The sequence below is a fragment of the Nicotiana tomentosiformis genome, chromosome 2, assembly GCF_000390325.3.
Source record: "Nicotiana tomentosiformis chromosome 2, ASM39032v3, whole genome shotgun sequence".
Classification (NCBI taxonomy): domain Eukaryota; kingdom Viridiplantae; phylum Streptophyta; class Magnoliopsida; order Solanales; family Solanaceae; genus Nicotiana; species Nicotiana tomentosiformis.
The window spans coordinates 1,162,248-1,234,336 of NC_090813.1; the positions used below are offsets into that span (position 1 = coordinate 1,162,248).

General features: G+C 36.8%; 4 protein-coding genes across 11 annotated transcripts; 2 read left to right on the forward strand and 2 right to left on the reverse strand.

Annotated features, from left to right (window-relative positions):
• Positions 1–10,792: 10,792 nt before the first annotated feature.
• LOC104108662 (protein GLUTAMINE DUMPER 2-like) lies at positions 10,793–11,660 on the forward strand. Its single transcript, XM_009617757.4, has one exon. It carries the CDS (start codon positions 10,937–10,939, stop codon positions 11,375–11,377), a length of 441 nt encoding a protein of 146 aa, XP_009616052.1. The 5' UTR covers positions 10,793–10,936; the 3' UTR covers positions 11,378–11,660.
• Positions 11,661–20,060: 8,400 nt separating this feature from the next.
• Positions 20,061–24,293, forward strand: LOC104108661 (transcription initiation factor TFIID subunit 10). 2 transcript variants are annotated; one of them, XM_009617755.4, is made up of 6 exons: positions 20,061–20,346; positions 20,468–20,532; positions 21,442–21,504; positions 22,993–23,050; positions 23,113–23,163; positions 23,909–24,293. In XM_009617755.4, the coding sequence occupies exons 1-6, from the start codon at positions 20,233–20,235 to the stop codon at positions 23,987–23,989; spliced, it is 432 nt and encodes a 143-aa protein (XP_009616050.1). In that variant the 5' UTR covers positions 20,061–20,232; the 3' UTR covers positions 23,990–24,293. The 2 variants fall into 2 exon arrangements, with proteins under 2 accessions (XP_009616050.1, XP_009616051.1); XM_009617756.4 differs by lacking the exon at positions 21,442–21,504 and having other exon boundaries at positions 20,071–20,346.
• A 903-nt stretch (positions 24,294–25,196) lies between these two features.
• LOC104108660 (uncharacterized) lies at positions 25,197–32,836 on the reverse strand. 7 transcript variants are annotated; one of them, XM_033659285.2, is made up of 5 exons: positions 32,699–32,836; positions 29,820–29,871; positions 28,775–29,716; positions 26,150–26,186; positions 25,197–25,490 (listed from the first exon to the last, which is right to left on the reverse strand). In XM_033659285.2, exons 3-4 carry the CDS (start codon positions 29,635–29,637, stop codon positions 26,150–26,152), a joined length of 900 nt encoding a protein of 299 aa, XP_033515176.1. In that variant the 5' UTR covers positions 29,638–29,716; positions 29,820–29,871; positions 32,699–32,836; the 3' UTR covers positions 25,197–25,490. The 7 variants fall into 7 exon arrangements, with proteins under 7 accessions (XP_033515176.1, XP_070050996.1, XP_009616045.1 ...); XM_070194895.1 differs by lacking the exon at positions 29,820–29,871; XM_009617750.4 differs by lacking the exon at positions 26,150–26,186.
• A 3,396-nt stretch (positions 32,837–36,232) lies between these two features.
• LOC104108658 (cytoplasmic 60S subunit biogenesis factor REI1 homolog 1) lies at positions 36,233–40,560 on the reverse strand. The gene is made up of 5 exons (XM_009617749.4): positions 40,326–40,560; positions 37,378–37,971; positions 37,126–37,295; positions 36,679–36,897; positions 36,233–36,595 (listed from the first exon to the last, which is right to left on the reverse strand). The coding sequence occupies exons 1-5, from the start codon at positions 40,428–40,430 to the stop codon at positions 36,436–36,438; spliced, it is 1,248 nt and encodes a 415-aa protein (XP_009616044.1). The 5' UTR covers positions 40,431–40,560; the 3' UTR covers positions 36,233–36,435.
• Positions 40,561–72,089: the final 31,529 nt, after the last annotated feature.

The window sequence follows — 72,089 nt, forward strand, 5'->3', positions numbered from 1 at the left end:
TCAGTCCCATAGACTAAAGAGTAGGGCGTCTCTTCTATAATTGTCTTCGACGTTGTTCGGTAGGCCCACAATACTTCTGGCAATATTTTCGGCCACAGTCCCTTGGCGTCTTCGAGTTTCTTCTTCATGATGTTCAGTATCGACTTGTTGGAGGACTCCACTTGCCCGTTGCCTGCGGGGTGGTATGGCGTCGAAAGTATTCTTTTGATATGCCACTTCTCAAAAAATTCAGCGACCTTCTTCCTCGTGAATTGGGGTCCGTTATCGCAGCTGATCTCTTTTGGGAGGCCGAACCGGCATATGGTGTTTTTCCATATAAAGGCGATCACTTCATCTTCACGTATTTGGGCGAACGCTCCTACTTCTACCCACTTAGAGAAATAGTCAGTTAAAATCATGAGGAATCGTACGTTACCTCGCCCTGCTGGGAGGGGGCCCACGACGTCCATCCCCCATTTGATGAACGACCAAGTTGAGGTGACCGAGTGGAGTTGTTCGCCTGCTTGGTGAATCATTGAGGCATACTTTTGGCATTGCTCACATTTTTTCACGAAGTCCACGACATTTTTTTTCAGGGTAGTCCAGTAATACCCTCCTCGTATGAGATATCTGACCAAAGCCCGATTGCCGGAATGAGCTCCACAATGGCCTTCGTGGACCTCTTCAAGGACGCACCGCGTCTAATTTGGGCCCAAGCACTTTGCCAGAGGGCCGTCGTATGTTCTCTTATACAAGTCGTTGTGGATGATGATGTACCTGGCCGCTTGCATTCTTAGTTTCTTGGCCTCTTTTTTATCATCTGGTAGTACGCCGTCCTGCAAGTAGGTAACAATACGGTTGCGCCAGTCCCAAGTCAAGTTTATGGTTCTTACCTCGATTTGGTCTATCGACGAGTTGAGAAGGTGAACTATACTTCTGTATCCGGTTGCAATATTTTTGGTGGCTGCGGCTAGTTTGGCGATGCCGTCCGCCTCGGCATACTGTGCTTGTGGGATCTGGTCGAGTTGACATTCGTCTAACTCTGGCAGCAGCCTACAGATTTTGGTCTGGTATTTTTGTAACCTTTGTTCCTTGATTTGGAAAGTCTATGTGACTTGGTTGACAACGAGTTGAGAATCGCAGCATAGTCTTAACTGTTTTGCCCCGTATTTGAGTGTTAGCCTTAACCCTGCAATTACGAACTCATACTCGGCTTTGTTGTTAGTCATGTTTGGGCACCTTATGGACTGGCGAATCACTTCACCAGTTGGGATTTCGAGTACGAGTCCCAGTCAGGACCCTGACGCGTTAGATGCGCCGTCAGTGTACACGACCCATAGGTCCTATGCTTGGGGAGAAGCATGGGCGACTTCTCTTTCAACCTCGGGCATTATTTCTATGCTGAAGTTGGCAACGAAGTCAGCAAGAACTTGTGACTTTATCGCTGTTCACAAACTGATATGCGATATCGTGCTCGCTTAGTTCGATGGCTCATTTGGCCAACCTGTATGATAGCTCGGACTTATGCAAAATGCTTCTTAAGGGAAAAATCGTGACGACCGAGATGGGGTGACACTGGAAATACGATCTAAGCTTTCGTGAAGCAACGACTAAGGCTAGGGCCAGTTTTTCGAGGTGAGGATATCTCGTCTCGGCATCGACTAGTATTTTGCTAATGTAATAGATGGGAGACTGTGTACCTTTATTTTCTCGGACTAGGACTGCACTCACAGCTACTTCGGATATAGCGAGGTAGACGAGGAGACATTCCCCTGGCTCTGGTTAGAAAAGCAATGGTGGCGACGACAAATACGCTTTTAATTCCTTCAGGGCTTGATGATCGCGAAATAAACCTTGAAAGGGCGGCGATACGGCCAGTCAACCTATGAACCTGTTTTTTGGTGGTCAAGTGTTCTGCTATCCCTTCGATGGTTTTGATTTGATCCGGATTGACCTCGATTCCTCGCTGTGAAACCAGGAATCCTAAAAATTTTCCTGAGGCCAAGCCGAACGCACACTTTTTTAGGTTCAGTTTCATTCCATATCATCTGAGTATGTCTAAGGTTTCTCTTAGGTGGTCGATATGATGTTCTTTCCTTTTGGACTTGACTAGCATGTCGTCTATGTAGACTTTCATCGTTTTGCCTAGCTGATCTTTGAACATCCTCGTCACCAACCTTTGGTAAGTTGCCCCTGTGTTTTTCAGCCTGAAGGGCATGACCCTATAGCAGTACGTCCCCTGATGGGTGATGAAAGTGGTTTTATCCTGATCCTCTTCTTCCATGAGGATTTGATTATAGCCCGAATAGGCGTCCAAGAAGCTCAGTAATTCATGTCCGGCCGTTGCGTCGATGATTTGGTCGATATGGGGTAAAGGAAACGAATCCTTGGGACATGCTTTGTTCAAATCTGTGAAATCTACACATATCCGCCATTTCCCATTCTTCTTTTTCACCATGACCACGTTGGCGACCCAATTGTGGTATTTTGACTCCCTGATGGAGCCATTTTCCAAAGCTTTTCCACCTCTTCGCGTACTGTGTCATTGATCGCAGAGTTGAACTTACACCTGGCCTACCTCACTGGGGGGTGGAATGGGTCGATGTTCAGCTTATGCGTGGCGATTTTCTTCGGGATACCCGGCATATCTGCATGGCTGAAAGCAAATAAGTCCGCGTTAGTGATTAAGAATTGACGGAATTTACCTAGTTCCTGAAGTTTGCAGTCGATGTAAGCTTTCTTGATGTGAACGTTGGTGTCTAATTGAATGGGGTCGAGGTCTTCTATGGTCGATTCTGTAGCTTCGACCATATCAGGGTCTCTGATGACGTCTTTGCTATCCTTATATATCGACCTCGACCCTGTTGATTGCTATGTCTCTTTTTCTTACTCCTTCGCTTATTGAGTGGTCGTGCAGTCTAGAGCGATGCGGTAGCATTCTTGGGATGTGTGTTATTCTCCTCGTATGCTGAATATCCCCCAGGGGGTCGGGAATTTGATGACCTGGTATAATATGGAGGGGATGGCCCTCATGGTGTGTATCCATGGTCGCCCTACTATGGTGTTGTACGTTGTGTCTTGGTCCATGATATGGAACGTGGTCTCCAAAGTGATGCCACCTGCCAGAATGCGGAGCGTGATTTCACCTAATGTTCGCTCAACTGCATTTTTAAAACTAGTTAGCGTGATGCAACGCGGCACTATCTTATCTTCGAGTTTCATTTGTGCAAGTACTCGAGGATGGATAATGCACGCGCTACTCCCATCGTCTATCATAATGTGTCTCACATTGGTATGTAAAATTCGTAAAGTAATAACAAGGGCATCATAATGAGGGAAAACCAAACCGTTGGTATCTGACTTATCGAAGATGATACTTTCTTCGAGTTTGTCATACCGCCCGCGGGTGATCGATCATTTGAGCTTGTGGGTAGTGGTGAACTTTACGTTATTGATGGAAGCATCTTCGCCACCGCCGATGATCATGTGGACGGTGCGGGTCGGTGAGGGCGATTTTGGCGGCCCTTGATGTTGTTCGCGCCCTTTGGAAAAGTTGGTCCTTTCTTGGTCCCTCAGCAACTCTTTGAGGTGTCCCTGTCGAAACATGTGTACGACTTCCTGCCTTAGGGCGATGCAATCTTCAGTTTTGTGCCCTCGTTCTTGATGGAACTCGCAAAGGGCGTCCGATTTCCTGGTACTCGGATCTGACCTCATCTTTTGTGGCCACTTCACCTTTGGTCCGAGCTTCTCCAATACGTAGACTATTTCTGTAGGTGACACACAAAAGTTGTGAGCGGATAATAAAGGAGGCATACCTCTTTCGTTCCGGTGAGTCTCTGTCCTTGATCTGAGTAGGCCTTCTTCGTAACGGGAGGAGGGGGTACAACGGCCGCTCTGACATATGGTTGATGTCGTTCCTTGTTGGGTCGTGAAGCAGCAAGGTCCCTTCTGGTATCATTTCTTCAATCTTTTCTAGGTTCGGCCTATACCGAGGTCAGTCAATGAGTTGGTCCATTGAGGTCATCCTCGTCTGCTCGGACCTCGGCATAATATGCGTTGTGTATTTCATCCCAAGTGGTTAGGGGATACTTCATTAGTAGACTCAATAGCTTTCTAGTCGCCCTCGAACCGTCCCTGCTCAGCCCGTTCTGGAAGGCTACGACTGTCATCCCTTCTGAGACGTTTGGTAGGGTCATCCTTACTTGGTTGAAACGGGCGAGGAAGTCCCTCAGTCCCTCTCCTGGAGATTTCTTAATAGCAAATATGTCATTCACTCTTGCCTCGGCTTTCTTGGCCCAGCATAGGCCGTTACAAACTTGTCTTCCATCTCTTCGAAAGTTTCAATGGAGCGTGCAGGTAGTTGTGAATACCATGTCAATGCTCCTCCTGTGAGGGTTTCACCGAATTTCTTCAACAAATGGAGGATACTTGTTCTTTGGCGAGATCATTGCCTTTCACAGTGGTGACGTAGTGAGACACATGATCTTCAGGGCATCATATATTTTTAGGTAGGGCGGCATTTTGAAGGTCTTCAGTATGGTATGCTGTAACGACTCGACCATTCATTTTGAGCATTTGCACTTCGCTCGGTAGTTTACGGGCGTGAGTAATTCCGTATGATATATTTTTACTTGTGTGAATTGCCAGTTTGGTTTTCAGGTTATTCGGGACTGATTTGGAAGAATGATTCTCAGCTAGGGAGCTTTAAATTTGAAAAAGTTGACCAAGTTTGACTTTTTAGCATTTGACCTCGGATTAGAATTTTGATAGCTCCGTTGGGTGATTTTGGACTTAGGAGCGCGTCCGGATTGTGATTTGGAGGTCCGTGGTTGAATTTGGCTCGAAATGGCGAAAGTTGAAATTTTGGAAAGTTTGACTGGGAGTGAACTTTTTGAATCGGGGTCGGATTCTGATTTCGGAAGTTGGAACAGGTCCGTAATGTCAAATGTGACTTGTGTGCAAGATTTGAGGTTAATCGGACGTGATTTGATAGGTTTCGGCATCGGTTGTGGAAGCGTGAAGTTTCAAAGTTCATTGATTTCGAATTGAGGTGTGATTCGTCATTTCGATGTTGTTATGTGTATTTTGAGGCCTCGAGTAGGTCCGTGTTATGTTAGGGGACTTGTTTGTATATTCAGATGGGGTCCTGAGAGGTTCGGGTGAGTTTTGGACGAGGTTCGGATCATTTCATTGCATTTTGGATTTTTGCTAAGATTTCTGGTTCTGGTGTTTCCGCATCTGCGGAAGAGTAAGCGCAAATGCGAGTCCGCAGATGCGAACAATTAGAAGCAGAAGCGTAGCAGGCTTGGCTGGAGGTCATCGCAGATGCGGAGGAGGAGTCGCACCTGCGAGTATGCAGAAGCGAAAATTGTTCCGCAAGTGCGGGGTTTGCTGGGCAAGGCTATTTTCGCAGAAGCGAAGTTTTTACCGCAGATGCGACGAATTGTCTGCAAATGCGGAATCGCTGGTGCAGAAGCTATATTATCGAGGGCTTTGATTCTTTCTTCATTTTGGGAGTTATGGGGCTCAGATTGAGGCGATTCTTGAGGTAATTTTCACCATATGAATTGGGGGTAAGTATTCTCTACCCAGTTTTGGGTATATTTCATGAATCTACATTTGTTTTTGGTAATTGGATTGTGAATTTTATAGAGGAAATTGGGGGTTTTGGCCTAAAGTTTTATAATATGAATTTTTGAGTTTTGAACATCGAATTGGGGTCGGATTTGAGTGAAACTAGTATAGTTGGACTCGTAATTGAATGAGTTATTGGATTTTGTAAATTTTGTCGGGTTCCGAGGTGCGGGCTTGAGTTGGGCGTTTGGTCGATTTTGGGCTTTTGATTCAAGATTTGATCTTTTCGATTGGGATTGGTTCCTTTAGCATTGTTTGATGTATTTGAGTTGTTTTTGGTTAGTTTTTGAGCCGTTCGAAGGTCGAAACGCGCGGGATGGTATTTTGGAGCATCGCTTGGCTTGTTCGGTGTTGGAATTGGCTTGTTCGAGGTAAGTAACTCTTCTAATCTTAGTGTTGAGGGTATAAAACCCTGAAATACGTGTTATGTGATTGGTATTGAGGTGACGCACATGCTAGGTGATAGGCGTGTGGGCGTGCACCATGTGAATTGAGACTCTGTTGTTCCCATGGCACTGTATAGTGGTCCTACTTTGTTGATATCTGTTGTCAATCATGCTAGATATCATGTTTAGGGATTATGTCGGTACTGTTTGGACCCATAGTGGTCGTCTCTTACTATCATCTCACTGATTTCATTAATATTTCATACTCAGTCATATCCATGCATTCATACCATATCTCAGTCTCAGATATTATTTATTGATACATCATATTATTATTGTTGGGCTAGTTTCATGACATTGTGAGCCCGTGAGTGAGACTGGAGAGATTGATGACTGAGTGAGGCCGAGGGCCAGAGTGAGTGTGATATTTTGGGATCGGGATGCACGCTGCAGCATATTATATTGATTATATTTTATATGAATCGGGTTGCACGCCGCAACGAGCCTTCAGTATATATATATATATATATATATATATATATATATATATATATCGGGTTGCACGCCGCAATAATATTTGATCGGGTTGCACGTCGCAACAATATTGGATCGAGCTGCACACCGCAGCAATATAGCGCTTGGGCTGAAGGAGCCCTTCCGGAGTCTGCACACCCCCAGTGAGCACAGTCGACTATATATATATGGATCGGGTTGCGCGCCACAACGGGCCTTATGGTCATATATGGATCGGGTTGCACGCCGCAACATGTATTGTACAACGCTGAGTGATAGAGTATGCTGAGCATTGAGCATAGTGAGAGAGAATATGAGACAGTGAGATTGAGTACTCTGAGAGTGTGAGTACATGAGCTCATCATTGAGATGCATTGCATTTGACATGCATACTTGAGATACATGCATAGAGATGCATTTCCTTCTGCTACCCGATTTTGGGGACATTTATGATTTTATCTGTATCTTGACATGTAGGCATAGAGAAGTACTTTCCTCATGCTTTCTTAAAATGAAACATCTTACTATTTGTTGAATGAAGTTTTGGGAAAAACCACAGTTTTCAAACTTACTCGTACTTTGGCTTCTTTTTTTTTTTGGTAAAAGATTTGGATTTTTACTCAGATACTTGAAAAGAAATGCCTATTTTTTTTTTGGAACTGTAAACGAACTGAGCCTTTTATTTTCGAGATACTCTTTTGTTATTGTACTATGATGTTATGAACTATGGTGGAATTTTAGTGTTGTACCCGACCTTTTTGTTAGCTCGTCACTTCTTTCAACCTAAGGTTAGGTTTGTTACTTATTGAGTACATGGGGTCGGTTGTACTCATACTACACTTCTGCACCTTGCGTGCAGAAGTTGGTTTCTGATGTTTCTATGTTTGTTGGGAGCTGGATCTGAAGATGTACCTGCATGTTGTAGCTGCCTCTTGTTCGTGGTAGCCTTAGATCTATAAAACTCTGTTTATGTACTTTTTAAATAAACTATGTATATATTTTATTTCCGCTTTGTAAACTCTATTCTTAGAAGCTCATGATTTGTACTACCAGTTCTTGGGGAAATGTATTAGTTTTATATGTCCTCTTTTAATTAATTGCCTTATTAATTTTATTGGAATTGGATATTTAATAATTGGCTTACCTAGCGGGTTGGGTTAGGTGTCATCACGACTAGTGGATTTGGGGTCGTGATACATGAGGGTTGCATCGTCACTGTATGGCTGCTCGACAAATCGGTCGGCGTCTCTCTTCGGCAATAGTTTGGGGGCACCCGGTATTTTATCGACCCTTTCCTGGTGTTCTTTCATTTGATCTCGGAGTTCCTTGTTCTCGTTCTCCATTTTCTCCATCCTTTTCAAAATGATTGCAAGAGTGTTATCACTTGCATTATCAATAACGTTGTGAGTAATACCTGTTGTTGGAGGTGGAGGGAATTGGTCACACTATTCGTTTGCTCGTTTCACAATGCAAATCCTTATATTTTCCACAGTTGCGTCTCGGGAGGACTTGTAGAGGACACAATTAGCATATCGGTTAGCCATGCTTCGAGGAGCTTTTTTACAGCTCGGGGCGTCTCTTCCCCCACAGATGTAGAGGCTCCCTTACTAAGAGATTTTGTGATACTGCAGTGAGGAGGGGTGACCCATCTCGCCTAGGGGAGGCATTGGGCGTTGCATCTTCGTCCACTGTTTCACAACTCTCAATGATGACGTTCATGAGGTTGGTTGGGAGGTCACTTATTATTCTCGTCCTTTCTTCTCTTTTACCTGCCATATTAGATTTGTGCATACAAAGAAAGGAGATCTTGTTCTTGCTCTTTTTTTTACATTAGCGATCCGTGTTAGTTATAGATCTAGAAGAAACTAAAAATTTAACTAGAAAATTTCCACAGACGGCGCCAAATTATTTGACCAAAAAATATAACTTTCGGCTAAAACAGTTGAGTTTATATAATAATGGATTAAACTTAGTTAAAAATAATATCTTTAGATGTGAGTTCCGAAAACGTGAATAATATTAGACAGATCTGGTAGTGGGTTGACTACAACATACATTAATTGTTCTAAAAAGTGTGAGCAATAACGGAGGAAGAACTAACAATAAATAACATGAAATGGCATTTAAGTAAATAGGAGAAGTGATTCACCCAATAAAGTATGAATTAAATGATTGTCCCTCCTGACAATGATGAGTGACAGACAAATCCTAGAATGTTCGAATTATTCTCGGATCTGATGAAAAAGTGTGGAATAATATGAACAAGAATCTTGATGAAAAGGTAGTGTTTGTATCTTAATAAAAAAGAGAATATTTTCTCAAAAGTCTGTTCTTATCAAATGAATGTCACATGCCCTACAGTACTGTCTCTTTTTCTATATATATGAGACATAACCCTAACAAACCTTAATAGTACAAGTGAAGAGAATATTACTAGAATATTCTCTTTAATATCTTATTTTGAAAACTAGCCGTTACAACTCTGCTAATTGTGCTCGATCTCGCCCGTTGTTGACATCTCGACCACAAACCTCGCTGCTTCCTGTTCGATCTCGACTGACTCATTCCTTAGTGCTATATTGCCCTAAATATTTTAGGGCAGATTTTGATTTATAGAAACGAGGAGTATGTTTGTACAAGGAGCTACTACTATGGAACTGAGACTAGCCATGTCAACCCAACTCAAGAATCTTTTACAGACTACTAATAATCATAATTTGTTACTCAACAAAATTTGTTTACTCATTCAGGTTTCCTGAAGCTGTTGAGTCTAGTTTTAGAGGAAGAGGGAAAGAAAAGTGCAAACTGCAAATGTTGAATCGTCGAGAAGTAGGATCAACTTTAATAATTTCTTCTTTATGATCCATCATATATTATTAAAACATGTATTATTATTTAATTTTGCCATGTATATATTCAAAACAATTTTAGCATACAATAATTTAAATAATTATGAAAAAATTAAAAGTCATCGATCATCAAGATAATTAAGCTTTGGTTCTTGAGAATATAAACAGAACATTCAGTCCGGAACAGATTTATTAAGCATTTTGATAATTATGTCGTCACCCAACTTAAAGAAAGTGGCTAAAACATTATCTATTCGAATACTTCCACTTACAAAAAAAAATTAATCATGTGGGAGCTTCTTTAATCCATTTCGTTTGCGGAATCCTAAGTCTTTAACAAAAAGTCTTTAAGTGCTAATTTTATTGAACTTTTTTAAACAGATGTGGCGAACATGAAGGGCTCCATATATTAATTCTGTTATTCTATAACCAATACATCAATTAAAAAGTGTATTATGCCAACAAATATATAAAGTTAGTGATGATTTCTTTTTAAAAGGTACAATTTGTTCACTATGAAATGAAAGTAGTTATTCTTTTAGTTTTTTCTAAAACGATTTAAAATAATATACGAATAGAAAATTATAAGGATTGAATTAAAAGAACTGCAAATATATTTATATTCTACAAACTTAATTAAAGTTAGATGCATCCTGCATAGTATAAGCAGCAGAGGCACACGAACTCATTGTGTTTAGTACTATAAACTATATATATAATTGTTTTTAAAAAAGGTCTTCTGCCCAATATTTAATTTTTGCTTTGGGACTCAGACTAATCTAGATTTGGATTGAAAATTCTACTTTGGAAGTAAAGTGGTCCCTATCAAAGGTAATTCCAATCGCATGACTCGAACTCGTAACATCTAATTAAAGATGAAAAAGCACAAGAGCTAATTATCACATGTCACAATCTTTGATGATAAAAAATTATAGTAATTATTGTTAAAGTGAATAGTAAGTGTAGTAAAATTTCACATTTATTGACATAAAAAATTCTTATAACATCTCCAAGCTTAGATATGTATGAGACAATGATATTTCGTAAAGCAAATAATGATACGATATCTATTGAGGGATCTACTTGGTGGTAGCTTTACACCACCAATGACATTGTTTATTCCCGTCTTTGCTCAAATGATAACAGCCTACGCACAAGCTGAGTGCTTTTTTTCCGGGTTAGGCCGAACTGTAGATTTGGTTCAAATTTTGTATTTGTCTTAAAAAATTATTGAATATATATAAATTATTAATTTAGAATCTTTAACTTAAGACGATTACAATCTCAAACCCATAAATTTGAAATATTAGCTCCGTCTGATTAATTTGAGTTCATATTTATCAAAGGAGAAAAAACTTCCTATTGAAAAAAAAATTAAATATATTTTTTTTCTCCCTCCCCTCCCCCCACCCCCATCCCAAATCCCTACACTGATAAATATACATCTAACATTTCTAAACTTCTCAAGCTAAGCAAAAAGCAGTTGTTACAATCCATCTAAAGTTTCCCTTTCACTTTCTCATTCCCTTTCATATAGCCCAAGAAAATAGAAAAATAATCAGAAGAAAAAAAGAAATGCGAACTGTGAGTACCTTCGTTGCTTCTTCACCAATGTCACCGGCGGCGGTCGTCCAAAGATCGCCGTGGCATTCTCCGGCGCCGTACCTCTTTGCCGGCGTAGCAGCCATGCTACTGTTGATAACTTTTGCTCTTGTAATCTTAGCTTGTTCTTACTGGAAAAACTCCGGCTACCCAAGAGAAAATGGTGATGATGATCAGTCTCAGTCTCAGTCTCAAAGTGATATTGAAGCCGGCGCCGGCGAGAAATCTGCCGCCGATATGTTGAAGGTCTTGCCGGTTTTTGAAGAGAAAATTGTAGTGATTATGGCTGGAGATTTAAACCCAACTTTCTTGGCTACGCCTGTATCAAGCAGAAGTAATTCTTTTGGTGGTGGGGATAAATGTGAGCAGAATTTTGAAATGGAGAGTGAAGACAGCCATGGACAAAGCCACTGAGCTCAAAACAGAGGCTTTTCCTCCTTCTTCCCTCTCTCTCTCTCTCTCTCTCTCTCTCTCTCTTTTTTACGATTTTACATTTTGGTTTATTTTTCAATTTTGACATCCGGGAAATTGTATTTTTGGCTGAGATAAGAAAGAGTGAGAGGAAACTCTCATTTTCCAGTAATCCGAATTTTTGGAATTTATTGGATTTCTTAGTTTTTTCCACATTTGATTGAGCAAATGACCTTATCTTATATGATATTGGACATCATTAAATTCATAAATTAAATTTTTTTTACGTTGAGTTAGGCTTAAAATTTATTCTTTTATTATGACGTATCGACTCAACTCTATTTTTTATTTACTCGATGTTAGAATCAAACAAGTATCAACAATAGCAAGTGTTAAGAGTTTCACACATTAGTTGAAGAATAAGGTCTTGGTTATTCATTCATCACAGGCTAGTTTTTTGGGGTTAAGTTGCCTAACAAAATTGAAGTAATACGTCTTGCAGAAAAATAAAATGAATTTAATTAAAAACTAGATTAATTAAGAGGATATTTTATTACTCTACAAATAATAAAACTTACCGCTTCAAATGCATAGCTCACTCTTGTAATGTATTTTATTTCTAATATTCTTCAAGTGTTTAAATGTATCATCTGGATTATTTTTTCACTCTAATAATTAAGTACAACTCTTATAAGTTTTTGGACCAGAGGGGAGTTATAGATTTTGAAAATAGTTTTGAAGAAAATTGTTTTGTGCAAAAAAGAAAATATGCGGCTGCACATTAAGTTATTTGTAAAGCTTTTCTGGGTGGAAGAATTATTTTTTCAGTGAAAAACACCCAGCAAAAATTTCCAATGAAAACACTCTCAGACCTTTTTTGATTTAAAAAGTTAAATCTATTGAATATCTTTTTTGGGGGGGAATATTTTGAAAAAGAATTCAGCAAACATGTTTTCCGGTGAAGTTTTTCCAAGACTTAAATCTTTTCCGAAACAATCGCGCAAGATTTTTCAGATTGAAAAGAAAGTTATTAATTTAAATATATTATCGAGAGTACCTTTATTAATTAAACAAATTGTAATATACTGCAGTTTAATCCTCCATCATAGAGAAGAATAAAGTGAAGATAAGTGATTAGGCGTATATATTCGTTTTATTGTGGGTTTTAAGGGATCTTTACACATATAGCCATATTTATGGTTTACTTTTTCTAGTCATATATATAGTTTACACGTGGATTATACATAATTATGCATATATAATAATACATAAATTATACATATATTATACATATTTTTAATTTAAGCGGTTAGGTGAGCGTCTATTTGGGTTAATTCTTCGGGTTTTAATTGTGTTTGACCCATAAGAGCAACAAAGATGGTGGGAACCATAACTATAAAAAATAAAAATAAAATTAAAAAAAGGCAGCCTGGTGCACTAAGTCCCGCTATACACAGGGTCCCGAGAAGGATCAGACTACAAAGTTGTATTGTACGCAACTTTACTCAATATTTCTCCAAGAGGTTGATACTTGTAGTGATGTTAGAACCATAATGATTAATGGAAAAAGAACAATAAAGGCCAAAATCTTAGATAGTCCCTTCAACTTGGCACGTTTTGTAAAATAAATATATAAACTTATGGGGTGACCAGATAGACACTTGAACTCATGTAAAGTGTAATTTTTAAACACCTCTTTATGTTAGACTTTGTGCGTGAGGTCCAAATGCCACTTACATGGAAAATGAACGAATAATATGTTAACACGTGTATTTTTTTTTTTCATGTAAGCAAATAATAGTCTAAAGCCAAATAATACATTTCATTTGTTCATCTTCTCTCTCTTCGCTTTCTAAGACCCAACTCTCATCCCATCCCTACCTAATTTATATCATAGTTCTATTAATTCTAAAGTTAAATTTTATCCAAACTTCAGCAAAATCAAAAGAAAATCATGTAAAGGTGGAGATTTTATATTATGATGGGAAATCATCGTCAACTTGTTTGGAGAAGGGAGATAACGAGTTAGAGAGGAAAATATATGGAAGCATCTACTCCGATTTAAGAGAGATGTAGAAGAAAACACATCAAATGACCATAAGTTTATATAAAGAGGGAAAAATAGTATTGGGTATGGGTTATATAAAGAGGGATTTTTTATTGTTAATTTTCTGATTCAACAGCTTTAAAATAGCTATCACGCGCTCATCAATAAATATACAACACACGGTATGCCAGGTTGGACAGAGGTATTTAAAAATTACACTTTGGATGAGTTCAAGTGTCAATCTGATCACCCCATAAATTTATATATTTATTTTACAAAACGTGTCAAGTTTAAGGGGCTAACTAAGATTTTGGCCAACAATAAAACTAAAATAGTGGCGCAAACAATGTCGTTTTCTCCTAGGGCATCAACTGATGCTTATTTTTGGATAATTTGTTGCACATATTGGACACCTTATCTTATAAACCATGTCTAGAAAACACATGCCGTTGGCAATCTGAAAGAATTTGATTGTTAGATACTGACAATATATGAAGCTGAACCAAATCTCAACGGAGGCAAGTGAGTTTAGGTGATTATTTTATATTTGACTAAGTTTTGACGGATAGAATTATCATCGTCTGTCATAGTATAAACAATTTTTTTTGGGACAAATCAACTTGGTGCTAAGCTAAATTGTGGAATAATTAGTTCTTTTACTCAAGTATACAAGTATCACTAACAGAGCTATTACCTTGTGTCTTGCAGATTCAGTTCTCACCAAATCTTTCCCCCCCTTTCTTACTCAGAACTTCTCTATTCAGGAAAAAAAAAGGAGTTGTAAAATAAAAAAACAGAGGCAAAATTCACAAGTTTTCCTCTTTTTTGGGTTCTTTGTCTCTTTGGCTTGCACAATAGAGGAGCAAAAACAATTTCCTTACAGCATCTCTAACGCTGCTGCATTTCTCCAAAATGCAGTCAGTTTTTGTCAAAATGTGACTCCAATGCTCTTTCATTATTGGCTGCAAAATGGGTATGAATAGTGATACTCCAAATTTGGAGTTACACTATTTATCTCCTCCATTACTATTCATCCTTAATTTATTATTATTTTTATTATTTAACTCTTTATATATACCTAATTATGTTTATGTAATATCTTTATAATTTTTTACCATAATGTAATATGTATTTAATTATCTTGTATCTCAATGATTTTACTTTTATTTGAATTATCCGTTAATATATATAATCTATAATATTTGCTTACAAATTATATTATTTAAAAATTTATGGTATAAAATAATTTTATATTAAATGGTTATATAAGAAAGGAGTATAAATTATACGTGATGAATATGTAAAAAAGAAAAAAAGAAAGAATTTCTTTAATAGAAATAAGAAAATAAAATTTAAATAAAAGATAATAATATAATTGTAGACACTGAAATTTTCACAGATCAAGATAAATCATAAATTCAAGACGACTCTTGAAATATTAGGAGTCTATTAGGGTTACTTGGTGGTTACTCCACCCAAACCCTAACTCATGCCTATAAATAAGGCTACATATGTCCTTCAAAGATGATCTCAACAATTTCATAAACTCTCGGAATATGCACAAAGAGATCAAATATGAGATCTCTGAAATTCTATGAAACTCTTGGAATATTCATTAAGAGATCAAAGACATGTCAAATATGTCTTGCTTAAAGTCCTGCGTTCGAAAAACATGCCGCTAAGGCCCACGAATCACGTAAAATAAACCAACGGAAATAATCAAGGGATAAACAGAGTTGTAACATGCAATGTTTATCAATAAAATCCTTTTTTCTTTATAGTTGTTTGTGATTGCAATTTTATTTTTCTGCACAAATTTATTGCAAACAGTAATATTGAAAAGAGAGAAGAATATAAAATAAAATATTCTTTTTTGGAATAAAAAATGGAGTAATGGTTGGAGTAACTTTACTCCATTTTGAATGAAGAAGAAAATGGAGGCAAGGGTTGGAGATGGCCTTGGAGTATGGGTGTCAAGGGCCGGGGCCGGGTTATTGGAAAAGGAGACCGGCCGGTCTCCATGCCGTGCCGGTTACCGGTTTTATCGGTTTCGTGCCTGGCCGATGAAAATTTGAACCGGAACGGTTCCGGGCCTAAGGGGCCGGGCCGAGCCGAGCAGATTTTTTTTTTTTTTTTTTTGTATTTTGATATTTGTATAGCTATCGTAATTTATATTAAGATAAAGTAAAAATGTAAAACATAAAAACAATCTTATAAAAAGAGTGTTTGAATAAATTTTAAAGGCTTTAAAAGCCTTATATTTGAATATTTCATTAAGAATTTAAGATAATACAATGAAGATGGAAAATAAATTTAACTTATAATTTGTAAGTTCTTTTTTTTATTTCAAACTTGCAAATTAAAGTTTACATTTTACAACAACTAAATTTTTTAAAAAAATAGTAAATTCAAATTTGAATTATTAAATATAAATCAAGAACTTCAAAGGTTTTGCATTACTTTAATAAGTTCTTCAATATGAACTTCTTGGCCATCTTCTGGAGTGTTAAATTTAGAAGGGTTACCGTGTGTTAATATATCTCCAAGTTGCTCGTCTTCTGGTTTATCAACATCTTCCCGTTCCTGATTTCTTCGTTCCGATCTAATCCAATCTCTGAAACATACTAAAACTTTCAAAGCATTGCTTCCCAATGAGTGACGGGTGTCTCCTAGTTGTTGTCTTGCTTGACTAAATGCAACCGTTGAAATTGGCACATTTAGCACGTTCCCGAACCATAGCGGAAAGAACATGACATTGCTTTTCTTTCTCATGCCACCATCTCAATGGTGAAAATTCCTTTGTGTGAAGCTCTGTTTGTTTTTGCAAGTAGAATTAAAGTTCATCAATGTTCCTGCTACTGGTTTGAGTGGAAGGAAATGTAAACCAAATATTATAACCATCAAGGCCTTCATCTTCATCCATAGTAGCAGATGCAGTAGAAGTAGTACAATGGATAGTGGGATTAACATTGCCTACATTAATAACAACATCATCAATAATATTTGCATAATAGTTATATAATTGTTGTAAATAATTATTTAGTTTGTTCATACAACTATATATATATGGGGTTTCAGTTGGTCCAATCTCCATATAAGTATATAAAGAATTGATTAATTGGTGACAATTAAACATCTTAATAGAAGGATTTAAATCAGTACCAATTAAGTAAATAGGAGGAATTGAAAAGAAATATTTTTTTAATTTTGCTTGCATTTTTTCAACAGCATCCTTATATTTTTCTTTCTTCTTAAATTCAGAGAGTAGAAAAGAAATTTCAGTTATATGTATTAAAACCATAGTAACAGTAGGGTAATATGCTCCAGAAAACTCAACAATAGCTGTATAAAATTTATGTAAAAATTTAACAATATCATTAATGGCCTCCCAAGTATTAGTTGTTAACATACGGTTTGGATCAGTACAATGCACATTAGCGACTTCAGTTATCGGCAATCTATATTTGTAACAATATTTTAAAAATAAGTATGTATAATTCCATCTAGTAATAGCATTATTGTTAGAAGTATTATCAAAAGACATACACAATACTTTTTTATTAAGATTGTAAAATGCAACAACTTCGCAAATAGTAATACTTATAAAAATACCAGTATGACTTTGATCTTCATCATATTTAAAAGCGATAATACATTTTTGCATACAATAATTATCATCTATCCAATGACATGTAATTGTCAAATAATTATTTCCATTAACAGCATGGCCAATATCAGAAGTTAAAGAAACTCTACAAGGAAGGTGGTCAAACAAATAACGTATGTATGTCTGATATTATCCATGAGGTCTAAAGATATCAGATCTACAAGTACTTCTAGAGATACCTTTAAATAAAGGAATATAAATCCTTTGAATATACATAATAAGATATGACGAAGAAGCAAAAGAAAAAGGTAGACAATCCAAAACAATCATTTTTGCTAACTCCTCATGATCCTTCATTTTATCATATTTTATAAGTCCTACAGTACTAGGGTTTAGAGTTCCTTGATTTTCATCTAAATCAGAGCCACATTCTATAGGATGAGTAATTCTCATATGTCTACTAAGTGTCCCAATCCCCCCTAAACTTCCTCCAGTCTTATGTTTAAAATTATCTTTACAAATTTTGCATCTAACTCTATCAGAATTTTCTATTTCCTCAAAATATTTTCAAACTTTATTTCTCCTTCTCCGATTACTAGTTGGGGCCACAGGTGGTCGTGCCACAACCACCACCCCTGCTACAAACTCCAACACTACTAGGTGTAAGTGGTGTCTCATCTTCAGTTTCTAATTCATTATCTTCTATACTGAAATCTTCCTGTAATGTTCATAATCTATATTATTATCAGGTGATGTTTCAGAAACATGTGTAAAGTCTTTTAAATTACTACTAGAAGTTGAAGTAGTACCTCTTTTTCTATTTTTCCGTTTAGCAACCTTATTACAAACTCTTTTTGCAGTATTAAACATATTGTGAAAATTTAACTACAATTAAAAATTAAATATGCAAAAATAATATTAAATAAGAGAAAAAGTTAGAAGGAGTGCACCGAATTCCGCAATAAATTGAACACTTGAAGATTTTTGAAGTCTTGAAATTGAATTTCGCAACTCCGATGTTACCACGAAGAAACATCAATTGTTCAAAGTTCAAACTTCAAATAATACCATAAATAAAATTCCAAAAAAAATGAGAGCCAAATAGTTGATTGCAATTTAGGTGAAAAATGAGAGAATGACAATTGAGAATTTGGGTTTAAGAATTGAGAGATGAGTGAAGAAATGAAGAAGATGGGGTATATTTATAGTTTTTCAAAGGGCTAAATTAGTAAATACTAAAAGTGTTATTTTTGAAAAAAAATATCCAAAAGGGCTATTCTTGCAAATAGCCGTTGGGCAACGTTCAAAATGACAGTTGATCGTTGCCAACTATATTTAAAAAAAATTGATTTATAGCCGTTGAACCGGTCCGGGTCGGTCCGGTTAACCGGTTCGAATTTGACTTGACAGTACCGGTTCTGACCGATCCGGTTAACCGATACCCCTATCCTACCCGGCACAATCCGTTCCCCGTCACAACCCAGCCCTGCCTGGCCCCTACCTTCCGGTCCGGTCGGTCCAGAATCGGGTCAAGCCGGCCCGTTTGACACTCATACCTTGGAGTTAGTATTTCTTTTAGTTTTGAAAAAGAAAGAAAAAGATCAAAATTGTCCTCGAACTATCGAAAAATATACCCTCAGTTTATTTTTGGTACCAAATTTGTCCTCGCCTTCTAAAAATTGGACCATTATTACCCTAAAAACTAACGGTCACCACATCAGCTTTTGGACATACTTAAATATTACGAAAAAAGGTCAAAATTGCCCTCAAACTATCGAAAATAGCTCAATTATATCCTCCGTTTGTGTTTGGTACCAAATATGTCCTTGCCTTAAAATCTAATGGTTGTCGCATCAAATTTTGGACCTATTTAAATATTATAATCATGTTGACATGCTAGTACAACATAACCCAAAAAAAAAACCTTCTCCACCCGCAAAAACCCATTTTCTGCGAGGGGTTGCTGCATTTCCCGCGAAGGAGCAGTGAAGCACTTCAGGTGGCCTGCTAGCTAGACCAGTGAGGAGGAGAAGGATTATGTGGTGTCTAAAAAGTGTATCTTTTTATGAGATTTTGGGTCTAGGTCTTATTTGTCATCGTTTTTTTTTTTTTTTTCTATTGATGACGGCTGGAAGTGGAAGGATATAGTATTTTAGAGGATGGTCTCATTCTAGTTGTTTTCGAGTTCTTTATGAGAGTTGTTTCTAAGAGGATATATTTCTGCAACTAATTTGTGACATTTTTGAGCTATGAGCTTGGATAGCTAGCCATGGGAGTACTGCAATATGCAGCTTTTGTTGTTCTCTACCATTTTTGTGATAAGATTTCTGATTTTAGGTGATAAAAGTTGATATTTTATTTCTTGTATAGTATATTGATTTTTTTTTTTTTACAGATTTGTCAATCTTAAGAATAGCCCAACTAAATTTCTCATAATAAGATTGGTGTAGCTTTAATTATTTGGAAAGAGCAACACTTAGATGAGTCAACGAATGAAAATAGAGAAAGAAATTTTATCCGTGGGGACTTTTGTTAATATGGAGGACCGTCCGTTGGAGATAGACTTTTGTTGTTCACATGAGCTCATGTGACGACCGTTATTTTTTAGGGCAGTAATGGTCCAATTTTTAGACGTCAATGACATATTTGGTACCAAACACAAACGAAAGATATAATTAAGCTATTTTCGATAGTTCGAGGGCAATTTTGATTCTTTTTTCATAATGTTTAAATATGTCCAAAAGCTGATGTGGCAGCCGCACGTCGAAGATAAATTTGGTACAAAAAACAAACGGAGGGTATAATTGAGCAATTTTTGATAGTTCGAGAGCAATTTTGACTCTTTTTCCATAATATTTAAATATGTCCAAAAGCTGATGTGTCAGCCATTAGTGGTCCCATTTTTAGACGTCGAAGATAAATTTGGTATAAAAAATAAATGAAGGGTATATTTGAGCTATTTTCGATAGTTCGAGGATAATTTTGACCATTTTTCGAAAAAAATAAATAAAAGGCCTACAGTATTTCTATCTATTTACCCTTAAGCTAAAATAAAGGAACAAAAAAAGAAATAAACTTGTCTTCAATTTCTCTCCAATTTTCATCCCTTCAAATTCCTTCACAAAGCAAATATCGGAAAACCTCCTTACCTCATTTTACCTCCGGCGAGTTGAAACTCCGAACGGCGCCGATCCGCCGTTGAAAATGAACCAGAGTCAGAGTCAAAATCAGGGGGGTCAGCAAACGAGTGAAGGAAGACACGAGGATGACACTGCCCTCGCCGATTTCCTTGCTTCCTTAATGGACTATACTCCCACTGTCAGCTCACCTTTTCCCCTTTCTCTTTTTTTAGTTCAATTGCAAATTTTCCAAATCGTACAGTTTTAGGTAATACATAATTTTACATTCTGTTTCTGACGGTTAAAACCTTTTTGATCAGATTCCAGATGAATTAGTGGAGCATTACTTGGGTAAAAGTGGCTTCCAATGTCCTGACGTTCGATTGTATGCACTCGCTTCCTCTCTTTCTTTTTTTTTTTTTGGAAAAAATTATGATGTTTCTCCAATTTAATCTTTTTAGTTGTTCCTAATATTATTCATAGATTATTACAATTAATAGTAGGTGATTTCGTCCAATCTGTGTAAGTCTTGGTGTGTAGAGGTAACTAGTAACTGTGCTGATGAGAAGTAGCGGGTACCCGTGAAATAGTTGAGGTGTGTGCAAACTGGCCTGGCACCACTGTCATAAAAAAATATTAGTGATAGAAAATTTGTTCCTTGTTAGGATTGCCCAAAAACGGAAGAAAGATTTTTGTGGTTTACTAGGTTTATCTTCTCCTGAAGTTACTAAATAATAGAGGCACCTCTAGGATTTGAACTTTATGGCTTTAGAAAGCCACTGAACGCACTGACCATTTGAGTTACTGTGTTCGAAATTTAATATTTATACATATTTCGTAGGTTTATTAACACATATACATGGTCTGAGCTAAAATTACTGGGTTCGGCTAATTCGTAGCTTATACTGTACATCCGCCCTTGAGTTCCTTCCCTTTGATTCTTAAACTCTTTTTCTTTTGTGGCAGTAAATTTTTTACAATTAATATATTTGTGAATTGTGTTGGTATTTGCTTTCTTACGGATCTATTGTCTCTTAGCCGAGGGTCTTCCGGAAACAACCTCTCTATCCCTCCGTAGGGGTAAGGTCCGCGTATACTCTACCCTCCCCGACCCCACTAGTGAGATTCTACTAGGTTGTTTTTGTTGGTATTTGCTTTCTTAAATAGTTGTTGAAGAGTTGTGGCATTTGATGTTTCTTTAGGCAGCAATATGCGTTTCAATTTTGCTGTTTCATCTTAACTTATTATTTTGAACATTGTGTTGTTATATTGAGCGTCTCCTCCGTATATGCAGAATAAGGTTGGTGGCAGTTGCTACACAGAAGTTTATTGCAGATGTTGCCACTGATGCTCTCCAGTATGTTCATAAATTTTGTATCTTTCTCCCCCCCCCCAAAAAAAAAACTTTTGTTAAGTAAGTCTCTTACTTCTCGAGGCTTCAACATGATTGTTGTGCCTGTTTAAGTGTTTGCCATTCTATGATACTTCTAATTTAAGTGTCCCTTTGCCCCCTAACCTTCCAAGTTTTTTACTGCAAAGTCGGAAAAGTATAGAATATTGTGTCGGTGTTGTTAAGCGCAATTAAAAAGCAAACTTTAGTGAAAAGATTTGCAATGTGTAAGCAAGAAACAATAACTACAATTATCAATATCATGGCAGAGAAATTGAATATTTTCACTTAAGCAAAATATATGTAATAAAACTCATTTTAAATTTTTGTTCAATTGCAAAGATGTATAGTTTTAATTATCTAATTAGTTGCTTTATACTGCATTTATAATTTCTTATTCCTAACCAAAGAATTTCTTCATAATTTTTTCTTAAAAATTAATATATCACCCATAATCATTGCTAGTGAGACGTGGGCTCACAGGTGCATTTCGGAAGACATCACTTAAAGCCTTGGTGCTTGCATTGAAGTGCTGCCTAGCAAGATGAAGTGTCTTACTTTACACCTAGTTTTTGAGTTTAACCTTGTCTCAAACATGCTTTTAACAACATTAGGATTATATGTTAAACTAAAAAGTATACTTGGCTAACTAGTTCCAGAGAGGAAGATATTTTCTTCCCCATGTTAGGGCACCCCCTTATTTGCAGCATCTGATCGTCTTCGCTACCTAATCTCTTCTTAGTTGAAAATAAAATTTGTAGAAGGAGTGCGTCATGGCCTTTAGTTACCTTCTAGGATTGTATCCTTTTTTCTACTCGAGTTACTTTTCTCTAGGCTACAGGAATCTGTATTGAGTAATAAGGGAGTTCCTTGTGTTCTATTTAGAAGTTCTCTTAGAAAATTTTAAGCAGTTAAATACCATTCTCTCTTTTATTAAGCTGTTAAGCTCCTCCATCTTTTAGTCGTGCAAGTTTCTTTAGATCCCATAGGATTCCTGGAAGAACTTAGGTTCCAATTGTGATTCTTTTGAGAATGGAGTATCGCCTTGTCATTGAGGGAATCAATAAGGGTTTGAGATTGGTGTCTATGTATATCATTAATGTTCCAAAGAAGCGGAATTTTATGAAAAGGAGTTGTTGCATTGCAAAACAACATAATGACAGTGGTTAAGGGCAGGAAGGTTGATGAAAGCTATGGATATATTATGAGCAAGGCATATCCCCTTTGGTATTCTATGTAGAGACTAGAAATAGCGTTGAAACAGTAAAAATGACAGTGGTTGAAGGCAGGAAAGTCTATAAGTTGGGGGTAGATCAGGATAAAGGATACCCCCATTCTTTGTGTTGAGAACCGAAATAGAGTTGAATTTCGTGAACTTTCACATGTTCTTGGTTAATGTTTCTCGGAATCCGAGCTTCTATTAGATAAACTTTCTTGTTTCTCACGGTGATGCAGGCATTGCAAGGCAAGGCAGTCAGCTGTTGTCAAGGATAAAAGAGATAAGCAGCAAAAGGTGCTTCGCCTATTTCTCTTTTCATTTGCCTATGTTTATTAGTTCTAACTCTGTTTTAGCAGGACAAACGCCTTATCTTGACGATGGATGATCTTTCAAAATCTCTACGAGAGGTAAGCATCGGATTAGAATCATTGTTTGCTCTATAAAAAATATATCCATCACTGTAATATCATCTAATTTACTCTGTAAGCAGTCTCCTATATAATGCTTTTTGAGCAATAGTTATTTGTTGAAGTGTATATTCATTACTATTGCTTTTTCTTTCTAAATGATTTTCCTATAGTTAAATAGTTGTGTTCAGTGAGTACTTTGAGAACTAGTGACCAGATGATCAAGATATAAGGATGAAATTTTGTGTCCGTGCATAAGCTGTTTTGGCAGAATCTGCTGGCTGAACACTGCTTGATCTGGATGTTTTTCCTCTGAAAACTTGAAAAGTGATGATTCACATTGTATACAATCATCTGTGTCTATGAAGTTCTTGGTCTGTAGATCTTTGTTAAACTTTAATCTTTCGTTTAAATTTTTTGGTGAGATAAAAATTTTGTTGATGCAATCGGGCAGTACACTATGGGTATATAAGAAGTAGAAGACCTTACACAAAACATATGATTCTCAATAAAGAGCAACTAAATCATCTATACCAACTAGGACCTTATGGATGCTCCAAAAATTGTTTAGAAGCAAACGGCATGCTCTCACGGGTAGAAATGTGTTCTCCATTCCTTTAGAACCTCTGATGTTTCTTCCTCTCCGAAAGTTGTCCTTGATATCGATTCAGTGCTACTCTTTGCACATCTTCGGTGTTTCAACTTGCTTACTATGGTTCACTTTGACTTTTGATTTGCATTGCAGTATGGAGTAAACGTCAAACATCAAGAATACTTTGCTGATAGCCCATCTGCTGGGTTAGATCCTGCTTCAAGAGAGGAATGATGTATTTCTATTGCCTGCCTACAAATCTCTGTAATCACATTCGTCGTCATCTGATGGTGGCGAGGGCATTGTCTTGTCATCTTTTGATATCTCTATAGCTATATATGTGAAGGATACAATTTTTGACTACCTTGTATCTATATATATCTGTTACTTACCAACGTTAGCTGTAGTTGCCACCATTGTTGGATTGCTAGTTTTGAAGTTCCTTTCGTGGTACCAACAGGGGTGATGATTTTGACGAGTAATGCAGAAGTTTAAATCAGCTTTGAGCTGGTTGATGAATATACTTTATTTGGTTTGATACTTGTGCATAATGGATAGACAAAATCTGCCTTCGATCACCTCATGTGATTTATGACCAATATTTCATTATTGTTTGTATCTGTTTCATCCTGGTCTTTCTTGAACTTCTTTTGTAAACCTGTAGGCTGTACATGGTGTGTTCATTTAGTGTACGTTGGAAAAAATTGATGGGAGGAGCATAGAATCTTGTACGAATTCAATGTCCATTAAACCAGGAGAAATAGTCGATTGCCCCGAAACTGTTGGATCAATAATGTCTCATTTGATCAACCAGTTCGAAGGAGGCTGCAACATCTTTCTTACCAGAATCAGGCATTCACTGTCTGAATTGAGTGAGACAGTGATGTCTTTCTTCTTTTGGTAAGGGTGTGACAAGAGAGATCAGATGTTGCCATTAATAAAAGCCGCAGTCACTTTATTAGGTACAGAATTTTTTATAAAATGACTTTGAAAACCATTAAGCAAGGGCTTTAGGAAGATTTCATTCTCTTGAATCGTTTTCTTAAATTTGGAAAAGGAAATCATTGGTCAACATGAGATTGGGAGATATGAAAAAAAATAGATTACATTTTAGTCCACATTAACATGTTACATGTCAACTCATCACTCAACCTAAAATTGAAAGGACTACATTTGATCCTCAAAGCAAACTTTAGAAATGAGTTCTCAATTTGATCCTCAAATGTCATCATTTAATAACTGAAAAGTGAAAACTTAGTATAACACTTGCAAGCTGCACCATTGTGAAAATCATTCATTGAACTAAGTTATCAATTCAATATCCATCACCAATGAGAAATGCAAAAATTGGTACTATCAACAAATCATTATTGGATTGAAGAAAAAACAGATAATTATTGGAGGGTACTATTTACCGTTTTTTAGAAACTCCTGAAGAATCTAAAGCAATTGGCAGTCTGCAAAAGATTATGATAAACTGATTCAAAAGGTCACTAACACAGAAGTTAAAATGTCCAAAAGACTATCTATGAAGCCTTCAGTTTATCATGAGCAAGCATCAAGCTTACAACCGTTTGCACCATAACTACATGAACAAGTTTTTTTAACCTTTCCCTCTTCACTCCATAGCCACTACTCCAGCAGGAATACTTGGGAACACTTCCTTCTTTGAATGATGCTAGTTTTCGAGCAAATGAAGATACACTTCAGTCTTTCCAATGGATCCTTATTAATCCTACAACGTGCAAAAATCACCCGTAAGAAATGGAACGATCTAGTTACTGGAGCAATGGGAATCATGGATTGCACCATGGTAGTCGGGGCGAGCCATTAAATTGGCTCACTCTACTGGGGTGGGGCCGGGGGGAGGGAGAAGGGGGAAATCCAACAGCCTCCTGACCCTTTTCCAGGTGCAAGCCAATTCAACTGTTATTCCTGCTCCTAGTTCTAATATAACGCAGTGTTATCAAAGGCGAAAAGCGCAAAAAAATCTCTAAGGTCCGTTGGGGCTTTAAGCGCAAATAAAGCGTGGCCTTTAATGAAAAAAGGCGCAACTAGAGAAAAAGTAAAAATATGTATATGTAGTCCAATACTAATAATTATAAGCATGAATAACAAATATATGGACAAAGAAATTGGAAAAAATTTACGAGAAGTGAAATATCAATTGTTTAATGTCGCCTTTTCAGGATTACTATGCCTTAAGCCTTGATGCGACACTAAAGCGCACACAAAGCGAGGCAAAGCGCTCAACATGTTTTGAGCCTCGCTTCAGGGATTAAACGCGCCTTTGACAACATTGATATAAGGTACTAATTAATGAAAATAATCCATGTCAAACAGACTATATGAATCAGTGGGGAGCGCTGGAGTTCAATTACAGTAAGTAGTTACCTAATTGTCATAGAAGCGGGAACGACGCCTTCGGGAACTGTACCACAAAAAGAAGGATGAAGGAATAAGTATGGTGAATCAGACTGAATAATGACAAAGACACTATGCAAATTGGAAAAAAAAGCAAATCTCTTTCATATGGGCCATTTCTATGCTTCAGCAAATAGCAATGCTTAAATCAAACCAGCCTTTTGATGACCCTTATTGGGTTCCCATTTCTATGGTTAACTGTGTCTCATCCTTTATTAGTCAGAAAGATGAAAAACAAAATGCCATTAACTCACCATCTAGGGAACACAGATTTTTTATTTTTTAATTTTTTTTTTTGCTACATACTAACGATAAAATCAATTTTCGCTGTCTTACTATTTTGGCACCGTAAATGCTTGGTGAAAACAAATATAAAACTTGAAGTCATATTTAACACTCCATTTTCTTCCCATATCAATTCTTTATAGTTCCCACAAGGAAATTAGTATTAGCAAAAAAGTAAAGGTAAGGAACTAAGATTCAGTCCATAGACAACAATCAAATTCTCCTAAATAAGCCACAATTGCCTGCGATCAAATGAAGCTAATTTGATTGTAGATGCCAATGATTGACGCTCAAAATTCTTCGAAAGCTCTAAAACTTGTGAAAGCCAGAACACCACAATTAAGGACAAAGAACATTCACACAGAAGAGTCCAAGTTTGTAAACTCAATAATAGAAAAAATGATGGTGTCCAAGCATGAAATCTGGTGATACACAGGTATAATGTATACAGTATCCACACAAATTGGCTGGTCACTGTAATTAGACATAGGAGAAAAAGTAATCCAAAAGTTCCTAAGATAGGAGTTCGATACTGGAGTTCATACGCACAGAATGAGAAGTTCAAACAGTCAATATGTATTTGTAAGCATGCAAATGAGACAATCTAATTAGCAATCAACTGAAAGACTCAGAAAAGTTGATAAGAATTATTAAAAAGGAGAAAGAATATCTAATGCATCAAAATGTGTGAGTAAACTGCTCAGAAAACATATGATGTGGAGTGCAGTTCGTTAGATCCTCACTTCACTAGAAGCAAACAAAGGGATCTGGTGAAGGCCAAGACTACACAAGGAACCCATCAATCTAGAGCATGTCGCAATAAAGCTTGATTCGAGGTGGCGTCTAATAAGAGAATAAAGGGAGCAAGGTTTCCACAAATCATAGCGGACCAAATGAGAAAAGGCTGGAGCCTTCGGAAATTTGTGGGGCCACATAGACCCTACACCAGGGAAAAAAGTTTGATATGAGATACCACCAAACTTTGCATTATGTTTTAGAAATTACACCCGGTGCAGCTTTTCGTTAGCACCCCATCTCATAGGATTAGTTGCGTGGCTGGACAGCTAGAGTGGTAGTAGCTCCTGCTCCATTACCTTCACCCCCCATGACTGAGGTGGTAGCTACGTAATGAGCGCTTGCTTTTCTTCATCATCATACTTGATTGAGAAGCGATAAAAGACATATATGCACACAAAGTTAAAAGTCTACAGTTCTCACATGCTTACCCTATGGCATGTAAACTAGATGTTTGGATATTTCTTAATTAAAACAGAAAGTTCCATATTTTGCTCAATCTTATAGGTTGCGAAAACAAGGATACCAACTTGAGGAATATCGAAATAGCTGAGATTCACAATAATGGATTCTCACAAATCATCTCCGAGAGAGGAAATTTCAAGTATCTTGGGTCAGTAATCTAAGAAAATTGAATAGGATGTCACACATCGTATCGGAGCGGGGTGGATGAAATTGAGACTCGCATCCGGTGTTAAGTGTGATGAGAATTTGCCACTAAAACTTGAACGTAAGTTCTACAGAGTGGTGGTTAGACCGACTATATTGTATGGGGTTGAGTGTTGACATGTCAAGAACTCTCATGTCCAGAAGATTTTGTTGCTGAAAAGAGGATGTTAAGATGGATGGGCGGGCATACCAGGTTTAAGATTAGGAAAGAAGATATTCAGGAAAAGGTGGGAGTGGCCCCCGGGGACAACAAGATGCGGGAGGCGAGGCTAAGATGGTTCGGGCATGTGAAGAGCAGAAACACAGATGCCCTAAGTTGGGAGGTATGAGAGATTGGCTTGGTGGGTATGAGGAGAGATAGAGGTAGGCCAAAGAAGTATTGGAAAAAGGTTATTAGGCAGGACACGACGTTGATTTAGCTTACCGAGGACATGAACTTTGATAGGAGGGAGTAGCGGTCGAACATTAGGATAGAAGGTTAGTAGGCAGTCGAGCATTTTTCTTTTTCTATCCCATATCGGTACTATTAGTGTTAGTATGGTATCTTTCTTATTCTTAAATTGCTATTACTACATGTTGTTTTGATTGTTATCTTTCGCTTCGTTTTCTTAGTATCTTCTTCTTGTTGTTGTTACTGCTAGTGGCCACTGCTTCTTTTCATCTTTTCTTGAGCTGAGGGTCTATCAGAAATAACCTCTCCGCCGGGTAGGGATAAGGTCTGCGTACACACTACCTTCCCAGACCCCACTCGTGAAATTTCACTGAGTTTGTTATTTGTATGACCTTAAAACAAATGTAGTGCATAATGTAAATAAATAAAGGCTGATATATAAAGAACTTACTGACCTGCGACTATCAGCTCTTCTCCCTGAGAGGCCAGCAGCACTTACAAGCTCATCATCAGTCTCGTCAACCCCATAATCTACATATTCTACAGATGTCACAGAACTCTCGTCAGAGTTAGAAGCATCATAACCCAAATGGCGGTTTCCTCTTCTTGTATTACTTACTCTAGATCTTCTTCTGTTTCTAGACGTCCTAAAGTTATTAAATACCTGATACAAGATACATGATGTCCACCAGTTCCCCTGCGCTGAAGGGAAGTCCTCAAAATCATCTTCAGAATTATCATTTCCATATTCAATCACATAATCACCTAAAACAACCCCTCGGGGAACTTCTGCATGAATAGTACTCAAGACATCTATTATTTCAGAGGACTGCTGAAAATTTTCCCAGTCAACCTGTCGAGCAGGATCTATCTTCGCGGGACATGCATGAGGGTGGGCAAGTTTAGCATGTTTGTGAAGTTCGAAATAGGTGCCCGTAAATCGACATTTATCCTCTTCACAACAGCGTTCCTTGACATCGAGATGTATGCGAGCCTTCTCAACAACAACCCATCCAGTAACTTCTCCCCTACACAAGGGGCAGGCAGGCCAATTGTTGGCTTCCGATTTTATCATATCTTCTCTCTCGTTGGATGTTGAAAGTAATTGTGACCCAACTATCATCTGATGTGCTTGTTTGAAGCGTTCTAGACAGTTGGAGTGCAAATGATCTGTGTCACACAAAAAGGGCCTGCAACCCTTCTCATAAGATGAGCACTGGAGGAGAACACCATTGTGAGGGAAGTCCAAGCAAATGGGACAAATCACATTATCCCAGTTGGTATACAGTTCCACCTCCTCCATAGAGAACTTTATCATAGCCACTTTCAGTGTGAAGTTTCAATGATAGGAGAGACTAAAAACCAAGTTCCTGTCAGCATGCAGCATCTCCCTTCCTCTGGTCAGGATTAAAGAGAATCGAGCTAAAAAAAAAGTGAAATTATGCAAACAAAAGCAACGGTAGAAAATGAGTAAGCAACAAATTTTCACTAAAAACAGACCTGAATTAATTCTAGGTCAACGGCGAGATAGAAGAACAAGCATATATCAAAACTGTTAAGCAAAAGCCAAAAAAAAAAAGAAAAAGTGAGAGAAGAGAAGCTAATCAAGTGAAAGCTATTAAAACTCCAAAGGCAGACAATTGATTCATCACCAAATAGCAACTTATCTCAAAAAGAGCATTGAAAATATAACTGAGTAGAGTTAAAGAGACCCTTATATGACTGTTCTAGAGAAAATGCCATCAATACATTGTCCCTTTCACCTCATAAATATGCTCATCATCAATTCATCTTTGCAATAGCAAGCAACCAAAATAATAGTATGGAAAAGCTTCCGTAAGAAGATGCAAGGATTGATTTTTCATAAGAAGATGCAAGTATTTAAAAACATCAAACGATCATTATTGAACACAAGAACTCTTGAAATTTGCTGCCTTCCTTCTTCCATATATAAACCAGAGAAGCAGAAGCATAACAAACTGCTTTTGACTCTATACTGCATACATCCATCAAAAATGATTAGAGCTATTCTTTCCCTACCAAAAAGTTCATACAGTATGATTCCTAGAGATGCCTCCCAAACTTTAGGAATGCAACATCTTCCATAGTACCTCATGCTGAAGAAGAAATTTGTAAGTCATTTTCATTTTACTTTTATCCTTTTAGAAATTAACTATTTAAGTTGAATCAGTTGGCTAAGTTCTTCCATGGTGATTGCCATGTTTAAGTACGACCATTTTGGCAGAGTTGCTCTCCAAAAGAACTTGCAACCGAAAGGGTTGTAACATGGAGATCAATTTCTAATAATAGAATTCAAACAAGAATGAATCACATGTTAGTGGATATTCAGAGAATGGGTAAAGTAAAGGACGGAGCTTTAAGTTCTTCTAGATTAGAATAATTGTGACCCAGTATGGACTTTAGATCTGAGCACAATCCATCAACTAGTCGAACTCCATAACACAAATTTAGGCACCAGTTAATGGAAATAGATCTTGCCCACCGATTTGGCCAAAACTTGATCTCCCTTCCATCCCCGAGCTTGAAGTTGATGTACCAAGAAAAGCTTCCCATCCCTATTTATTCTTTCCAACAGATTCAGACAATGAGATGCAAGAACAGATAGCACAACCGAATCCCGTTGTGCAGTTCAACAAATGCAAATCGTGATGACCTCCACCTATATCAGCGTTGCTTGATCATAAGGCCTATTCCCTAAAAACCCTAATAGCCAACTCCCTTATAAATTGGGTTGGAGGTGTTCCCTGGTCCAACAAAAGATTGAAACCGTACCTCATGAATTGCTTATCACTATATAATGCAAATTTCTACACATCGTATATTATTCAGGGAGATGGGGAGATTGATGAAGATGTCACACATCGAATTGGATGGATGAAATGGAGACTCGCTTCCGGTGTTTTGTGTGACAAGAAGGTGTCACCGAAACTTCAAGGTAAGTTCTACAGAGTGGTGGTCAGACCGACGATATTGTATGAGACTGAGTGTTGGCCAGTCAAGATCGCTCATGTCCAGAAGATGAATGTAGCAGAGATGAGGATGTTGAGATGGATGTGAAGGCACACCAGGTTAGATAGAATTAGAAATGAGGTTATTCGCGACAAGGCGGGTGTGGCCCCTATTGAGGACAAGATGCGGGAGACGCGACTTAGGTGGTTTGGTCATGTGAGGAGGAGGAGGAGCACAGACACCCCGGTGAGAAGGTGTGAGGTTACATTGGAGGGCCTACGGAGAGGTAGAGGTAGGCCAAAAAAGAGGTGGAAAGAGGTGATTAGGCAAGACATGGCGCAACTTAGCTGACCGAGGACATGACCCTTGATATTAAGGTATGGAGGTCGAGGATTAGGGTAGTAGAGTAGGTAGTCTAGAGTGTTCTTAACAGTAGTATCGGCACACAGTCTCGCTTTCTGTAGGTAGTAGGTTTTTATTGACTAACCGTTGTTTTTTTTCATTGTGATCACCTTATTATCTTGTTGTCTTTATTCTGCTTTTTATATGGCTTTTGGGCTGTCCCTTCTTGTCTATATTTTCATTAATGTGGTGCTTATGCTTTCCTGAATCGAGGGTATATTGGAAACAAACTCTTTATCCTCACAAGGTAGGGGTAAGGTCTGTGTATACACTACCCTCCCCAAACCCCACAGTGTGGGATAATACTGGGTATGTTGTTGTTGTATATAATGCAAATTTCTACCTTCGCGAAGACAAATGGAAAGGGCCATCTTACTCACTGGTGCTTCACTTAGATCATTTAAGTGTATGAAACATATACTAAAAATTAGAACAAAAATAAAACCTACTACCTCTTACCTCTCACCTCTCACCAGCATAGGTATCAGGTAAGATTTAGGTTGATAGGAACAAATCATCTGGTGGCTTTTTGCCTCCGATAAGATTTGGACCTAAGACCCAATTTATCCACTCTCTATCTTTCAATTTTTTGGCTTCCTCTTATCTCCTCTCACCTCTACGTAAATATCAGATTAATGAAGACTTCAATATAATATAAGGAGTACTCATTTTATTCCTTTACCCTATTTTCACCATTTCAACAATTCATAGAGCAAAAAAAAAAAAAAAAAAAAAATCAAAACTCAAAAAGGTGTGCTGAAAGACCAAAAATTTAAACAGGAAAGTGCTTTAAACAGATAAATATTAGCATCAATAAATCAACAAAGACACCCATATAAATTAATATCAAAGAACACCCAAAAAATTTGACCAAGACAATATTCACTTATATGAAAAAAGTCAACCCATAGAATTCGAAAATTAAAACAGAAAATGGAAACAGCGATGTATCATTCAAAACACCTATAGAGCAAAAGAGTAAAAGATTTTATGGGGACGAATCAAACCTGATAAATTTTGGAAAGTAATCAAGAGTACCCAGAAGAAGATTGAAGAGAGAAATAGAATAATATGAATTTATATGTTGATGAGAGATGCTGAAAAGAAGCAAATGAAAATGAATAGAAAAGTCAGTAAAGTTTTACAATGTAAGGTTTTGTGTTTATATTTTTCTTTCTTTCTCCAAATCCATTTTGATCTAATCTAATTAGAATATACTTAGTCACGTTTTTTCCTTTCAATAGTAAACTTCGTTATGTATTTATTTTAGTGAAGTTGTCAACAAAAGCTAAAAGTTGTGGGGTGCCAAATTAACAATAGTCAACCTTCTTTGGGTCATCTTGTCAATAACTAAGACAGAATTTCTTTTAAATACTTATTTTTGCCTCGTAAGAACTGTAGTTGTTATCTTTTTCTTATTAGTCTGTTAGCTCAACTAATTTGAATTCATGCTGCATACGACCTATTTAGACGAAAATATTACTTATCATGAGTTAATCTATTCTTATATTTGAACGAAGACCTCTAATAAAAGTGTCGATAAATTCCGTTCGTCTCCCCAGACTCCTTAATGGTAGAAGAAGTCCTAACAAACACAAGCGACGCCTATCCAAAAAGCTACGATTAACCAAATTGTGTATTTGGTAATCGAAAACAACCGGGTAAAGAAATGGTCGTTGATATCTAACCAGAAGTTGCTGTAAAAAAAGGGCCAAAAATGTGCAACATAAAAAAAGCACGACACCAAACCACAAGAAAAGAGATAGTGTTAATTGTCATGACCTGCCACATCATCATGCCACGTAGGTGCCATTTGGCATATATTAATGTCATGTGGAAGTTTACATATAAAGTAGACTAGCATGTGTGGGAAGGTTCTAGAGAAATATGAAGATTTCTCGTGGAAGACCTTAGAACCCTATGAAATTGCTAGGAAGATCCTTAGAAAATTCTAGCTATGTAGAATATTCTAGAGAAGGAACTTACTTGTAAATAATAAGGGTCTTGTGTATAATTATTATTTACTCACTAGCCCCTATAAAACTAGTATATGAAGGGGTTATTCATTTGTAACTCATTAAGCAAAATAATCAAGTTCTCTACAATAAAAAAAGCTTCATTTGGCAAATTTCTCTTGTATTTCTTATCTAACATTCCCTTAGCGATCTTGAGTGTAATATTTTAGGTTGACTTGGCACAGCAAGAACGTGAGCGAGTTATGCAAGATAGTGAGCGAGTTGTCAAGTGCTACACGTGTACTTAGTTAACGACTAAGGACGTGACAACGTGGTATTAGAGCAAAGTTTATGACTAAAGGAATGTTAGGAAGAATATAAGAGATTGCTAGAAGTAAGCTTTGTAGAGAACGATGGTCGGGATTATCATGGGCGTGGTACATGCAAAAGGGACAAATGTGAAAATACATAAGCAAAAGGAGTATGGCGGTGCACGGGACGCACGCGAGGTGGGCGACTTACTTTGGAGGATGGACAAGTACTTTGAGGTAGTCAAGGAGGATGACGAAGTCGTGAAGGTACGCAATGCCTCAATGTACTTGACCGAGGTTGCCGCTCTGGGGTGGCGTCGAAAGTGTGCCAACATGGAAAAAAAGGTCTATGCAAGATTAAGACATGAGACCAGTTCATTAAGGAGTTGAAGAGCAATTCTACTTGATGATGTAGTGTATGAGGCTAAGCGGAATCTAAGGGAGCTCCGACAGACGATCACAATTCAGGAGTATGTGCGCGAGTTCACTACCTTAATGTTGCAAATCTTGTCTTTGTCCGAGGAAGATTCCCTCTTCTATTTCATGGATGGGTTGAAAAATTGGGCAAAGCAGGAGTTAATAAGACATCAAGTAGCCAACGTGGACGAGGCCATAACGGTAGCCGAGTCGCTCGTTGACTTCAAGATGGATCCTATCAAGTCCAAAAAAGGCAACGCCGAGAGAGGTGGGGGAGATCATGACAAGGACAACGGGAAAAGTATAGCCGAGGTATACAAGGGCAATGGCAATGGGCCATCCCATAGCGGACAGGGGTCCAAGGGAAACGGCAAGGGGCCGAAAAACGGTAGCGAGTACGTGCCTAAAGGAGGGTGCTACTTCTGTAAAGGATTACATCGCGCAAGTGAATGCCCAGAGTTGGGGAAGCTTGCAGCAATGATCGAGAACTTTGCTCAGGCACACAAGGGTGACACAGGAGGAAATGCCTGCATTGGGTGCATTGGGGATATGCGCTTGGAATCTAAGCCGAAAGTAGGGGATTCCAAAGCCTATCTTGGCGCCAAGCAAATAGAGCATGGTGGTGGCAAGAAATGTTGGAAGAACATAGTTGAAGAGGATGACAAGTTACAAAGTGATGGCACGCTATTGGACTTAGACGAAGCACCAAGTAGAGGGGGCATGTTTTCCAGTAAAGCTGTGACCACAGAGGGCAGCCAAATAGGGAGTGGAACCATGTACCCGATGCTTGAGAAGCTGCTAGACTTGGTCGAGTCATGGGGAGATTCAGGCCAAGAGCAAGAAGAGGCATCCGATGGGCGGAGGATCGAGGCCATCATTGTTAGCCATCCATAGTACAAACAGGGCAAGCAGAAAGGTGACCAGTGCCTTGTGACATGAGAAGGCGAACCGCTCCATAGAGCATCATGGCTAATGGACAATGATCTCCGGCGACAACAAGGCGAGGTGCGTGCGTACGTGTCGATGCTTTGTGCCGAGGGCGACACAAAATTGGGTGGGGGATAGTGTCATGACCCACCACATCATCATGCCACGTAGGTGCCATTTGGCATATATTAATGTCATCTGGAAGCTTACATATGAAATAGACTAGCAAATGTGGGAAGGTTCTAGAGAAATATGAAGATTTCTCGTGAAACACCTTAGAACCCTATGGAATTGCTAGTAAAGTACTTAGAAGATTTTAGCTATGTAGAATATTCTAGAGAAGAGATTTACTTGTATTAAGGGCCTTGTGTATAATTATTATTTACTCACTAGCCCCCATAAAACTAATATATGAATGGGTTATTCATTTGTAACTCATCAAGCAAAATAATCAAGTTCTCTACAATAAAAAAAAGCTTCCTTTGGCAAATTTCTCTTGTCTTTTTTTATCTAACATTCTCTTAACAACCTTGAGTATAGTATTTTAGGTTGACTTGGCACATCAAGAACGTGAGTGAGTTGTGCAAAATAATGATCGAGTTGTCAAGCGCCGCAAGCACCGCATGTGTACTTAGTTAATGACGAAGTACGTGACATAATGCTATAAAATGGGCCATGAGATAAAAGGACGCAGTGGCGCTAGAACAATCATAACTCTTGAAGTGTCACTGCATTGGTCATCGAAATCATAAAAAGAGAGAAAAATACCAACCAAAAAAAACTTTGAAATAGCAAATATAGCTTGAGTAAACGATAACTACTTGAGTCTAATTTTCCAACACAACAGACGGAAAAAAAACATTCAACACAAAACATTTAACATTTCTAACAACAGGAGGGATCAAGAAAGGAAAATTCGAGAGCCAAGATCTAATTCAAACAATTCATCCTTTTTAATTCCTGGAGCAAAAACATAAGAGCATTATAGAATCAATACACCAACATGAATGGTTATGTAAGATATCACAACGCAAACCAGAAATATAAATATGACTGGGGAAATACACAAGTTGGAACAATAGAAATCCAATCAATCTCCAAACTATTGCAAGGCTAGCATTAGTTTGGAAATGACTAATATGGTATATTCTTGGGGAGGTTACGGATGACATTGCTTTTCATGCCAATCTTATTGCGCATAACCTCCACACCAGACTTATTCATGGCCTTCAACACCTTCATCTTAACCATGTGCTCCCTGGACTGCACTGTTGCAAGACCCATGCTTCGGTACCTGGAAGGAAATGGTTTTGGCTCAGATGACAGTTTGAAGGAAGATGACGATAATGGACGCTTTTGAAGAAGTCAAATACATACCTTGCGGCTAATGCAGCACTGACAGCCACATCATTGATCCGCGTAGGCCTCAGTTTCTGTCGGTAGTAACGCAAAAACTCTCTTGATCCAAGAGTCTTAACAGATCTTCCATCATCGTTTCTTGTTGTTATTATGAGCTCAGATCCACCACTTCCAAGTTCCACACTGTTGCCCGTGTCATCCGATAAAATGAGCTGCTTCCCAGTTTCATCCACATAGCTACGAGGGAAGAGAAGTCTCAGAACCAATAACAAAAGCTATAGAGCTTACTAGTTACAACACACATCCTACCTAAAGTACTTCGGAAAAACAAATCTACAAAAGGTATAGTACTTACCCCCCCACATCCTACCCAAATTACTTAGAAAGCAATCTTATTAGAAATCATACCTGCTGCTATAGTCGTAAAACTCTTCTAAGTCAGCTTCTTCTTATTAGAAATCATACCTGCTGCTATAGTCGTAAAACTCTTCTAAGTCAGCTTCTTCTTCTTCATCCCCATCACCATAATGCACTCTGCAATGACTTTTAGCTTCCATATGCTTCCGAACTGCTTCTAAACTGCTGAAAGGGTGACATCTGTCGTTGCAATACAAGCACATGAAATCCCTTTTAACCTGAGCATGGAAAAAATAAGATTGTGAACACCGCAAATAGTTGACAAAGCCTGGAAAGAAGATGAGAGGAAACATATTCTACCTTGAGACCAAGATAAGTCAAGAACCCTTTGGGATCCTTCAGATACTCAACATCAGGTATGAAGAATCCATGCATCTTGTGCATGTGAACCATGCAGCTCTCTATGGTCTTGTGTTCTTTATCACACACGAAGCAACATGATGGGTCTAAGTCTCCAATGTCTTCATCAACATCACTATCTTCATCCATATTGCCATTAGATGTATGCTCGTTCATCTTTAATTCTGTTAAAGAATCAGTGGCTTCACTAATCATCTCTTCTTCTGGATCAACTTCCTCCCACTCACTTTCATCACTGTCATCACTTTCCTCACCATATTCTTTTGCCTTCCGTGAAGTTCCATTCTGAGGGTGGCGTAGAAGTGGCTTGATTGTCACACTATTCTCATCATGATGACCTGGTTCTTGAGAAGCGCGCGCTAGGTGACTTTTAGATTTCAGATGCTGAGCATGGGCCTGGGAACTTCTATACCCTTTGCCACAAAGACCACAGCTATAGATCAACGGAGTTTCACTTAACTTTTTCTTCTCTTCTGCAAGTGCAGATTGTCTGGCTAGAAAAATATGCTCTCTCACTCCATGAACTCCTGCTATCTGAAAAAACATGTACAACAGCAAAAACATCAATTCTGCATACTTACCCATGAAGCAATCCCTAACAAACTATATGGAAGAGATTCAGAGACAGACATAGACATATATAGTCATCAATCCTAAGCTTTGATGAATGATACGTGAACTGAAGTCCCTAATTTGGTAGTGTTCAGCTGAAAAATCTCAATTGGACACAGGTTCCTTTACCAGACTCAAACCTCTTCCTGGCCCATGAAAATAATATGTAAAGAGGCCAGTGATATATGGGATTTTGGTTACTATAACAAAGATATAAAAGGAAAAAAAATCATAAGAAGCACCATATTAGTAGGTATAATTTCTACAATAATCCACTTTTTTATGACTGAGAAATCCGTCTAGAGCCGACCCTTTGGGCCAACCGCAGCCTCCGAAACTCGGGGATGATGGGGCCCCCACTCGACCATTCTCCATTTAAATACCAGAATAAGATCACTTGGCAGTTGGCGCAGGGCTCGATTTGGGACCTAAGACACAAATCTCTCAACCTTTGCCAATTGAGTTAATCCCTGGGGGCAATCTTTCTTTTTATCAGGTGAAATCCACTTTTTGCTTTCTTTTTGATAAGTTTGATCCACATGCTTTTCCGCAACAGCAGATTGTATAACTGTATTCCTGAGCTTTTGGTTTCTTCAATTACTGTACAGTAGTGTGGGAAGGGGCACAAAATATATCGAATGTACCCCTCCGGTAAGATATTGTTTATTCAATGAACAAGAGAATGAAAGAACCACGGTCAGTCCTAAAAAAACAAACTAGCCAGAGTTAAAGAAAGATGTACTAACAGGAAAATTAAATTTAACTTCCCATTTTTCTATCACCAAGTAAAGGTTAAGAATATGTCATTTTCCGACAAAACCAAACTAGAAATTTATCTTTTGGGTTAAAAAGAAAAAGAAGAAAATGATGTCTAAGACACAAGACCAATAGCCAAACTCTTTCCATTCTTTTTTTTTTAATATCCAAGAAATCCTCAAAGACCAACTGGAAATGGTTTGGAACTTGATGGATAATGGGCCTGCAACTCTACCCTTCTCCACTTTAATACCAAGTTTTTTGTTCCTAACCAATGTATCATGCTCTACACGCTTACCACTGAACCAAAGCTCTCAAGCAAACTCTTTTGATTCAACTGACATTTTTCTTCCCAACAGTCTAGAGATGCACTCTAATCTCTCGGTTACCATTCCTATTAGATTCTGAAATTCAACAAACATATCTCCCCTTAGTATCAATGTCTATACTCCTTTCCTTCATCCATTTTCTTCTACATCCTCTATAAGTCGTCACTTCCAATCCTCTGGCCTCCCAGTTAGCATTCCTGTTAACTGGCATGCTATAGCTCTTGTCAGCTACCCTGAAAATGAAAAATGAAACTCATATCCTCAACTCTCTGAATTCTTAGTTCATGGTGACAACTTCAACCCTTCATCCTTTGGTTGTCTGCCCCCCTTAAACGAAGGCGCAAAAGCAATGGACAGCTTTCCCAGCTGAGGTAGAAAAACTAGTTATCTACACTACAACTTGGAACAAAGTCCAATTTTGGAGGGAGATAACAAGTATTCCCTCTGTCCAAATTAATATGACCTTCTATCCTTTTTAGTAAATGACACTTTTCTATATTAAAAATAATTTACTTTTAAACTTCTCATTATACCCTTTATGGGATGATTTATAGCCACTGAAATATCTTAGACCACAAGTCCGTCTTTCCTTTTTAGACTATGTGCCCAGTCAAACATCCTCTGATTAGTGTAGTGGCCAAGGGATTCAAAAACTGCTTTAGGTAACAAGTTCAAACCCTAAGTATGACAATCTAGTAGGTTTTTTGAATCCCCTTCCATAAATTCCTGACTGCCCCACTACCTTCATCCTTTGGTTTCTGCCCCACACCCCACCCCCACCCAAAACAAAGAAGGGGCAAGAGAACGTCGTAGCTGTTTCCAGCTGAGGCAAAAAAGCTAGCTAATATTTTTTCCAACAATCTATACCTTGGTGGATAGCAAGAATCAAATGAATTAGTCAAGGTGCATACAAGTTTGGCCAGATATAACTGTTGTAAAAAGAGAGATCGCAAGAAGTATGAATTAGTAGAGGTGCATCCAAGCTGACCAGACATTACTGTTGTAAAAAGGGGCACTAAGCGTTCCCCCCTACAGGAACGGCGTAGGTTAAATCTGCATAATCTTACTTATAAAACGTTGTACTCACCCAATCTAATACACGATAAAGGGCAATTAATACATAGAAATCAAATTCACAAGCGATTTTACATTTGTTTTTTTTTTTAAATCAAAAGGTGTTTTCAGCAATACCTTGCGTTTAAGATTGTAGCGGTGCCATTCGGATTTGTAATGAAGTTTTTGCTCAGTATCGTCAAGAAATTCCTTGTCACAAGCGTTGCAAGATAAGCCTGGCATTTTCAAAATCTGATTCAAATGGCGTTTTTTGTTGGCTTCTTATTCTTCTTTATATACTTAGGCAGCGCGTAAGGGTTTGTGTCACAAATGGCTTGCGGGAGCAGGTTTCGGTCCAATGAAATTTAGGCCTAATATCAGAAAGTGCCCACATCTTCTATTTATTTTAAAACTAGTTAATTTAGCGCGATCATAAAAAACTAAAACATATTTAAATCAGTAAACAGATAATCAATCTCTACTAATAAAAAATTTCTTTTACGATTTTACTATAAACTATTAAAATGTATAATGACATATGAGAATTGGTAAAATTACATTAACAGTGAAAAATCTTTTACACAATTAAAAGTTAAATTTTAATCTTTACTCACATAAAAACGAAAGATCTAACTTCAGATAAAATACCTCGCCCTTCGTCTAATTGAAGTGAATCCTTCATAGTACTATAATACTCAACTATTTAAGACACGAAAAGAATGCTTTAAATAACAACTTAAAAAATTAAGAATAATGAATCCAATTTTTGTCTTACTAAAATAGTATATAGGAAAAGGGAAAAAGAAAAAGGAGATGATTATTAAAAATTCTTTTACATATATAGAGTAGAATGTTCCCTAGCTAAATTGATTTATTTGTTATTTACTGCTTCATCCGTTTTAATTTATATTAACCTATTTTCTTTTTAATTTGTGCAAAAAAGAATAATCACTTTCCTTATTTGGAAACAATTTATCTTTATGCAATGATTTATAGCCACACAAAATATGTGTCTCATTTTACACCACAAATTCAAAAATCTTCTCTCTTTTTTTAAACTCCGTGCCCAGTCAAATGGGTTCACATAAATTGAAACGGAGGGAGTATATCATACTATTATGAATGTTCATAAAAACCCGAAAAACCGAATCAAACCGACTAACAAACCGATACTTTTTAGGTTTGGTTTAGTTTTGGTTTTAAATTTTAAAAATCGATTAAATTTGGTTTGGTTTTGGTTTTAATAAAAAAATAACCGAAAAAAACAAACCAGACCGACTATAAAAGTAGTTATATAAATTTATTATTATACCTATATATATGTATATTTTTATATAAAGTTTCTGAAATTTTATGGTACATATTAGTCATTTGTATTTTTAGTCTAGTTGTTTGTTATTATAATAATCTAATTCTTTGCATTCTAGTTTGATTGGTAGTTTTATTTTGCTAAGTACAAGAATTTATTTCATGTTAAAAATAATTGATTTTTAATTGAGTACTTAAATTATTCATCACTATTTGAGTCAATTATCATCAATATATCTTGGTAAATGATAGATTTCTCAAAGAGCAATTAGTTTGATAGTGTTACGTTGAAAATGTAGTAGCCGGAATATGCGTTTGGTAGTGTATGTCTCATATTTAAGAAAAAACCGATAAATAACCAAAAAAATCCGAAAAACTAACAAAAACCGAATCGATAAAAAACCGACTTAATTGGTTTGGTTCTAAAATTTGAAAAGCCGACTTACTTGGTGCATGTACTTCTATTGGTGGTGCTTCTTTTGCTTTGGTTAATATGACTTCACTATTCTCAGCCTCTACCTCAAGTTTTTTATCCTTGTATTTATTTTAATTGTCGCAAAAGTAAAGTCATGTAGAGCATTATGGCGCCCAATAAATATTATTACAGGTTAAAGATTTAGCTTTCAAATTAGATTCAGCCGCAATACAATTTTTCTTTTTTATTTTGTTTTTACTGAAAATGGGTTATATTAGTATTATATGGAATAACCACTTTCATGTTGAGCATAATATCAATGCTTTGGTTATCATACCATGCAGCAAATGCAATTTTTTTAATGAATATGACTTTGGATAATTTCAACGACTGCCAGACCATATTAAGCAAGAACCATAAACAGAAATGACCATTTGTCTCAGAATTTTATTAATAATAAAAGCTATAGTTATAACATTTATAGCAGCAAAAGTTTACACAGCAGAAATCAAGTATATAACACAAGCAACTTTATTTTAAGGCACCTCATATGTATAAAAGGTGACTTATAACTGTAACGACTTAACCGGTCGTTTTGACTTTTGGAACTCCATTCTCTTAAATAAAACTTTTCGTATGTGCTTTAAATGATTTATGACTTGTGCGGATGGTTGGTTCGGGATTTGGAAGTGTTTGGGTTGAAATCGGAACACTTAGTTCCTTAAGTTGGCTTTAAAAGGCCAAGTTTGACTTTGGTCAACATTTTGAGCAAACAGACTCGGATCAGTATTTTGACAGTTTTGATAGGTCTGTATCGTGATTTGGGACTTGGGCGTATGCCCGCAATCAAATTCCGAGGTCCCTAGCTCGAGATATGGAATTTTGATTAAAAATAAAATTTAAGTTCAAATAGTGACCGGATGTCGAATTATGTGCAAACGACCCCGGAATAGAATTTTGACGATTCCAACAGCTCCGTATGGTAATTTTGGACTTAGGAGCGTGATCGGAATTTTATTTGGAAGTCCGTAGTGAAATTAGGTTTGAAATGACTAAAATAAGAATTTAAGTTTGGAAGTTTGACCGGGGAGTTGACTTTTTGATACCGGAGTAGGAATACAGTTTCGAAAATTTTCATAGCTCCGTTATGTTATTTATGACTTGCATGCAAAATTTGAGATCAATCGGAGTTGATTTGATAGGTTTCGACATCGAATGTAGAAGTTGAAAATTCTTAGTTTCATTAAGCTTGTATTGGGGTATGATTTGTGGTTTTAGCGTTGTTTGATGTAATTTAGAGGTTCGACTAAGTTCGTATGATATTTTAGGACTTGTTGGTATATTTAGTTGAGGTCCCGAGGGCCTCGGGTGAGTTTCGGATGGTTAACGGATCACAAATTGGACTTAAACAACTCCTGCAATTTTCTCTTATGCTGGAAATTCTGGGCTGTGATCGAGCTCCCAAGATCGAGTTCCCAAGATCGAGCTCCCATGATCGAGCTCCCCCATGATCGAGCTCCCATGATCGAGCTCCCGAGATCGAGCTCCCAAGATCGAGCTCCCATGATCGAGCTCTCAAGATCGAGTTCCCAAGATCGAGCTCCCAAGATCGAACTGGGCAGATGTGTAAGTTATAAAAACAGAGGCATTCGACTCATTTGCCATTTTTGACAAACTTGAGCTTGAGCAGAAGCGACGTTTGGCAGATTTTCAAGGAAAGACATTTGGGGTAAGTGATTCAACTCGGATTTGGTCTATATACACAAATATATCATTGTTTTCACCATTTAATTAGTGTTTTGAGATTGAAATTTGAAAACTTTTAGAAATCTCACAGAAACGAATTTTTGAGATTTCGGTATCGATTCAGAGTCGGATTTGAGTAAAACTAGTATGGTTGGACTCGTAATTTAATGGGTTGTCGAATTTCATAACTTTCGCCAGATTCTGAGATGTGGGCCCCACAGACGAATTTTTAATTAATTTCGGGATTTTTATTGAAAATGTAGTATTTTTTTTATAGAATTGATTCCTATAAATTTTAGTGATTGTATCGAATTATTTTTGGTTAGATTCGAGCCAATCGAAGTTGGATAATCGAGGAAAAGGCCTACTAGTGGATTAAATTAGAGCAAGACGAGGTAAGTCTCTTGTCTAATCTTGTGAGGGGAAAATTACCCCATAGGGATTAAATTGAATAATTGTTGCTAATTGCGGGGGCTACGTACGCACGAGGTGACGAGAGGCCGTGCGTAGCTATTATTAATGCTAAAGTCCGGGTAGTTTAGGACTCAAAGCATGAATTACTTATGTAAATTATATTCTTTATTTAATTAATATTAATTGATATATATGAATATATTGTGAATTGTTAGATAAAGATATATGAATATATTGTGAATTTTCAGATAAAGATATTAAAGGATGGAAATCTCATATGCTTGATTTTCTGTTTAAATTAATTAATTGTTAGAAGAAATTGTTCTTCCTCCCGAATTTATCTTATAATAAATATACTCTCCTTCCAGAGGTACATAAGAAAATGTCCTCCTTTCTTGTGGAGCGGGCCGAACGCCTCGGCAAGATAGATGCATTTATGGATCGTGCTGCACGTCCCTCGGCAGTGTACACGAAACTCTAGATCGGGCCGTACAACCTCGGCAGAAATCGTGCTTAATAATAATAATAATTATACGATACTTGGACAGTTTATTACAGCTTGTAAAGCTATTTGATAAATTGAAATTTTTATTGAATTTGAAGGATTTAATTAATAGATTAGAAATTATTTGAATTGAAGGAATTTAATTAATATATTGAGAATTATTGAAATTGAAGGAATTTAATTACTTCTGCTGGTTAAATAAAATTATTGTTAACTTTGTGAATCACGTTGATATAAATATTTCTATTTTCATGATTATTTAATATTATTGACCCATAGTGAGTGTCATAGTCGGCTATCTCGTCTCTACCTCTTCGAGATTAGGCTTGATACTTACTGGGTACACGTTATTTTCGTACTCATACTACACTTGCTGCACATTTTATTGTGCAGGTACATATATGTATAGCGGCCTTGTGGGCCCAAAGGTGTGGTTAATAATTGTGGGGACATAGGTAAGCTGCATTCTATATTACGATCCGCAGCTAACAGAATCTCCGTTAGAGTTATTATGCTTCCCTGTCTAATTTGTATTATGGACAGATGATGTATTTTATTTTAATTCCCTAGTAAATGCTCATGCTCTTGTGACACCGGGTTTTGGGAATGGTTATGAATTATTTAGAAATTTAGTTTTTAAAAATATTTATCATTTACTCTATGAGTTTTATCTTTACTATTTTATTGAAATTTTTTTTATTTTAAAAATACTAAAATGGGTAATTAAGTTAATTGATTATGGTTGGCTTGCCTGACAGTGGTGTCCGGCACCATCACGACCTTTTTGGATTTTGGGTCATGACAATAACTATATTACATTTGAAACTCTTATTAAGCTAGTCATGAATCATTCAAATTCTCTTTCTAATATAAGTACAAAGGAAACAAAAGGTCTTCTTTACAGCCCAAAAAAATTTCAGGGCTCCCCATAATCCGAGCAGAGGTGGCTACCATAATAAAACTCATTGAACTCACAATAATAATTGGTTCATGAGTTTTTTGTTGACCTTACTTCCTAAATATCGACCAAATGGAGCAACAATCATACTCTTAGTTTCTCCGTCAAAAGATAAGTCACATTTGATGTTTCTATAAACCCTTCACAAACAGATTTGAGTGTGAAATTCCAATAGCACCTAAATTCAAATGGCCAAAATGACATGGTTGATAGTAATATAACACAAAATGACATGACAATTTACTGGAATTCAATAGATTAAATATGGGAGAAATGGTTTGAAAAAAAAAATATATATACACACACACACACACACTCATTGCAAAGAAATCCTATGGCAAGATAAAATTTAATATCATGTACACATCTAAAGTAGAAATTGGTGAGGAAGAACTTTGACATCTTAACCTTAACATAATAGTAGTAGTAATATACCGAGCACAGCTAGAGAGAAAATTGTAGAGACCAGGAGAAAACAAAGGCTACTACCACCAATAATTCTCAGCCGTTAGTAAGAAAATATGTCCCCATGATGGCAATAAAAATAGTAACAACAATATAATGAAAATTAGGAAGAGCAAAGGCATAAAACCATAAGCATAATACATATGCATAAATTAAAATCAATATGAAAATAGTGGAAGAGCCGAAATTCTAAAACAGATCCATGATGATGCATGAATCTTTCTTTATTATAGAAGTGTTCAAATATTTTAGGAAACTTATGTCAGATAAGAACAAATAAAAAGATTTAAGTGCATAACTACTTAAAACTTGATTTTTCAGTATTCCTATAAAATAACCACCGCAGAGTTTCTCCAATGAATCTAAAACAACAATGGAAAATAGTCTTTCTTTGCAAAAAATAAAAAATAATCGACAGACAATTTTAATGCTCATGAAACAGCTAAAATAATAATCAAAATTAATTGAACACAAAAAACTAAAAGGGCAACACCATAGTTACACTAATTCCAACTGAAGCGGAGCACTCACCGATACCAAAATGAATATTGAAGAATATATATGAAAATTTCATTCACCTAAATAAATAATATGCTTCCAATATGTATACAACTCAAAGTTTATCCCATGAAATTCAATACCTTCTGATTCCATCAAAATGCACACTGAAAATAAAACATAGAAAAAAGTAAAAGGATATAGGATGGAAGAAAACACACTAATATAAATGAAGAGGCATAAGATTCACAATAAAAACTGAAAAGACAACACATTAATAATAAAGTATAGCTGAGAGAAAGACCAAAACACTTAATTGCCTCTTTCAATTTAATGTTTTGGCAATTCCTGTATGAAAGACTTTAAGAAGGTTAAAGGGAAAACAAAAGAACCAAAAATCTTTAGAGGGGCAAAACATGGAGAGCAAAGGCAAAAAATAAAGGACGAAAAATATAATAAATAACATTCGTAAAAACGTTTGTGATGCCACTCTGGTAAAAACTCATGATCATCTAAGTTGTAAGCGAAGGATGAATAAATGAAGAGATAATTAATTAAGTTTACTTTATCATAATATATAATCACGACATTATCCAGGACCATCTCCGATATAAATAACTGGAATATTTGTGGTTAGAACATCACCCAACGTGTATTAAAACAATGATATCAGAATAGCCTACTGTTCTCATGGTACAAAACAAAATCTATTATCATAATCCAAAATCTAATCTAAACAAATTCCAAAAAAAAACAAAAAAAAAAACAAAGAGAAGTGTCCAAGTGTTCGCTCTTTTACTGAAAATGAATATTCAAAATATTCAAATATTACTCCAACCAATTTCAAGAGTTCCCATCTCAATCTAAAATGAGAAAGGTAACATCTTTACCTCATTACGTATCTGGATAAGAAAAGTAATATCTTTATCTCATTACATGTCCAGATAAAATTGACTGGACCATTAACTTAAAAACATTTCACAATAAATGAGAAAGTCTCATCATTTGTGCATATAGAAAACCTAAAATGCTTATAGTTCAAAATTAACCTGAAATCAAGATGCTGATTGAGAAAATAGATACAACAAATGGCAAACAAACATCCTAACATCATTATTTCTGCATAAAATGTTAGATAAAAATTTTATTAAGAGCAAATTCAAGATTAAGTAAACGTTACAAAATGGACGACAAAATAACCAAAAGATACAAACTTTATTGCTAAAACCAACATAAAAATCAAGAAAAATCAAGAACATAAGACATAGAAATATATCTCTTAAATTTAAATAATTAGATAAGTTTCACGAATATTAAACAATATCATTTAGAGTTGGACACAATATTATTATTTTTTTGCCTCGGAGAAGGAAAGCGGGAAGAGTGAGATAATTTTTGACTAGTGGTTCGTCCTCTCTTTTCTACTACTTTACTTGTTCCTTTGTGCAACAATCATATAAGTACAATTTAAACATGTAGTTTGACCTAGAATCTCCAGATACCTCAAGTTATTGGTCAGTATAAACACAATGGAAACTAAAAAATTATGTCACTTTTAACATTACTAATCATACTTCAATATAATTATAAAATCTATATATGCTGCAAACACCAATTGGAGATGCTATTCTCATTTTCCCCTACTTTTTCACTCTTTTTTCTTAACATAAATCTCAATCTCAGGATAAGCAGTGTAAAAGCCAAATAAAAAAGAAGAAGAAAAACAACAAGGAAATATTTCACCGGAATCCACATGCTTGGACAAATTGGCTCCGCCGACTGTAGTGCAAGGACGGAAAAAATCAATATAAAGGCCTGCAATAGAAAATGATAAAACGAAATTTAACACATAAATACATGAAGTCGACCAACCAAATATGAAGCTTTGTAACTTAGATCTTTCTCACAGACCGTAAAAGTCTTCTGCCATGTTCACTTGTTCTCTGGCTTGATATGGGTATTGGTTGAATTTTTCTCCTTTGTTGATTGTCGATTTTATACTACATATTTGGGAGCAATGAAATTGAAGTAGATTCTTGATTTACTCTCTGTATTTGGTGTCGTGGGAATTGAAGGTATGATTTTGGTTTGGAACGGGTTCCAAAGAATTTTGAAAGACGTACCTTTACTGATTGGTTGTTATTTTTTTTAATTTAATAATTGAATTTATTTTGTGAAAATTAGAGAGAAAAGCCTTAGAAATTAGAAAAGTAGATAAATATATTTAGAGATCAATAGGACATGCCACATCCATGATGGCAATAAAAATAGTAACAACAATATAATGAAAATTAGGAAGTGCAAAGGCATAAAACCATAAGCATAATACATATGCAAAAATTAAAATCAACATAAAAATAGTAGAAGAGCCGAAATTCTAAAACAGATCCATGATGATGCACGAATCTTTCTTTATTATAGAAGTGTTCAAATATTTTAGGGAACTTATGTCAGATAAGAACAAATAAAAAGATTTAAGTGCATAACTACTTAGAACTTGATTCTTCAGTATTCCTATAAAATAACCACTGCAGAGTTTCTCCAATGAATCTAAAACAACAATGGGAAATAGTCTTTCTTTGCAAAAAATAAAAAATAATCGATAGATAATTTTAATGCTCATGAAACAGCTAAAATAATAATCAAAATTAATTGAACACAAAAAACTAAAAGGGCAACACCATAGTTACACTAATTCCAACTGAAGCGGAGCACTCACCGATACCAGAATGAATATTCAAGAACATATATGAAAATTTTATTCACATAGATAAATAATATGCTTCCAATGTGTATACAACTCTAAGTTTATCCCATGAAATTCAATACCTTCTGATTCCATCAAAATGCACACTGAAAATAAAACATAGAAAAAAGCAAAAGGATATAGGATGAAAGAAAACACACTAATATAAATGAAGAGGCATAGGATTCACAATAAAAACTGAAAAGACAACACATTAATAATAAAGTATAGCTGAGAGAAAGACCAAAACACTTAATTGCCTATTTCAATTTAATGTTTTGACAATTTCTGTATGAAAGACTTTAAGAAGGTTAAAGGGAAAATAAAAGAACCAAAAATCTTTAGAGGGACAAAAAATGGAGAGAAAAGGCAAAAAATATAATAAATAACATTCGTAAAAACGTTTGTGATATCACTCTGGTAAAAACTCATGATCATCTAAGTTGTAAGCGAAGGATGAATAAATGAAGAGATGATTAATTAAGTTTACTTTGTCATAATATATAATCACGACATTGTCCAGGACCATCTCCGGTATAAATAACTAAAATATTTGTGGTTAGCAACATCACCCAACGTGTATTAAAATAATGATATCAGAATAGCCTACTGTCCTCATGGTACAAAACAAAATCTATTATCGTAATCCAAAATCCAACCTAAACAAATTCCAAAAAAAAAAAAAAATCTAACAAAGAGAAGCGTCCAAGTGTTCGCTCTTTTACTGAAAATGAATATTCAAAATGTTCAAATATTACTCCAAAATTTCAAGAGTTCCCATCTCAATCTGAAATGAGAAAGGTAACATCTTTACCTTAATACGTATCTGGATAAGAAAAGTAACATCTTTATCTCATTACATGTCCAGATAAAATTGACTGGACCATTAACTTAAAAACATTTCACAGTAAATGAGAAAGTCTCATCATTTGTGCATATAGAAAATCCAAAATGCTTACAGTTCAAAATTAACCTGAAATCAAGACGCTGATTGAGAAAATAGATACAACAAATGGCAAACAAACATCCTAACATCATTATTTCTGCATAAAATGTTAGATAAAAATTTTATTAAGAGCACATTCAAGATTAAGTAAACGTTACAAAATGGACGACAAAATAACCAAAAGATACAAACTTTATTGCTAAAACCAACATAAAAATCAAGAAAAATCAAGAACATAAGACATAGAAATATATCTCTTAAATTTAAATAATTAGATAAGTTTCACGAATATTAAACAATATCATTTAGAGTTGGACACAATATTATTATTTTTTGGCCTCGGAGAAGAAAAGCGGGAAGAGAGATAATTTTTGACTGGTGGTTCGTCCTCTCTTTTCTACTACTTTGCTTGTTCCTTTGTGCAACAATCATATAAGTACAATTTGAACATGTAGTTTGACCTAGAATCTCCAGATACCTCAAGTTATTGGTCAGTATAAACACAATGGAAACTAAAAAATTATGTCACTTTTAACATTACTAATCATCTTTCAATATAATTATAAAACCTATATATGCTGCAGACACCAATTGGAGATGCTATTCTCATTTTCCCCTACTTTTTCACTCTTTTTTCTTAACATAAATCTCAATCTCAGGATAAGCAGTGTAAAAGCCAAATAAAAAAGAAGAAGAAAAACAACAAGGAAATATTTCACCGGAATCCACATGCTTGGACAAATTGGCTCCGCCGACTGTAGTGCAAGGACGGAAAAAATCAATATAAAGGCCTGCAATAGAAAATGATAAAACGGAATTTAACACATAAATACATGAAGTCGACCAACCAAATATGAAGCTTTGTAACTTAGATCTTTCTCACAGACCGTAAAAGTCTTCTGCCATGTTCACTTGTTCTCTGGCTTGATATGGGTATTGGTTGAATTTTTCTCCTTTGTTGATTGTCGATTTTATACTACATATTTGGGAGCAATGAAATTGAAGTAGATTCTTGATTTACTCTCTATATTTGGTGTCGTGGGAATTGAAGGTATGATTTTGGTTTGGAACGGATTCCAAAGAATTTTGAAAGACGTACCTTTACTGATTGATTGTATTTTTTTTAATTTAATAATTGAATTTATTTTGTGAAAATTAGAGAGAAAAGCCTGAGAAATTAGAAAAGTAGATAAATATATTTAGAGATCAATAGGACATGCCACATCACTTCTCTGGGTCCTGCTTTTATATTAATATATAGATTTGCCTAATATATTAAAAGATGTCAAATTTAGACGATGATGTATTGGAATAGACTTGGGAGGGGTCATTTGGTTCTAAGAAGTTATGGAGGAATTATATAGATTAATCTATCAATCTATATTATATTAAAAACACGAAATTTCTTAGCAAAATATCATTCGTCTTTTTCTCCCTTTAAAAGTAGAATTCATATTGGACAAGTAGTAAATAGATTATTTTCCTAATATTTCAAAAATAATTAAAATATTTTATTATTAAATCTTTCCTTGTTTAAACTATGTAAGAGTTCCTAAGATTTAGGACTTTGATTTTCACTATAACTTTACCTTGTATAAATCATTTCCTTAACTGAACACTGAACAATAACATAACCATAATACTTTTTCATGATAAATTTTTTAATATTTAGGATTTTGAAATATGAAATGTATAATTTAGCATTGTGATATGCACAACTTACGTCTCCAATAGTAAAAAGAAACCAAAATTTGGCTCTTTTTGAACCGTTGTTTAATGAAACATCTTTTCTTTTTAGACTCTTATTATGGTTTTGAAAATTGAAATGCAAGAATTATGTATCTTACATCTCTAATAGTTTAAACAAAAACCCTCCTTTATTTAGGAGTTAGGTTAGCTAAAGTTTATTGGCAATTAAATATTTCCAATTATTTTATTTAGGTAAAAATTCTTAATATTTAAAAATTTAAAATTACAAATTGCTTGCTTAATATTTAAAACTTTAAAATTATCTAAGATTTGGATAATTTTACTAAGGCATGTAATTGTAGATTCCGTGTTTGCAAAGGTAATGAAGTGTGTTAACATTGGTTGGTTGTATTGATCCCCCGATAGAAAGTTTGTTGAATCATGTTTTCCGTCATATCGTTGTTGGGACACTTTTTCACCATTGTTCTATATCATTCTCATATCTCGTGTAGTGGTTCATTGGGCTCTTACTTGAACGCTAGAATTTCATCCCGAAGTATAGCCATGTGCCAGGGAGAGAAGTACTTAGAAATAAATTTCTCCGCCAATTCATCCCAAGTATGAATTGAATGATTTGGCAAACGTTCCAACCAATCTAAAACTTTTTCCCGTAGAGAGAAGGGAAAAAGCCTTAGCCTCAAAGCATCCTCGGAGACATTTATTTGTTTACTCCCCCAACACGTATCTACGAACCCCATCAAGTGTTTGTATGCATTTTGACCCGGTGCACCGGTGAAGAACCCTCGTTGCTCAAGCAAAGTGAGCATCACGTTGGTTATTTGAAAGTTGCCCGCCCTAATACGGGGAGAGACTATAGCACTTGCATACCCTTCATTCGGCAACACCGGGCGTGGAGCCGCTCGTGGTGGAGGTGGAAGTGGAGCGGGCATATTGTCATGAGGCACTCGACCTCGTCTATTGGCTTGAGGTTCAAGAGGGACCTTATCCATTTGATCATCCTCAACGTCCACATCCCCTAAAACTATGTTTCCGAGCTCATTGTTTGCCATGATTGCACCTACAATTTCTCAATACATTAGTAACAAGGAAGGAAAAGAAGATATTCCAAAACACACCTAAATATATAGTTAACACCGTTTTTAATTCCCCGGCAACGGCACCGAAAATTGATCTCGTCCAATTCACACCTTAAATCAAAGATATGAAACGGTCGATTGCAATAGTAGTACCCAACAAAAGTCGGGGTCGATTTTCACAGGGAGCTATATATGGGAGTTAGGAGTATATATTGTAGTACGTGAGTTTGAACTACCTCAATTTACACTTCCACAAATTGAAGTTGTTTCTATGTCTATTTTAAACTAAGATTGCAAGGTTAAGAAATGAAACTAAGAATTTTTTTTTTGTTTTTCAAGTTTTGTAAAAAGCCTAGGGCTATGACCATCACCTAGGTGTTTGCCTAATGAGATATAGACCTTTTACTTGTTTTGCTGATCGGAGTATATTATAGCTATCAACTCTCAATTACCCACTCAATACCTCTCAGTCAGAGAGTAATTTTGCTCAATTTGGCTTTCTCAGGTCCAAATGGATATTGCACAAAACGGTTGATAAAAACTCAAGTCGGGTCATTACTATCTCTAGGTTGAACGCTTTAATTGGGATTATCAATCTCTCGATTGACCCAATTTCTTGTTAGCCAAGTTTTTCTAGACTAAGTCTCTCTTTCTCAAGTAGAGACTAAATCAAATAGGCATGAACTAATATTTGCAATAATTAATTCCACAAATTAAAGCATGAACAAGGCTAAATTATAAACACTCAACCATAAACAAGCATTAAATTAAATACCCATAAGATTTACACACTAGGGTTGGATCACAACCCTAGTAAAAATCTAGCTACTCATGCTTGAAATTGAAGAGATAGAAGAAGAAATACTAATTAAACTCATATTGTAAAATTAAAATGATAAAATCTATGTTAAAATATCCCAAAATATGAAAAACTACTAAAAGAAGCAAAGAGAAACGACTATTGTAGTTGTTGATGTCAAAAGTTGACCTAATTTCGTGAAACTCTTCTATTTACAAAGTTGACAATTTCGGACAAAAATACCCCTCGAAAGATTCTGCGGCCGCACAATTCCATGTGCGGTCCGCAATTTCTTCAACTTCTCAGGAGCTGGAGGTCTGCGGCCTCGAGGCAGTCTTTCTGCAGTCCGCAGATTTAAAACTGCGGTCGTAACTTGGTCTTCTGCGGTCCGCAATCTTGAGGGACTTGAACTTTGGAAAATTGCACACCCTCTGAAGTTGATTTCCAATTCTTTAATTGCGGCCGCACAATTCCTTTGTGGACATCATTTTTCTAGGAAGTATGTTGGGTTTTTCTTTATTGTTTGCGGTCGCAGATGGAATTCTACTGTCCGCACTTTGCAAGTTCTTGTGCTTTTTGTTTCCTTGTGCTTTGATTACTCATTTTTGAGTCGAATTTCATCCTGGGAGTCCAACTTCCAACATTCCTGCAATTTTGCACATTTTATCAGTTTCGGGAACACAATTATACGCTTTTAGACTAAAACAAAAGCTAAAAGGTGCTAATAAGTAGCCAAAATCTCCACTTATCAACTCCCCCAAACTTAAGGTTTTGCTTGTCCTCAAGAAAATAAAATAGTTCCTATCTCCACAAGTTAAGGGCCATTCTAGACAATCAAAGGCGAGTCATTCACACATCAATTTGGGACCAACAATTACCCACACTACTTATGTATTATCAATAAGGTGACAAGTTAAACTTTTATGCATATATAGTTCTAATGTGACACTTGAACATCAACAGTTAACTTTATTCATCAAGGAAGCTCGCTCTTTCATGTAGGTCATTATGGATCCCAAACTCCTCCTCCTCTACTCTCCGTTTGCCTATCTTACTTAAGAATTTTAGCACTCAATCCAAAAGATTTACGAAAGGTTCACTCATCTCTCTCAAGAGAATGTCGCAAGTACGACTTTAAGTACCATAGGCTTGCCCCTCATGTAGATCGCCACTAATGTAAGCTCACTCGGCTTGAAATCACGTAGGGCTTTTTCGGAATGTAATGAATCTTTTGGACTAAGGTTGGATATACTATGGTAGAGCGGGTTCATCTTTCCTTAAGTACTCTATTTTTTTGTTCTCGGCTTATGCTTTACCAATTCTTTGAGGCACTTTCTTTTCCTTGGGGAACTAGAGAGACTTAGCATCACTATTTCTTGATCATGACATTCATTTTCTCCCTCTTTGATTTCTCCATGCTTTGTATCATTACTTTTCTTTGTATCTCTTCAACTCTTCCACTTATTCATTTTCATTTGCATTTTTCTTTTTGTTTTTTTCCTTTTCTTGCCTTTTCTTCTCATAATTTATTTTCTCTTTTTGTGCCTTGATGCCTCCTTCAAGCACCCGGTCTCTCCCCCCAACCTTACATTTTTATCCAATTGTATCATAACAGTGTTAAGGAAAGCTTGGGTGCCAAGAGATGGTCACGACAAAACGGGTAAAAGCTTGTAACATGGTTATCAAATGAGAAAGGCTCGAGGCTTAAAGGGGTTGACTAGGGATAACAACATTGGTGGGCAATGAAAAAATTCAAGCGGGTCAAGGAAAGCCTACAATCACTTCTCAAGCCAAGCAAAACTTAAGATTTTGCCTTGAAACATGTTCAGAGCAAGTTCTAGACCATTCACATGTATACTTGGAATTGCAACAAAAACATCTCACCTCTCACGCAACTGGATTGTTAAAGAGGATAGAGTCAAGGGCCCACAATAACTACATTCAAGATTGAAAATCACTATAGTTCGATTAAACCACTCGATGATTGCCTAAGTCAACACAAGAGTCACACAGTTACTGACTAGAGGTATTTCTTTCCAAATAACTTATTTTTAACCATAAGCATGTATCTAAGTATGTTGGTACCAAGTGAAACATGTTTGACTCTTCGAGCATAACTTAATTAGGTCTTTTTATTCATTACTACTACTATTATTACCTAAACACCAAAACAGACTCAGTCCCTTAAGAAGGTCACCATCCATCGTTGGGAAGAGTCACCCGGTTCACACAAAAACTACCTTTGGAAAGAACCGTGACATTAAGAAAATCAAAGGTATGTTATCTACTAAAACATAAAAAGAAACTATTAAATAAAAAAGAAGCTACTAATTCAAAAATAAACTACTTAGTTAAACACTAACTAATAAGAAAATACATGTAAAGAAGCTACAAAGTAAAAACTATTGAAAGCATAACGAATATACATAGTGAAAGAAGATATATACATAATGAGAGAGGAAAAGAGAGAATATATACAGAATAAGGAAAAAGAAAAAAATACTGTCAGTTATTACAAACCAATTGTCTCAGAATCATCAAAATATATCAAATAAACTCCACCCCCCGAATAAAATAAGCAATGTCCCCAATGCTTAACAAAATAAGAGTAAAATAATGCTAAGAGTGAAGAAAACTCCCTATGGCTCCTTGGCCATCTCTGTGTCCACAACAGCATCACCGACCAATCTCATCCAACTAGATCTCATCATCATCAACTCCAGGCATGACTGGGTTATGAACATCTGACGTACTGCCTCAGCAGTATCAACAATAAGGTCTAGCTCCTCAGACTGGCCAGCTGGTGCTGTATGTACTGTAGGATCTGGGCCTAGGTGGTGCGGGTCAATCAGCATGTCAAATGGAATGTCTTCGGCTGTTGCAAACTTGGTAACCTGTCTCCGGAGCTTGTCCACTGACTTCTTGGAGGCCTGGGACTTTCGCATATTCTTCACTTCCTTGCCCAACTCTTCTATCACTGACCCATGCTACACCAAAATGGCCATGATTATGTTCTGATTCTCCAAGAGCTTCTTCAGAGTTTCTTCAACTGTGGGGGGGAATCTGGGGTGCCGGAATGAAGAACTGTGCTGCAATATTACTGGATATGTCAGACAACTTTGCAGTAGCTATTTGTGTCCAGTTGTTGAGGCTCGCCAGTGTCTGGGAGACTCGCAGCGCTGATAGTGGAGCAGTGGGCATCAACACCAACTTCAAAGCTGAGGCAAAACCTGTAATGGGGGATGATAGAGGCACTGATGCTAGAGGTGGGGGCATAGCTGCTGCACTAGTTAAAGGCTCTGCTGAAGTAGATGGCATGTCGACTGTCTCTGTAGCTACTACCGATGGCTCATCAGACTGACCTATGGTGGTATTTGGCTGACCCTTTTTCTTAGGGTTGTGTGAATCCATCAATGAATACCATGAGACGGGCTCTTTGCCCCCACCTTCGTATCAAAATCTTGCGGCTCCACTCGTGCATCCGTAAGATACTCAGTAATGGTGTTGGGATACGGGTAGGAGGTATCAGCTTCCCTGGCCACCACAAATATGTTGGCCGACATCACGACACCCACATTGATCGAGTACCCAGCCATGATGGAGGCGACTAGAGCTGCCTGCGGTATAAGAAGGTATGTCTCATTCTGACACGGGTCCAGTCGGCTGCATACAAAGGTCTGCCATCCCTTTGCCTCGAAACTCAGGGTGTTTTTATGAATAGAGACCCCTGCTGTGATCCATGGTGGTGGTGGCCTAGGAGCTTCCAGAATCTCATCTAGCCATGGGCGAGCTGCATCATCCATTGCAAACTTCTCCAAATATTGTGTGGGCTCAACATCATCAAACCCCAAGTAGGTGTTCAATGTGTGCTGGTCAAAACACACCTTCAGGTTCCTCACTTTAGTTACCTTGGTCCCTTTCTTGATATGCACCACATTGGCGTAGAACTCCTGGACAAGGTATTCCTTCGCGTCTACGACGCTCTGGGTGAACCACATCCACCCATTCTGCTCTCAGAACTGCCTCAAGACTGTAGGATTGTACTTTTGAAGTTCTTTCAATTGGAACTGATGCTCAAGAGTGAGAGATCTCACTAGCCACCACTCATGGAAACTAGAGAAGGCAGCCAAACTGACGAATCTATCCTCCTATATCTCTTTCTTCTTCGACCGCTCAAGGTCGGCAACCGTAGCATCTCCCTCTCTGCCATCATCGGGGATGTCATCAACTGTAGTCGTTGTTGCCTCAGGGACAGGTGTAGAGGAGGGCTCGAAAGCCTAACTAGCATTTTCCGAATCCTCAGAAGTGCTCTGAGATGTGGAAGGCTCGTCCCAAAGTTGATACCTTCCTGGTGGCTTTGATTGGACAACCGACTTCTCTTGAACCAAGTTGCCCTCCGATGCTTCCTTAGATGGGATATAAGAACTGGATTCGGAGGGCTTTGCATCTCTCCTTTGGCCGGCTGTAGCCTTCTTTGTGATTATCGTTTGGAGAGCGAGGGGTAAAGTACTCTTGCCTCGACCCCTAGAAGGTTCACCCCTCCCCTTTGAAGTATCACCTTTGCCTAGAGATTTAACCATTTTTTGTACCAAGCAAACGCAGATGTCAATTGTAATACAAGTGCAAACATACAAGAACACATCAGAGATAGTTGACAACACAGTGTAAAACATGCTTGCAAGGTAGGGGAGTGCGGTCCGCAGAATTCTCATTGCGGCCACAGAATGGGTATTGCGGACCGCATAATTTATCATTGCGGCTACATAATTGGATTACGGTTCGCACAATTGTCATTGCGGTCGTAAATCAGACACCACCAATCTGCCAATTCTCTGATAACAGAGAATGGGCTATTTTGCGACCGCAATTAATATTTTGCGGTCCACACATTTTCTATTACAGCCGCACATGTGAGTCATAAAATTGACAACTCTCTGATAACAGATAAATAGTTGTTCTGTAGCCGCAACGGGATTTCTGTAGTCCGCACATTTTTCATTGCGGCCGCAGAATCATGCTTGACTAAAGTGCCCTAATTTCAACTTCAGTGGACCGCACAATTTCTTGTGCGGCCGCAGATTTCAAAACAATTACGATCAGAGCTCTAGGGTTTTCAGTTTTTGCACAAATTTGATATGGTGGCAGTGTATAATCATGAAAACCTATTTACCCATTCCCTATACATCAAGTACTAGTTGACCCATTGTAGGTTTAACCCCACATGGTTGTATAATTGAATTCTACTGGCAAATGGTCTAAAACTAACTAACAAGTTGTAAATTAAACTAAAAATTGAAACATTCTACAAGGAATTGAGGCATACTAGATATGAAGCAGTGCAAATAAGTAATCACAGATGTTGAGTGTGTGTGGCAGATGATTTACCAGATGATTTCAATGTTTTAGAAAGTTCACCCCTCCCCTTTGAAGTATCACCTCTGCCTCGAGATCTAACCATTTTTTGTACCAAGCAAATGCAGGTGTCAGTTGTAATTCAAGTGCAAACATACAAGAACACATCAGAGAGGCAGCGAACAACACAATGTAAAACATGCTTGCAAGGTAGGGGAGTGTGGTCCGCAGAAACATGCTTGCAGTTGTAGTTGTAAATAGACAAGAAACATGCTTGCAGTTGTAATTAGACTTGTGAATGCTCATAGAGGGAAAAAAGTAACAGTATCCCCAGGCCCTCTATTCATACTAGATGGTTCTGACTGAGGGAAATAAAGTTGAGTGCGGCATCAGAATTTCCATTGCGGTCCGCACTCTGTTAACTGGGAGCTCAGAAGCCCTTTGTGTTGCGGTCCATAGAATTTGCCGTGCGGCCGCAAAATTTGTTGCGGACCTCAGATTTTGTCTTGCGGCCTCAATTTGGCCATTTCTCTAACAAACCAACTTCAGAGAGTTGTCATTTTCCCCCTTCAATTTGTGCGGTTCGCAATTATTTCAACACTTAGCCAAATTTCTGGACATATTTCCTATAAGGCACACTCAACCCTACAACACACTTCAAATCCAGTTAGCACAAAAATAACACCTAACTACAAAAGAAGAAAAGAAAAGAAAAAGAAACATGGGTTACCTCCCAAGCATCGCCTGATTTAATATCGCGGCACGACGCAAATTACCATCAATTGAAATGAATCACCTCCACAACGTGGCCATCACCAACTATTCCCAGATACTTAGCAACTTAGCACTTTGGCCGCCGTTCTTGCTCCGCTATAGTGACCACCATAAGGAGAAGAATGGCAAGCCTCAAGAATATCACTTTGCTCTTCGTACGGTACACATATTCTAATTACCCCATCCGTGTAAATCCGGAAAAGGTATGACTCGTCCCAATAATGATATTGACAATGAAAAGAACTCATCCGGAATGATTCCACACACAAGAAAGTTTGCTAGATCTGCGAACAATGGAACCCCCTTCATTGAAATAGCCAAAAGTTGCTCATTGGGGAAGGAGTCATTGATTTCAAGGCTATCACGTGGCCTCCCCTCCTCCTCCAAATGAGACAAGTGGCTCGCCACTTGATTTTCGCTCCCTTTGCGATCTTGGATGTCAAAATCAAACTCTTGCAACAATAGCACCCATATTATCAACCGAGCTTTGGAATCTTTCATGCTCATAAGATAGTAAAGTGCCTCATGATCCGTATGAACAATAGCCTTTGCACCCATCAAGTACATGCAGAACTTCTCAATTGAAAACACAATGGCAAGGAGTTCTTTCTACGTAACGGTGTAGTTGAATTGGGCATCATTCATGGTCTTACTAGCATAGTAGACCGAATAAAAAATCTTGTTGATGTGTTGCCCCAAAACTGCTCCAACTGCTACATCACTAGCATCGCACAAGAGTTAGGTGTTTGCGTAATGGGATATAGACCTTAATATTTGTTTTGCTGATCGGGGTGTATTATAGTTGTCAACTCTCAATTACCCACTCAGTACCTCTCGGTCAAAGAGTTATTTTGCCCTATTTGGATTTCTCAAGTCCAAATGGGTATTGCACAAAATAGTTGATAAAACCTCAAGTCGGGTCATTACTATCTCTAGGTTGAACCCTTTAATTGAGATTATCAATCTCTCGATTGACCCAATTTATTGTTAGCCAAGTTTTCCTAGACAGTCTCTCTTTCTCAAGTAGAGACTAAGTCAAATAGGCATGAATTAATATTTGTAACCATTAATTCCATGCATGAACAAGGCTAAATAATAAACATCCAACCATAAACAAGCATTAAATTAAACACCCATAAGGTTTACACACTAGGGTTGGGTCACAACCCTAGTAAACATCTAGCTACTCATGCTTGAAATTGAAGAAGAAATTCTAATTAAACTCATATTGTAAAATCAAAATGATAAAATCTACGTTAAAATATCCAAAATATGAAAAACTACTAAAAGAAGCAAAGAGAAACGGCTACTGTAGTTGCTGATGTCAAAAGTTGACCTAATTTCGTGAAACTATTATATTTTTACAAAGCTGACAATTTCGGACAAAAATGCCCCTCGGGAGGTTCTGCGGCCACACAATTCCATGTGCGGTTCGTAGGTTCTTCAACTTGTCAGGAATTGGAGGTCTGCGGCCACACAATTCTGATCTGCGGCCGCGAGGCAGTCTTTCTATTGTCCGCATATTTAAAACTGCAGCCGCAACTTGGTCTTCTGCGATCCTCAACTTTACTTCTACGGCCGCACAATTCCTATGCGGTCCGCAATCTTGAGGGACTAGGACTTCTGAAAATTGCACACCCTTTGAAGTTGATTTCCAATTCTTCAATTGCGGCCGTATAATTCCTTTGCGGACCGCATTTTGCTAGGAAGCATGTTGGGTTTTTCTTCATTGTTTGCGACCGCAGATGAAATTCTGCGGTCCGCACTTTGCAAGTTCTTGTGCTTTTTGTTCCCTTGTATTTTGATTACTCATTTTTGAGTCGAATTTCATCCCTGAATTCTAACTTCCAACATTTCATTAATTTTGCATATTTCATCAGTTTCGGAAACACAATTAAACGCCTTTAGACTAAAACAAAAGCTAAAAGGCGCTAATAAGTAGTCAAAATCCTCACTTATCAATAAGCTCTTCTATTTATAGCAAGAAATCCTTGGCATAATAGTGAAAATTATGTCATGGCAAATGTCATAAAAACTTGGTCCACAAATTTTGTTATAGTGGATATTATGTCATGGCAAATGTTATGAAAACTTGACCCCCACTTGAAAATAAGCCAAATTAATGGCCATATTACACATCTCCATATTAGCCTAATTTTGGCTTATATATAGTAAATTTGATCCACCTTCTCCACAACAACCATAATGGGCAAAATCATTCTTCATAAATGCCAATCAAGTTCAGGTAAAGCTTGAACTTGGACACTGGAAGAGGTTTTGTGAACATGTCAGCAGGATTGTCTCTAGTGCTAATCTTCTGAACAAAGACTTTTCCTTCAGTAATGGTTTCTCGGATGAAATGATACTTTATATCAATATTCTTCGTCCTCTCATGATACATCTGATCTTTAGTCAAGTGAATGGTACTTTGACTATCACAAAAAAAGGTAATACCACCTTGATGTGAACTGAGTTCCGCAAATATACCCTTTAACCCTAAGGCTTCTTTGATTGCCTTGGTCATTGCCATATATTATTCTTCGGTAGTAGATAAAGCTACTACATGTTGTAATGTAGCTTTCCAACTAATAGCGCAACCACCAATGCAAAATACATAGCCCGTCAGTGATTTACTTTTGTCAAGATCACCTACATAATCTGAGTCTACAAAACTAACCAAAGTGTTAGTATTTTTTCCATACTCCAAACATGTATTTGATGTACCTCGCAAGTATATGAGAATCCATTTCACAGCCTGCCAATGTGATTTACCAGGTCAAGCCATATATCGGCTTACCACACTCACTGCTTGTGAAATGTTTGAACGTGTACAAACCATTGCATACATAATACTGCTGACTGCACTAGAATAAGGAACCTGTGGCATGTACCTCTCTTCTTCCTCTGACGGCAGGGACTGAGCAGCTGATAACTTAAAATGAGAAGCAAGAGGGGTACTAACTAGTTTAACATCTTTCATGCCAAACCTCTCCAAGACTTTCTCCAAGTACTTCTTCTGGGCCAGGAATAGGCTGTTGGCTTTTCGATCTCTTTTGATCTCCATGCTAAGGATTTTCTTAGATGCTCCCAAATCTTTCATCTCAAATTCACTTTTCAGCTGACTTTTCAAAATTTGAATTTCTATTAAATACTTAGCAACAATGAACATGTCATCAACATAAAGTAATAAGTACACAAATGAACCATCATTTAACTTCCGGAAGTAAACACATCTATCATACATGCTCCTCGAATAACCATGACCTAACATAAAGGAATCAAATATTTTGTACCATTGTCTTGGAGACTGCTTTATCCGTACAAGAATTTCTTCAATAAGCAAACATGATCTTTTTTTTCCTTCAATTTCAAATCCTTCGGGTTGATGCATGTATATTTGTTCCTCACGTTCGCCATGTAAGAAAGTTGTCTTAACATCAAGTTGTTCTAATTCCAAATCATACATGGCAACTAAGGCAAACAAGACACGAATAGAGCTATGTTTAACAACATGTGAGAAAATATCATTAAAATCAACTCCTTGTACCTGACTATAGCCCTTTGCAACTAATCGTGCCTTATACCTCGCATCTTCAACCCCTGGAATGCCATCATTTTTCTTGAAGACCCATTTGAAACCAATAATTCTTTTTTCTGATAGCGGCTTCACAAGAGACCAAGTACCATTATTGTAGAGAGACTCAATTTCTTCATTTATTGCAATCAACCACTTGGTTGAGTCAGCACCAGAAACTGCTTTTGAATATTTTGATGGTTCTCCAATTTCTTCAGTTTCCTATGCAACTGAAAAAGCAAATGCAACATAATCTCTAAACCTTAATGGTTGTTTACTTTCTCTTCTTGGTCTATGTTTGGCTATAGAATACTCCTCTTCTTCTGGTTCAACTTCAGGAGTCTCAACTTCAGGAATTTCAGCTTCTGACTCAACTTCAAGAGTTTCAACTGTATTTTGCTCCAAAGTTGACGAGCTTGGCTCAGAAGGAATGCCAATCTCAACTCCACCTGCTTATGTGTACTCTTTCCTTTATTATATTACAAGAACTAGAAGACTCTTTTCTAGAATGTAACATAGAGGATTCATCAAATGTTACATCTCTGCTAATTATAAATTTTGGTGCCGTGGGATCAGGATACCATAGTCGTTATCCTTTCACCCCAGATGCGTACCTAAGGAAAATGCACTTTTATCCCTTGGCTCTAATTTTCCATTATTTATATGCATGTATGCAGGGCAACCAAATATCTTTAAATCAGAATAATTAGCAGGAGTACCTTACCACATTTCCTCTAGAGTCTTAAAGTTCAAAGGTGCAGAAGGAGCTTGGTTGACAATATAACAAGCTGTAGAGATAGCTTCTTCCTAAAAGGCGTTTGCCAACCCAGCATTTGAAATCATGCAACGAGCCCTTTCCAAAAGAGTTCTATTCATCCTTTCTGCCACACCATTTTGCTGAGGTGTCATTCTCACAGTACGATGTCAAGTAATTCCTTCATTCTTGCAAAATTCGTTAAATTCATCATTACAAAATTCCAAACCATTATCTGCTCTAAGCCGCTTAACTTATTTTTCTGTTTGCTTCTCAATCAAAACTTTTCATTGTTTGAAATTTAAGAAAATATTACTTTTATTTTTTAGGAAATAAACCCAAACTTTTCTTGAATAATCATCAATGAAAGTTAACATATAACTGGCACCACCTTTTGATGGGGTATGTGAAGGACCCCAAAGATCTGAATGAATGTAATCCAAAGTACCTTTTGTTCTATGAATCACTGGAGATTTGAAGCTAGCTCTTTTTTGCTTCCCGAACACACAATGTTCACAAAAATCCATATTTCTGGCACTTTGGCCATATAAGAGACCTTTTTTTTAAGGATGAAAAGACTTTTTTCACTCATATTCCCCAATCACATATGCCACAATTTGGTGATGTCAGAATTTGATTTATCTGATATTGAAACTGTAGCAGCACCTGTAACAGTAGATCCCAAAAGAATATACAACGTACCAGATGTGCGTGCTTTCATGACCACAAGAGCACCATGAGAAACTTTCAGAACTCCACCTTCACCTGTGTACTTGCACCCAAGAGATTCTAGAGTGCCTAAAGAGATGAGATTTTTCTTCAAGTCAGGAACATGTCTACCATCGGTGAGAGTTCTCACCACACCATCGTGCATTTTGATTCAGACTGTACCTTTTCAATAACTTTGCAGGCAGCATTGTTGCCCATCAAGACAACTTCACCTCCAATAGATTCATATGTAGTAAATAAATCCCCATTGGGACACATATGATAAGAAAACCTGAATCTAAAATCCACTCATTATTAGATTTGAAACTATTATTAGTTGCTAAAAAAATAGTTCCCTCAGTCTCATTAGCAGCTATACTTGTTTCGACAGTGTTAGTATTTTTGTGCTCATTTTTCTTTTCTGTATGCTTTTCTTTGTTTTTCAATTTAAAGCATTCGAAAATAATGTGACCTTTCTTATGACAATATTTGCACTTGACATTTCTGTATCTGGATTTTGACCTTAATTTAGGTTTTTCACTACTTGCATCTTTCTTATTGGATCTACCTCTTATGAATAAGCCTTTCCCTTGGTTCCCACTAGTTTTCCTAGTTATCTCTATCTATTTGTTCTTTTGATTTCAAAATATATTTGATATCTTTATAAGAGATATTATCCTTTTCATAAAGCATAGTATCTCTAATATGTTTAAAAGATTTGGGGTAAGGAAACAAGCAATAACACAACTTGATCCTCATCTTTGATTTCAACATCTATGTTATTTAAATCTTTAAGAAGAGAATCAAAAGTATCAAGATGGTATAGAGGTACCTTCAGCCATACAAAAAGTGTAGAGTTTTTGCTTTAGGTAAAGCCTGTTTTCTATTGTTCTTTTCATATATATAGTTTTCAGCTTTTTCCATATGCCTTTGGCTGATCTTTCTGCTGCAACTTCATGCAAAACTTCATTTGAGAGATTTAAAATAATACCTGCTTTTGCCTTTTTGTCTATGACGGCAAACTCCTCGTCCGTCATTTTATCCGGCTTCTTCTCCTTTTCTTGCAGTGCCAAATCTAAGCCATCCTGAATTAGGATAGCTTCCATCTTTAATTGCCACATTTCAAAGTTTTCACTTCGGTCAAATTTCTCAACACAAGACTTTGTTAGAGTCATTTTCGCTATTTAAACTAACCCGGATAGATCTGGCTCTGATACCAATTTGTTAGGATCGGAAAATCGGGTAGTGCAGAATTTAGCCAAACAACATTATAATGACAATAACAAGAATAATGCAAGTTGAAAATAACGATAATTAAAGAAGATAAAGAAGACATAAATTTAACGTGGTTCGGTCAAGGTGACCTACGTCCACAAGCGGAGAGGAGCAAATTTACTATACCAACAAGAGTACAAAATTAGAGTAAATACTCTAATTAATCCCAAATACCCCAAGAGAATAACCTCACAAGATCACTCCAAAGAAAGGGTTCACACAAGTGTTTCCCAACACTCACTCTCTTATAAAATACTCTATAATGAAATAAAGGAGGAGAAAGAAAGACAAGAGTGAAAAGCTCTTGAATTGGTGTGTTTACAAATGAGGAGAAACTCATCTATTAATAGCAAGAAATCCTTGGCCTAATAGTAGATATCATGTTATGACAAATATCATGAAAACTTGGTCCACAAATTTTGTTATAGTGGATATTATGTCATGACAAATGTTACGAAAACTTGACCCACTTGAAAATAAGCCAAATTAATGGCTATATTACAAGTGTTTATTCCAATTATCATAAAAGGCTTCCTTCTTATTACACTTCTTTTAGAATCTGTTGTGATCATGGTAGGCATGTTCTCCATTTGGATAGTCGATCTCATCCAAGTAATTATATATAGCCATACCAAATTAAGTGAAATCCTAGCGAAAAAAGTTAAATTAATATCTTGAAGAGAATTTCTTGTATTTTCACCAAACTGTATACGGGCGATAGGTCGATTTCACGCCTCAAAGCCCTTCTTGATTTCGTTTTCACTCTTTTACTTTTTTTAACATATAATGTTGTATTCAAATGCTAGCTTGTCATAAGTTTTCCTCATGATATATGGAGTATCAATGTTACCTGTTAATTAATAGCATTAACATAAGTGTACCACAACAAAAAGGAATGCTTGAGAAATAATCAAGATAATAAAATAAGATACACACATACAAACATACATCCATACATGCATAAAATGTGCTATGTGTGAATGATACTTATATTATATACAGAGGCGGATTTAGGATATTTAGAACATGAGTGCAACATAAAAGAAAGGAGGGGAAAAAAAGTATAAAGTGAGAATTGATCCTTGTTTCTTTGAGTAAATAATTAAATATTGAACCAAGTGCATCATTCAACCTTTATGGAGCACGAGTGCAAATACATAATATTGGATGAATTCTAGAAAATATTTACATATAATACCTAGTTTGGCGAAGGAACCATGAGTTCACGTGCCCCATAATTGAGGCTATAGATCCGCCCCTGATTTTATATATATATATATATATATATATATATATATATATATATATATAGGTGGTGCTGAATTAATGATGATTATATTTTCTATATTTTGCTAGAGATAGGGGCTGAGAGAGTGTTGGACCTGTTTTTTGTTTGTTTTCACAATCATCAGGAACAGAATTCAACTTTTGCTCTTTATTGTACAGCCTTGAAAACGTGATCCCTCCATCTGATACACTATCAGATTCAGGAGGAGCCCAAACTCTAGTTGCAATTGCATGCAAAGATTTACACGTACAAAACGGTCAAATTGAACGTTGACAAAGTCAAACTGAATAACAAATTAACAAACAAAAAGCATGCAAGCAGTGACGGAGCGATTAAAAAAAATCCAAAATGATATATTTCTCTTACGTTAAAGCGATTCAAAATTTGAAACTTGTAATAAGAAAATTAGTTTTTTACCCTACTTAATCGGTATAACTTTTCGATGGAAGGTGTTGCGACCAAACACACTCACGCAAGTATACGTGGCCGTCAAGTAATATAGTAATGAGTAGAGTATCGTTCCACGAAGACTTATAATTAACTTTTGACTAACTCAAACTCAAATAACTTATCGATTCAAGCGATTTCTCACAAAATAGATAATTTTCTAATTTACTACCTAAAAACTATCAAGTAATGAAATACTAAAGATCAACCACAACACTTAAATGATTTCAAATAACAATCGATAGGAGATAATATTCCAGGGTCACGGGTTATCTAACAATCATGTTGCATTCTTAGCTTAAAATAACTAATTGATTTATCTGGATTGTTGATTGACAGGGTTGATATTACTCATAAAAATCTGTCGAGTCCTTACTTGCCTATTCAAGCTAACTTAATGCCTATATGTCTATGGAATTAAGATTAACAAGAATGCATTTACACTTCCTGTATTTCAACTGAGCAAGATAATTAGGTATATTTCTATCCTAATTGCGAATCCGTTCCCCGATGTCCGGGTTCAAGAACTTGCTCTATTTAATTCTATATGCAATCTAGAATTTTCACTTTCGAGTTCAACTCTAGATTCGTAGATAGTAATTCACTGTTAGCTACTCAGCAAATTAATTAAAAATAGAATTAAATAAACAACTCAATATGATAAAATCAACTTTGTCAAATTAAACTTCAAACATCAATATTCATGTATCGCCCATGACCCTAGAATAATAGGGTTCTTAGCCACTCATGTTCATGCAATCATCAAATAATTCACAAGAGTGCATAATAATCAATAAAAGAAGGAAAAATAAGAACTCAAGATGAATTCCGTGGTTCCCCAGCTTTGTCGTGGCTTTTTTCCCCTTCCCAATATGTTCGATGCCCTAAAAGAGGCGTTTTTGGCTTATATATTGCGTACAAAAGTCGTGGGCCAAAGTTCTCCTATTCCTAATCCGACTCAGCTTCAGGGATTGATACTGGGGTGGATGCGCCGCATCCACCTCATCCTCCACTTCTTAGCTTCGCGCATCCACCCTTTGTTCCTCCATCTCAGCTTTGCCCAGGTGCGAATGCTAAGGCGGATGCTATGGGCCGACTTCACTGCTAAGGGTGCACGAAATCTGATTTTTTTCTAGATTGGATGCGACGCATCCAACCCCTCTTCCTCTAGCTAGAGCACCTTTTCTTCATATTATTGCACTCCAAACACCCTAAATCATCACACACAACTCAATTAGTCATAAAACCAATAATTAAACTATGTTGGGCATTTTAAAGATCAAATAGCATCAAAAAACGATTAAAACATGGGTAAAGTAACATCAACACATATCGAAATATGCCCAACATCACCACCCCACACTTAAACCTTTGTTCGTCCTCGAACAAACCATCACTATAGTAGACGAAACAAAATTAAGCTCTTATCATTCAAAGTACACTGCACCTATGACCATGGTTATTTGCAACAATTAGGCTCTAGAATATGCATCACATACACTTCCCTTTACTTATGTCATTCTTTAAAAATATTCAAATAAAGACAACATGCTCACAACAATCCTAACCTCAAAAACCGACTCAATGTCACAATGCACTCATGGCTTGAACACCCAACATCATAGAGAAGTCTAATAACGTTACCTATCCCTCGTGAAACCATGTGCCCTCACAACAAGAACAAGAAAGCGAGTTCAATTCACACATTCGAATCTCATGATCAAATATATTTTAATGACTCACATATATCAAAGAAAATCGCTCACTCTCACAAAGAAGTCACATGCATGCAATTGGTACCATAGGCTTGTCCTTAATTTAAATCTCTACTAATGTAAGCTCGCTCGATCTAAAATCAGTTAGGACTTTTTCATGGTTGTACTGTGGGCTAAGGGACGGGTAGGATATATTTAAGGAATAGTGACTCACCCTCCTAAGTACTTTAATACATCACAAAATTACTTTAAGCGTATTTTCTTCAACACCACTTCAATTTCACAAACAATATCACTCCCAAAACAGTCCCTTTTTCTTTAAGCACTATTTTAGTTCATACCCACTAGCAAGAACAAGACAATAATTTATTCATTTCTATTTTTCCTTTCTTTTTTTTTTCAATTTCTGCTAGTGGTGTAGTATTTTACAAAACAAGTGCACCTTTCTTCCTTTCATTGGTTCCACTCAAAAGTCACCCCACACTTAGTCCCTTCTTACTTCTTTTAGCGCTCATCTAACAATTAAAGTGCTTTAAGAGGTAAAAGGATCAAAACAATGTCAATTAAGAATAAAAAGGGTATAGGCTTGTAATGTGGGTACCAAATAATAGTCAATAGGCTCAAAATGGTTAACTAGGGATAAATGTTATTTATGATAAGTAATAAGCTTAAAAAGATCAAAGAAAGCCTAAAATTATTTTTCAAACCGAGCATCACCTCAAATTTTACTTCAACTCACATACCGGGCAAGTTCTAGACACAAGTATAATACATGGACTACACAAAAACCTCACCACACTTGGCACATGACTCACTAAGGACGATCACATTCCGACTCTCAAACAATGTAAGTATTCACGGAGCAACGAGATATTAAGCATTAAGCACAAGGTGAACATAAGTCATGTAAACGAGACATAGGCGCCACAAAACATGCTATCCAATTTTAAAAGGCATCATCAATAATTTCAAATCATACAAAAGATACTACACATGCCAAAGCATAAATATGCTACTATCAAACAAGTCAAGGGCGCCTAAGTTCATCATTCTTGCTCCTTTTATTCTCTAAATTCCTAATCTACTCTAAAAATAAATAATTACTACCCGGTTCAAAATATATCCCATGAAAAAGAACCGAGGTACAAAGAAAAATCACAGGAGATTATTACTACCTAAAGAAAATTTACTAACTACTCAAGGCTACTACTCTATTTTTGTGCTTTTCTTTAGTTTTCTGTCAATCTCCTAATACTAACACTAATTTCAAAAATCAAATGAAAATCTTTTTGTATTTTTCTAAGGACCTTAATCCCTCGCGAGAACTATCCAGGTAGTCTGTCGTCAGGAAAATCCTTTATTTTCTACGACTACACACAACAATGATAAGGCTACTTACTACGACTACACACAACAATGAACTGAGAGTTACTCCATATAGATGAATTTATTAACTATTAAAGGCCATTAATCCAGTGAATATTACAACCCTCAACAGTATCAAAATCAACAAAACTTGTAACAGTTAAGTACATTCATCTACAAAAATATGAATAACCCCCCACCCCACACTTAAAACCGTGCTTTGTCCCCAATGCACACAAATAAAGTAAAGTAGGGTGAGAAGAAACTCCCTCAAGTCAAGGTGGAAGGCTCATCCGCAGTCTGTGGAAGAGCATCAGCATCCATGGCATTCATCAAGACCCCCTCCGGCCTTGCAATAGCATCCTTACGAATAGGGAGAGCTGTCACAGTCCTATCATCACCAACTGGAGCTGAGTCTGTAGAAGGTGGTACAACGGCCTCAGTAGGCATGGTGTGTGGAGCCTCAGGGACTATAGGAAGAGCAGAAGTGGATGGTCCAGCAGTGGACGATGCAAGCAGCTATGAGATGTCTATATCTGCACGTTGAACCAGAGCACAGAGGAGTAATGATACCTCCCTCATCATCGTGGCCTGCTCAGTCAGGACTCAGCTTAGATCCGCATGAGTCTGACTCAACTCGTCTCTGGTGGCACTCAACTCTACACGAGTCGCTATCAACTCAGCCATGTTCTCTTGCATATCAGCTTGCATCTGCTCAAACAACTGTTGAATGGTGAGCTTAGAAGACCTTCCCTTGTTCGGCTCTAGTACATGAGAAACATCATATGGTCCTGGAGCTTTAGCCTCAATGTCGTCATTCTCCTTGTCCCATAGTACTCTCATCTCTGTCAAGAAAGCCGATAAGGTATTTGCAAAGAACAATCTCCACTTGTAGTTCATCCTGGTGCACTGCATTTGGTCATGCATGATGGCTCCCAAGTTGAGCGGTATCCCTTCCAATAAAGCATACAATACTAGTGCTCGGTGTCGAGGGACATCAGTTTTGTGTTGGCATGGTATCAGGCGGTTGCATATGAAAGTTAGAGCCACACGTGCTAACGCAC

Excerpts from the sequence above, each read along its gene's own strand:
- LOC104108662 (XM_009617757.4), top strand. The coding sequence starts at position 10,937 with ATGCGAACTGTGAGTACCTTCGTTGCTTCTTCACCAATGTCACCGGCG.
- LOC104108661 (XM_009617755.4), top strand. The coding sequence starts at position 20,233 with ATGAACCAGAGTCAGAGTCAAAATCAGGGGGGTCAGCAAACGAGTGAA. Across the intron at positions 20,347-20,467 it reads TAATGGACTATACTCCCACT|ATTCCAGATGAATTAGTGGA; the intron begins GTCAGCTCACCT and ends CTTTTTGATCAG. Across the intron at positions 23,164-23,908 it reads TTTCAAAATCTCTACGAGAG|TATGGAGTAAACGTCAAACA; the intron begins GTAAGCATCGGA and ends TTTGCATTGCAG.
- LOC104108660 (XM_009617753.4), bottom strand. The coding sequence starts at position 29,637 with ATGATAAAGTTCTCTATGGAGGAGGTGGAACTGTATACCAACTGGGAT. Across the intron at positions 25,491-28,774 it reads AGAAGAGCTGATAGTCGCAG|GATTAATAAGGATCCATTGG; the intron begins GTCAGTAAGTTC and ends TGCACGTTGTAG.
- LOC104108658 (XM_009617749.4), bottom strand. The coding sequence starts at position 40,430 with ATGCCAGGCTTATCTTGCAACGCTTGTGACAAGGAATTTCTTGACGAT. Across the intron at positions 37,296-37,377 it reads TGACTTATCTTGGTCTCAAG|GTTAAAAGGGATTTCATGTG; the intron begins GTAGAATATGTT and ends TTCCATGCTCAG. Across the intron at positions 36,898-37,125 it reads TTTTACGACTATAGCAGCAG|CTATGTGGATGAAACTGGGA; the intron begins GTATGATTTCTA and ends CTTCCCTCGTAG.